Source organism: Temnothorax curvispinosus, unplaced genomic scaffold (genome assembly GCF_003070985.1).
Source record: "Temnothorax curvispinosus isolate PA1 unplaced genomic scaffold, ASM307098v1 QBEX01010630.1, whole genome shotgun sequence".
NCBI classification, from domain to species: Eukaryota; Metazoa; Arthropoda; class Insecta; order Hymenoptera; family Formicidae; genus Temnothorax; species Temnothorax curvispinosus.
Window position 1 is genome coordinate 473,345 of NW_020220410.1, and position 71,217 is coordinate 544,561.

The window sequence follows — 71,217 nt, forward strand, 5'->3', positions numbered from 1 at the left end:
TTTGGTCTAGAGACCGCTGTGGTCAATCGCCGTGGTCAAACGGGACGCTCCCTTCTGCTTACCACTCTTACCAGCGGTTGACGTTGACAGTTGACACGTCGCGTCGTAACCGTGTCCGTCGCGTTGCTCCGTCGCGTTTAGCGATGACGCTCAATTGCGATTCCTAACCTTGGCGCGGCACGTTCATCGGTGCGGGACGGAGCGCGCGAGTGCGTGACCGCGAGCCCGACTCCGGACGATCCCGGTCGTTCCGCCGCTGCGCGCGAACGGCGCCGACGTATCGTTCTTCCGTGACAGCGGGAGGTTAGGAGGCCTCCGTTCCCCGCGAGCGACACGTCGTCCTCTCTCCCGTGGTCTCCTCTTTCCTCGCTCCTCCCGCGAGGCTCGGACACGCGTCCGGCTTGCTCGCGGCTCGAGGAAGCGCGGCCGACGAGGCTCGGGCATTGAGCCCGGGTGACGCGATGACCAGGTTGACTCGCCGCGGTCTCTGATGCCCCAGGAAATTCAGGCAATGGCGAAATTCAGGATGCTGCCGCGCACGTCGCGCATCGTCGCCCTCTGCTCGGCCGCGAACTTCATAAACGCCGCCGACAGGGTCATCATGCCCATCGCCATCGTCCTGATGACCGACGAGTTCAAGTGGAGTCTGTACTGGCAGGGATGGATACTGTCCGCGTTCGCTTTTGGATACTTCACTAGTCAGGTAAGACGATCTGTGCGCTTTTCGTGTCACCGCTGATGATCCACAATGCGTCGTTTTCTCCCTCAAGATCATTGGCGCGAGTACGGCGAGTCGTTTCGGCTGCAAGACGGTGCTCATGCTGGCGGTGCTGTTGTGGTCCATTAGCACGGTCATCACGCCGTTCCTGGCGCAGTCGGTGCCCCTACTCATACTCTGCAGGGTGGTTCTGGGACTCGGAGAAGGATTAGGTGAGAAGGAGGAGGAAACGAAACAGTCGAAGCAGACGTGACAATATATTCCGAGTTAATGTGGCATTGTTTCGCAGGCCTACCCGTGATATTTCATTTATTCGCACATAATGTTCCTGTGGAAGAGAGATCGCGCGCTTTTGGTTACCTGGTAGCTGCTGGTTCCGTTGGCCAAGTGGTCGCGTCTGTTGTAAGATTGATCGTACTCTCAATGCGCAATTAAATCGCGAAGAAAGATTACATTTTTATAAATTGTCTTTCCTTTCGTTAGATATGCCCGCGCTTGCCATGGCAAACTGGATTTTACTTGTTCGGGACAATAGGTATCGCATGGACCGTGTTGTGGCTGATGCTGTATCAGGAAACCAACTCTCAAGATGAGATACCGTTATTTGTTCCTAAAGTAAACCTCTCTCTGGCATTTAATTTACGTTTAATTGTATTCTTGGTATTAACTTTATGATTGATCGACAGGTAGCTCAGAATAGAAGCTTGCGTTGGACCGAGTTCATTGCTCATTGGCCCCTGTGGGCTTTGTACATAGCGCACTTTGCAATGAACTGGAGCAATTATATAATAATGCAGTGGCTGCCAACTTATTTGGCAAGAAACTTGTCTGCGAACAAGGAGAGTATTAGTTTCACAGCTGTCCCTTATATTGTTAATTCTCTCATTGGCATTGGTAGGTACATAATTATATATTTCAACCTTGTTTTAAATATTTTATAAATTTTTGTAATATTTCCTTTATTTCCTTTCGCAGTTGCCGGTCACAGCGCTGACACTTTAATACAAAAAAGATGGTCTGTTTTATCTGTTAGAAGATTGATGACAAATATAGGCCTAATAGGACCAGGTGCTTTTCTATTAGCTTTCTGTGCTGTAGATAATCTGCTTGCTGCAGTCATGTATGTACAATTATTAAGTTATTTTATATTGCTGGGCTTTTGTTCTGGATATATATAGATATACATATATGTGTAAATTATTATCTTACAGCTTTGTTTCAATATCCATGGGCCTCTGCGCGTGCAACTCTGCCGGACATTTAAGTAATCATGCGGATATAGCTCCGAATCATGCGGGAATTACATTTGCCGTTTCAAATACAATTGTACGTATTTTTTTCCTACCTAATTCGATACCAAGTCAATCGTCGCAGAGTTGTCCACATTATCAGTGTCGTGTATGTCTTGGTTTTCAGGCGACAGTACCTGGAATTCTCTGTGGACCATTGACAGCCGAATTAGTGACTGCCTCGCACGGTTGGTGGATGCCGGTTTTCGTGCTGGCGGCAGCGATTAATTTTACCGGGGCTATAATATACCAAAGCCACAGTTCGGCGCTTCCAGTGTTGTGATATGCTCTGTCTCTCATCCAACGATTCTTTTGTTACCGAGGAGGAAATGATCAAGTGTTTGTTGAGGACTGTGCGAAGATATCTGTTTGACCTGAAATCACTGTGAATGATTCTCGATGAAGTAGCTGTGAACGTTTACAAGAATGTTGGTGTGATGCGTCATCGCGTATCGGCCAGTCGAAGACATATCATAACGCTTTATTTATACATATACATTAAGTAAATTTTTATTACTTCTTTTGAAGCAGCAAAGTGTGGATTTGATTGATAGTGCCATAATTTGACGGACGGAACGGAACTGGTTTGAAGAAACTAATTGAGAAACGTAAGACACACATTTATGAGATTCATCATATAATTAATTTATATATGTATTGTATCACTCAAGAATTAACGGAAAACATTTTGTGATATGTTCTAATAAAAGTTGAAAATTTTAATTATACGGTTAAAATATAAAATGCATATTCTATGCAAACGTAAGATTGTACATAAAAAAAAATTTTAACTTTCACATTTATATTTTTTAGAGCATCTTAGCATACAGGGGGGAGACGATCTATTCGCGTTGTGAGAACCAAGAAAGTAAGAACAAGACTTACGAAATATGATGATGAATTTCAAACCATTTAAAATATAATAATTTAGAAATGTTTAAGAATAAAAGTATATATTAATGATATTTCTGTCATACAACGGATATTACACGGATTATAAAGATAAGTCCTTTCTCAGGTATTCCGACTGCAGTATTTGCGACAGCGTATCTCTCGATAAATTTTTGTTTAATCCCATTTCAATAAAGGCGTTATCTTGGCAGTTTGTCACGCTCGACTGTGTCCGAGTATCGAAAGCTCTCGCGTCGATCGCTTTCGTCAATCGTGTATCGTTGTTACCACGAATTCTTCTATTTTCTCGGATAGTATCAACGGACGTCACTTGCGTGACTGTGGTTGCAGTATTTGAGCAAGAACGATCTTTGTCATTTTCGCTTGGGTAATCGTCCGAATCGTAGCCGTCGCTGCGTCTTTTGAAATTTTCATAAAACAGGTGTGATCCGATATTGTGACACGCTAGAATATCCGCGATATCGCTTGTTGATGGTTTCATATCTAGAGGATAACGCTCTTCCTCCACGATACCGTGTGATTTATAAATATCGTTGCAGTTATAACGTTGCAGTAATTCCTCGATGGAAGATTTTATTCTCGCCCTCGTCTTGGTGCCGTCTGCAAACGTTGGCTTCGCTATATCTGTAACAGCAGCTGCATCTCGCTTTTTATTGCAGGTATCCGATGGAATTGTGTGAACTGATCTAGCATCATTGGCGATATCGTGTTTATTCGCGTCAGTGTGTACAGATCGCTTTTTCGTGGTGTATTTCGAAAGTAAATTCTTACGCGGCTGTTTATCCGTCAAAATATTTTCCGCAGCTTCGTCAAATCGCACCCTTGCCATATCCTTACCAATTATTTCGCTATCGACGTTTCTCGGACGAGAGACCGCCGATTTGGTTCTGACTTTTCTGTCGGGAAAGATTACGCTTCTCAGAATTTCGGCTTTTTCCTGTAAACTCGGCTTGCTACTCGTTCTGGGGACGTTATTCGCGCTTTTGCGCAAATAACGGTTTGCCTTGGGATCCGCGAAACTTTTCTGAACTCTGTCTATCTCGCACGTCATCTTCTCTAACGTTTCGTACAATTTTTTCGTTCGGGCATTGTCAATGCGATCTTTGCCTTTCGCCCAGTAGTTTTCCTCTCGTAACATTTGCCATGCAGACTTCACGTTTTCCACTTCGCGATCTATATCGCCTCGCTCGTCTAAAACGATACAAGTGCGATTTTAGAGTTTGTAATCCGACGTAATAAATAACAGGCGTTAAAAGAAAATTAAAGAGCGAACGGAGTTAATCAGTGAAGGTCAGTAAATAATTTACACTCTTTGTCAATTTGTTTGTTTAGCGTCCTCGTCGGATCCTCCTTGCCAAGTATCGGGAGGCAAGTATTTTTGGTTGGGGAAGAATTCAATGCGTACGAATCTGGATCAACTGCCGCGAAATCGGTACGCGAGTTCAATTCCGGCAAGACGGCGGACGACTTCCGTTTCGGGAGGTCCGCGGATTTGCTGAGTGACGTGGTATCTACATATAATAAATGAATATTAACATAGGCAAAAAATATAGGATGTCTTGGACCAGTTTTATATATCTTGTTAATTAATATCGAGATAATATTTCGCCTGTGTTTCTACCAAGCATATTTCGAAACGTGTAATTTAGAAAGTCCAGTGGAACAATCAGTAGTGCAACGCAACTTAATTAACTCCACACCTGTCTTAAAATGCGGCAATGTTCGTTCAGAGTTATTCGTACAATGCCACGAATGAGTCTGCGACGTTAACGGACGTGACTGTTCGGCATTGGCGAACGGATTAAATTCATAGACGAAATTACTCGTCGCTGGAATTCTTTTTACGGCATTTACGTGCGACTTTTTCCCCTGCTTCGTTATGTTTTCCGCTATCTGTCTCGGAATTTATTATTCAATTAGCATTAGCAATTTCGTAACCGGCATTCTCGAAATAATTCAGAAAAGACTTTATTGTAACAGTGCAAATCGCGTATTTCTTGATTAAGAGATATTTATAATTGTATGTCGTTTAGGACCTCAATGTATTCAAATGAAAACTCTTGGCTATAACAGACGTACGATATCGCGTTTTGCTTTAGCTCCCAGGATGTCTTTGTTAGAAGATTTCGGTTCAGCTTTATTCGAGACGGTATCGATTTGTGACTTTCGGCTGCCTTTCAATCTATTAAACTGATTCCGCGAAAACTGTGGTAGTTTCTCGCCATCGGCTTTAGCAAGGCACGTTCTGCATAGATTTAAACATCTTAGGTACATAAAAGCCAACGTGCATTACTTCGCTTACGAAGTACAAGATAAAAAAATGTTTACTTTGCATAAGCATCCATGCAAATATATTCCTCCGAGCACCGTTTATTTCCATCCTTGTCCGACGGAAAACCGTCAACATCAGCCGTTCTTTTAGTCTTCCTTCGGCGCGACTTTTTAATAATACTGCAAATTAATTCATAACGTAATTATGCATATGTTTAAACGTACGCGAACTCTTTCGCCTACTTGGTTCCGGAAAGAGCAGCTAATTTGCCATTCGGTTTGTTCACATTCTCTGACAATGCCTTCTCCTGCTCTTCTCGTTCCGTTTTCTCCACGAAAACAGACAGGGCATTAATTCTATTATACTCCTCGCAATTTTGTGTCTTGTTACGGACAGTGCTTAGATTCGTCGCGGCGAAGGGGGATAACACATAATGAGAATATGAAACGATTCGCTTTGATCCTCGCTGATTTTGAAATCGATGTGTCTTTTTCGAGTTTTCTCTTTTAGATTGTACTTCTCGAAACTATATGGTCCACCTTTCAGACAGACCAAAATTATTTCTATATATATATGTATATTTATAGCAAATTAAAAGTCGAGCAACGCTTGGGCGAAAATGAAAAAACCGCGTTGTGCATTGACAATAACCTTCCCAACTTTATGGTTGGTCATAAAAAAAAATATCGGAATCGATATTCCGATTTAATAAAAGAAAACCGCTGAAATTTTATGGATGGAGCGAATCTACATTCATTCGTTTGATGAAAAGAACAAAAGGCTCTCTTTGCAGCTTTATTTATCAGTCTTTATTCGTATAACTAATCGACAGATCAAAATATATTTATTTTTAAATATATATATATTATATATTAAAGATATATTAACGATACAGAGCTACACGCTCGTGTGCCGAGCGTTCCTCGTAAATTTATCACTGATATAATTCGAGACACAAGGAGAATCCTGCGTTTTCTTATTCGAATCAATATTAAATGCCATGCATTCGAATCGTGAGTTGCGTAAGCTAAAATCAAGTCCAGCTTGATTCTTTTGTGCGGGTTCCTTTATTCCGTTGCGTAGGAAAGAGCACCGAGCATAAGCGGTAAAACACATTGCGCGACATATTGCGTACGATTTTCTATCAAACGCATCCACCTCGTCCTTAGAAATCTCTCTTACAATTAATCCTCGACGTTCTCGAAGGAGAACGCGCACAACCGTCCGACAAGCGAGAGACTCGGTTCCCCGGATTATTATACAGAGGATGCATTCGTGTCTACGAGCTTGCGAGCTTGCTTCTAAAACAGCGATCACTCGGACACGCGGTGGCGGAAGAAATAACGAAAAAGTACGAAGGAAGAATCAAGCTGAAACGGGGACGTAAAGGGAACTGTAACGTAAAGGGAACTGAGGCAAGGGAGAGAGAAAGGATACTATCGGTTCTTTCGCTGATTTTTGTTTCTTTTCGCGAAAATTAGAAAATTTTGAGAAGGCTCACGATGCCGCAAACAGTGCACATAACTCGTCCAGAAATCTCGGTTCTGATCCACTGAGAATTGTATTAAATGCAATAGCAATACATCGCGAGAAGTCTTTATAGAATTTTTCAAATTGTAGGAAGTAAATAACGCGTGAGTAAGCATGTGCATATGACATTCGAGTTATCTAGAAATACAAATGATCTAAATGCACCGAAGTAAAATTGAGATAAGTTTTAATAAAAGTCTTCATATTTTTTTTTGGACTTATACGAAGTACATTTAATTTGGAAACTCTTACGCCACCGCGTGTCTGCTCTCTTGGTCGGCTCGTGAAAAATCTACATTTTCATTTGAATAACTTTCACTCGAAAATAAAATCATCAACTTTATATAAAACAGCACTGTACATTAACGAACGTAGCACCGTTTCCAGCATCTCGCACATCGCCTCTTTATGCCATATGAAACGAATGAATTGAAAGAATTCGTGAGACACTTATTGCGCGAAATTTTAATCTCCCGGTCCCTCGAAATCGGAAACCGCCTCAAAAAATTTTTAGAATGTTTTCCTCTGGTTTCACCGTTGCAAACACTTCTCTTGGTTCACGTCAACTCTAACAGAGAAGTTGACCGTCCTAATTAGATTCTTCCGTCTCAGAATCGCAATGAATGGACGAAGATAGGATAGGAGGGAAAGAATTCAGTGCAGTTCGAAAACCAATTTCCAATTACGGGGATTGGGAGATCGTATAATAGCGCAAAACGGATTCCTGACGTTTCCTTCGAATTCACTCCTTTCTTCTTAGACCTTTTAGTCTATAAAGTGTGCTACATAATAAAATTGATCATCGATCCTCTCTCCCTTTTTACGTCCACATCCGCGAGGTCGCGGGCGACTATTCTATCCTATATATAGCGTCTTCCGGACTACTAATTCTGCTGCTTGCTGGCCTCGTGAGGCAGCACGACGCGCTTGGTGAGACCCGGTGGCGCGTCGTAGCTCTGGGAGCCATGATCGTCGCCGCGATCCAGGGACGACATCAGGCTCCTCGACGGGCTCGGCGAGATCAGGCATTCGTGGATGAAGCCGCACACGGTGTTCACGTAGACGTCGCGGTAGGTCGTGTAGTGCTTGACGTGCGGCGAATTAGTGAACAGGACGAGCTGGACCCGCACACCCCGCTCGGCCCGCCGGCTGGCGAACTTCTCGACGTCCTGACGTCGAGACAGAAGCTCATGAATCTCTCTTACAATAGATTCCTCTTATTGCGTCTAAGATAGTTGACAATTAATAATGATGATATACACTGAATTATTAATCATAAATATAATAACTCTAAGTATCCTCTTTTCTATACATGTCTTTTCTCTTTTCCTTTTATTGAAAGAATTATTTGTGTACCAAGAGTCATTTGAAAATCCAACTTATCGCTGCAGAATTAGCGTTAAAAAAAAAAATGGAAACTCACGGACGCCGGGATCAGAGTGTCGCTGTTGGAGTACAGAAACAGCTGAGGCCAGGAATAGGCTTCCTCGGCGAGGGCGATCGGGTTCGTTTGAATAGGCGCTCTGCTGAAAGCCTGCGCAATTACCTGACGATCATAAATCGACGTATAAACTGTACGACGTCGGTACAGCTTTGAAATGATCGAATCTATGAACATGACATGGTTCACCGTCCTGACTCCTGCTGACCAAACGTCTCGTTGCGACGAGATCGTGTCGCGTACGGAAATTAATGAAGATTACGATCGTTTCATGCCGGGTAATGTTCGTGAGACAATGGGTATCGCAGGATGTCAACATGCTGTTCGTTTACCTCGAAGAACCAGAGTACGGAGAGGAAGAACGTGATGACGAACGACATCGGCAGATTCGTGAGGGGATGACCGCCGATAATCGCGCTGATCGCCTTGAAAAGCGCCGTTAATCTCCTCTCGCCGGGCGCGCTGTCGAATATCACTCCCCTGACCTGCGATTTCAATTAAGAATTCTCACATGTCGACAGCAAGCAAAAGAATATTTTCTATAGCTTGAAATGTTATACATTCTATGTATAACTTTATACGTCATGTATTTTAATGTTTGCGTCAAGAATATAGAATTTCTAATTTTACACACGTGTCTACATTTTGCAGGGGCGAGCATTTTTCATTCTTTTTCTATCTAATATTCTATTTATAAAATTATAAATAAAATTTTATTCTAAAAATCTAGATCTCTATTTCTAAATTATATTATGTATAATTTTATACGTCGTGTATACTTTGAGATGTGATTATAAACAGTGCTATTCCCGACACGACGAATTGTGTACATCGTCCGGAGGCGAATTTTGCGCAGAGGGACGCAACGATCGACGTTCGTCCACCCGGGGTCTACCTTGAATGGCGTGTTAGCCCTCTGCATCGCGAGGCTGACGTGCTGATACAGGAACGCGCCGCCGTTACTGAAGACGTGGAAGAATATCGGGTGCTCGTCCAGCCGCTTGTCCGTGATCACCTGCAGCAGCCGCTTGCCGATGTAAGGCATCTTGTCCCGGCGCCAGAACAGGCACTCCACCGGCGCCGTGTAGCGCAGCGTGATGCAGCTGCGAGGAAGCAACCGCGGACGGGATTAACGACCAACTATAGGGATTAACTGTTACAAGCGCGAATTTATTGCTTTGACACGCGTCGTTTACATTCAACAAAAATGGAGCGCTACGGCTGCATTTCCGCAATCTCCACGAACATCTTTGATCCCGCGATAGGCAACATAAAGTTGTAAATAGAATATCGAGTGCTCGCGACTCGTCGCGTCGCGTGTAAGTAGTCGGTGCAAGACACCACCGTGCCTCTTGAGATTTCGTTCCAAATTCCGTCATGTAAGCAGTATATTAATTATAATGAATCATCTAAAGTATTGCGTAAGGACTGCTACTTCGTAGCGCCACGACGAGTCGAGATGTGTCGAGACACATCTCCGTTCTTTCGTAAAATCATTCTCGCGGATTCTATAGGCCATTTGTGAAATGCGCATCCGGTGCACGCGCGAGGGTACTTGGAGAACGTCTGATTCCGGTCGGAATCGTGACGTTTCTCAGCACCAGGATTTTCGACCTTCCGAGGGAATGAAACGCGCGTCGGCTCGATCGCCACACGCGGCGATCAGCGGCGCGGAATACCTCTTCTCCTCGTAGATCGAGCTGTATTTGGCCAGGTAACGGTCCTGACAGCCGGCCCATCCCAGCAGGATCACGACCGGCCGCTTGTCCTCCTCGTACACAAACACGAACTCCTCCCGCTGATCCTGCCCGGCCGCGGTCAGCGTCGGGTCCTTCGGGGACGGCGGGAACGACGGGAACATGATGTAATAATCCAGATCCTCCTGGTCGCTCATCTCGCCCGATTGCCGCTTGCCGTGCCTCCTGATCACGACGAAGAAAGCCGTAAATGAGACTGAGATAGTTCCGATAGACAGAGGACAAATGGGAGCCCGGAGAGGGTGCGCTGTCGGGGGTGAAAGGGCCGAGGGGGTGATGCGGTTCGCCGGGCATGTGAACTAGCTTCGCCGGGAGGGCAACTTGTACTCGGCTACTCGGCTTAAACAGCTCGGAGCTTGCGTCGTTCGAAACGCGCGAACGCGCCGGGGGATCGATATCCGAGAGGGAGTTTCAGGAGCTAGGTCGAGTCGGCGGCGAGGACGACGGCGCATGTGGCATGTGGACGTCCAAAGCCAGCGACGTCCAGTCGCGGATGCATACGCGGAAGTGCGTACGCGAGAGCGCGGGACCGTCACCCCCTCCCGGGATTTTGCGAGGGAAGGATCGCGGTTTCTTATCTTGCAAACGCGTGTCATTCTCGATTCGAGATATACAAAAATAACGCAATAATTTATTTTTAGGTAAATAAATCGGGAAGAATTAATATATATAGGAAATTCCGAAATGAGACGGATTTTTTCTAGATTTTATTGGAGTCGCGCTTGCATTTTCCACAATTTTCCCCGCCCTTCGCAATTATCTGGCTTTTTAATGTTCAATTCTATCAATGCGGATTAATTTTAATATTTCGGTTCAACTTATACTTTTTATCTATCTTTTCTTGGTTCTGAAAATTATAAACATAGCACGGAAGGGAACCGCAAAATCCGTGCGCGTTACCCGCGTTGACGGGATTCGGTAACAGCTGTAACGCGCGGGCTCATCCTTTCTCTCATCTGCTTCTTCTGGATCTCAAGCGAGTGGCGCCTACCGCGGATGGCACGCGAAGCCGTAGAACGAGTCGTCGTCGAGCAGGCGCCTCGCTGGACCGTTCGCGCAGCATCCGAGAGCTGCGCGGGACCAAATTGAAGCGGGCGTGAGAAAGAGGTAGAGCGCGAGGTGGGCGGCAGGGAAGGGGCGGGAGCGCGTTTCGAAACTCGAAATCTAACGAGGAGGGTACACTCAGAGCCACGCGAGCGGCCGCGCGACACGGTACGAGTGTGTATATTCGGATGCCGGGGTGAACGACGTCCGCGTTATGTGCATCGAGAAACGTGCGAGCCACGCGAGGCTCGCCTGTGCCGTCCTGTTTCTCGTGGCGATTGCTCTGCCGCTCGGTGAGTGCGATTTTTATTCTGCTTTTTCTTTTTTCAATTCTAGACCAATGGGAAGATACTCCAGAATTTATTTTCTTGGAGAAATATTTCCCGAATATCGGGGACATCGTTTATCATTATTCGCAGACAGGACGCTCGGTCAAATTTTTATTTTATATCAGTATAACTTGGTATAATAATAACGTATTTCTATGATAAATGTATAATTGGTACGGATATTTGATATTTATTGGACATTCTTTGCGCGCAATATTTTATATCGTTATTAATCTGTAAAATAAAATTCCTGCAATGAACAGTTATTAAATTCAATAACTTTTAACTATATACGTATATGCAAAAATCGTTTATAATCATAAATACTTTTAACTGTATTATTGAATGAAATTATTAATTCTGTCTCTTTTAGTAATAATTAGCTAAATTGTTATCATTACTCAAATGTAAATTACTCAAATTTCTATAATTCTATGAATTATGTTAATCAAGAACATATATATTAATATACAATAGTTATAATTATATACATTATGTTGTTCAATAAATATGGTTCTTTTAAAGATTAGCCGATATATATAGAATTAATGAAATATAACGATTGACTGGGTCGTCCAGTTTTTATTACGAATGGTAATCAATTCAGTGATCAATCTTCAAAGAATGCAAGATGATTCAATCTTGAGGACGTCAGCCTGTGTCTGCGTTTTAATTTATATGGCGTGCCTGAAGAATAGAGAATAAAAAAAAAAAGAAATAAAAAAAGAAATACGTCCGAGATAAAGCTTAAAAAACCGAGACGAGACGTTTGCCTCGTAATTTAAGGAGAGGTGGGGAGCCATGAATAAAGAACGTTTAAGAGACTGTAATAATATGCAAATTTTTGTCTCATGGTTTTTAAAACCGCGTTACGAATTCCCGTCCAGAATTAGCCGGCTGAGATTCCACCTCTAATTGCTTTATCTCGCGTCGCGTGCATCTTGCAGAAAACACGCGGAGAATTATCGTGCAATTCGGTTTGTCCGCTAATCGAAAATCGTCGCGTCGCGTCGCGCGCGCGGAGCAGTAGTACGAGTCAGCGATAAATCGTACATTCTAAAGGACGACGAATTGTTTTCGGGAAGCGTTAAAGCAAGACCTCTCTCTCGGGCTCTCTCGCGCGGGATGGAGAAGAACGACGTAATGGGGCGGCTATTTTAACGTTAAATCCCTTTGTTACTTTTTGTTCTTCAAAGCGCGAAGAATATGCCTCCCGCGTCGCGGTCACCCGCGTCTTCTCCGCCCCGCGCTCCGCGGCGAAATGGAGAAGAACGGCGTAATAGAGGCGGGGGCTATCTTACATTAAATCCTTTTCGTATTTTCGTTCCTTAAAGCGCGAGGAATATGCCTTTTATACCACACCACCTTCCGCCCGATGGCTCATATCTTAAAAGTGAAAAATAGTCCACTACATCTCCGGGAGAAATTTCCTCGCTGTCGCGCGACAGGAGAAACTCCATTTCCAACCTCGGCTTCCCGTCTCCGTAGAGTCTCGCGAGCGGAGAGCGACTTGAGGCGCGGTCTGTTAATTTTCACGATGCATTGTGGACCGTGCAATCACAATGAAATGCCAGCCCGAGCTCTCCCCCCCCCCCCCAGGCCCCAGCGTCTTTTCTATAGCGTGATGTAATTAGTTTTGCCGTTGGACGCGTATTAGCAGATTTACGAATTAACATTAAGTGGATTTCCCCCCTCTCGCTCTTTCTCTTTCTCTTTTACTGGCTCTCCACGTATGTGATCCATTTAAGCAATGAAAAAACAATGAGCGCCGGGCAATCTAACTTCACCACTTAACTCGTTTACGATTTATGCGGTTGTTCGCGCGGTTGGTACATTTGCACGTAATTACGTCGTTGCATATTCTCCGCGCGGAACAGGATTAACAAAATGGCGCAAGATTTACCGGGGGATGAAACGCGTGCATGCTGTTTCTACTGTGCACTTTTTTTACTCATTTTTGCCGTGCTCCGCTTACGGCTTAAATGGAGTAATATCGTTTATGAATATCGCAGGAACGTTGCATAAAACTTGGAAACGCATTCGAGAAGGAACTAAATATTTAGAGAGCGCGGTCGAAGCGCACCTGCATATTTCGTGTTGCTCGAAAAATATATTCGCGTGACAGCTGTTACGTGTTATTGCTCGATTAAAATTATAATAATCGCATAAATGTGAAGAAACGGAAAATACACTCTTTGTGTAATTCATAATCATTTCCATTAATAACACTCTCGCGCAGGATCTATAATTCACAGTTATGACGTAACATAATCTCCTCGTATAATCGGTTTTTCTCATATACTCGTCTCCGTAGGCAGCCGTCAAACGCTCAATGAATTATTCCGCCGAAGGGGGGCGAGCTTAGTGCATAATGTGGAATAATTATGGGAAGCGCGCCGCGCCGTTTTTCATCGATCGCCGGGAATATTCTTCGGAGAGGGATTATTTATCCTTTTACCTTTTAGGTAAAGAGGGAAAGGGAGAGAGGGTGAGGGTGAGGGTTCTATTGGCCGAGCTCCGGCGCACCGGAAATTCATTTCATTCGATTGGCGATGCAACATTACCGGAGGTAATCTCGTCGTCCCTAGCGTCGTGTGTCGTGAGCGAAAATTGACAAGGGATCAACGAGACGAGGCCACGCTCCGCGCATCAGTGCGATATGAGCTGATGGCGAAATTCCCATCCGTGACGATGTCGAGCTTATCGCAGGTGAACGATAAGCGGTTTGCCAGGTGTTCGCCGGGAAATTCCGAACAGGGCATCAGGCTTTCCCAAAGTCTTCTCTCTCTCTCTCTTGCGTCTCTACAACCGGAACTTATTCAAAGCGCGCCGCGATTATGCGTCTCGATTCGAAATTATTCCTGGCCGTTTCTCCGAGCCACCGGAGCTCGACCGAGATCGCTCAAAAATTGATCGCGTCGCGCGATCCGAAATTCAGATTCGCTTCCCGAAGTATACCTTCCGCGTACCAGACTACTCGAGAGTTCGCAACCGCGCCGGGCCTTTTGGACCGGGCGCGGGCGGTTGGCTCGCGAAAACGCGAATGTAACTTTAAAGGTGATGACCCGTGAATATTACAGACGTGGAATGTCGAGCTAGGAAACGACCGCCGTTGTACTTATACGTGTATGTGTGTGCGAGCGCGACAAATGAAAAATTGCCGGTGCACGGGTGACGGTGTGTGCGCGCGCGCGCGCCGTTCACCGAAATGTACTCATTTATTCAACGTGTACGCTCGTGCGCCAGCATAATGTGTCATACATTATGTTATTCTTGTCGGGGCAATGTGAAAATAAACGTGAAACATTCAAGCGTCCCGATTGCTGATTTAGGCGGGCGCTTGCCGTTAAAGCTTCAAAACCAGCTTTCCCCTAAAACCGCTGTATTTGCAGCGCGGCGCGTGTGAATGCGTAAACACGCGTAAATCGAGAACGTGCCGACATCGCGCATACTTTATGTACTCGCGTTGATTAGTCATAATGATAATGATCAAAAAGCGGCGCGGTTTTACCTTCGATGAAATATATTCTGCGAACGTCGTTTGACCACTGATTGAATTTAATTAAACTTTCGCGACGGAATCACCACGCTCCTGGTCGGTCGCTTATTACGATAGAGAAACGAACGAATTACTCTCTGCTGCCTAAGGCGAAGCTTAGTTGCTCGCTTTAATTGTTTCTAGAGTTGGAACAGTTCTCTTCATTTCGCCTTGGTGCGCGCGCGTGGTGTGTGTATGTATTCTGCTCTTTCATATTTCTAGATTAGATGGTGCGCCGAAAACGATTGAAATAAGACTCCCAAAGGTATAACAATTGCGGATATCGAGCAGAGTATAAATTTATTACAATTTCTCTAAATTGATCAATTCCTAGATATCTTGTAAAATTATTTGTAATTTATATCAGAGAATTCAGAAGTTTTATGTTGTAATATGGAAAACATTTGAATCAGAAATATACACATGCAAAAAATTATATTTAATGATATATATAAAGTTTTTTTATTAATGTATTATAAATCCAATTAATTATAAATCTAATAATATAAATTACATACCCAAATTTAATCTAACGTATATACCTATATATTATTTAGATGTAGACACAAAATCTCTCTGCAAAATAATATCTCCTTCGATGAGATATCTCTCGGGCGGGTACTTGCGTTCGTTAACGATTTCGGATACAGCGATAACAACGGAGAAAGTCGATTATCGCTGGATTATACCAATTGCCACTTGATATCGCCTAGATTAGAGTCGAGGATGCTTCTCTCGACGAGCTTTCTTCGGCAACGCGGCGAGGGAAAATGAGGCGGCCGGTCCCGCCTCTCCTCGAATCGAGGGCCTCGTAAAAAGTTTCGAGTATAATCTACCGTGAAACTTTTACCGGGCATCCCATAGGCATCTCCCCTTCGTTAGCGCGCTGAAATCCATATTACGCCTCGCGAGTGGAAAAATCGCGAGTTCATTGAGGGAAAATTTCTAAAAGGGGAAACACGGACGAGATGTTATCACTTGAAATTACTTCCCGGCGTGCGCTTACTCTCCGAAAAGAGTTTTCGTAAAAGGTTCCTCGCATTCAGCGGCGCCGGTTGCATTCTCGAACGTCGAAAAAAAGAAAAAAATTGAAAGACGTCTTGCAGACGTCTGAGGCACATTCTCCGAGAAATTAAGATATTTCTCGCCCGTCCTCCCGCTTTCCCGTTCATTCCCATCAACTCGATTTTATCGCCGTCTTCGCGCATTAAAGAATTTCCATATCGACGGCGCGGCGGACGGTTCTCGCTCGACGGAGCGAAATGACGGGCGAGGACCGATGACTTCCGCGGTTCCGCGTGGCGTAGTTTCATTGCGGTAACCAGCCCAAGTTTCGACCGAACTCGTGGCACAAGTGTGCACGAGGCTCCGACAAACTTCACAATAGAACTTCCGCATTTTCGCTTCGCTGCCTGCATCGCCCGCGGAGATGCACAGCCGCGGGAAGAACGGAACGACCCTTTGCCCAACCCTTCCCTCTTCAGTCTAGCTCGTCCTTATTTTCCTGCCACGGCCAATCGAGCCCGCTCTTAAGTTTGCTCGCGTTTACAGGGTTCTGCCAAAATGTCGGGGCACGCGGCACGTCCGGGGACAGGATGGGATCGGATCGTTCCGGCGACGATTCGCACACTTTGGGAACCCATCGGCAGTATAGGTAAAGTATCGCCGCGCGTATCGACGATCTCCTCGAAACTGTAAAAGCTACCTCGCCCTTCGTCGAACCTATCTACCGGACGTAACGCGATGCAGGAAACGCGAGAAACGAGGCTCTTCACGCGGGTGGATCCATTCGATTCGCAATGACGTATGCTTTGCCGTATAAAACTGCGTATCCGGTCGGATATCACACAGGAGACTCTTTAATAAAATTACGCTGCAATTATACACCGTTAAATATTAGAGGGTGAAATTTAAACCAATACTTCGAGTTAAATAACGTTTCGTTATTTTTTAATTATTATGTATGTCGAAATTTATTATTTTAACTCCATTAGTTCAGTCAAATTAACATTGTTTTAGTTAAATTAACGATATATTGAGTAGGAGCAGTGGCGAATGATTGACAATAGGAATGATTGAAAATGACTCAAATTGAATTTAATTTGACACTATGAATTTAACGGTGTAGATCGCAATGATTTGTCGAAATGATAGCGTCAAAGAAGTGCCATTTCAAAATACTATCAATTGATCGACAATTAATTATGTAACATTAAGGACGGAATGCAGGAAAAGATTGGATTGCTAATGGTATTCTTTTTTTCACTTATATGTGCAGCTTACATTTATATCCACGCTATGTTCTCATACATATGTCCAATGTCCTATTATTTTTCGTCTTTTTGAACAAGTAAGCCGTAGGAATTTACATAAATATAAAAATACCTTGGCTTTTCTCTTGAAATAAATTCTAATTTAAGTGATCTTTTAGTCTTGAAACGTTGAAATTGCGCGACAAGGTCCTCTTTGTTCTTTCGATAATTTATTTAGTAGACTAAGCAGCGTCTCCCCGGATCCTTTGTTTTTTGCGAGAGCAAAGATGGTTAGAACTGTTGTTATCTGCCAGCCGGGACGCATCTTTTGAGGGAATGGAGGCTCTCAAGGAAAACAGAAGGACGCTCTCGTCGCGAGGCATTATCAAAAAGCAGGAGGAGACGGAAGCGGAAGCGAAAGCGGAGGCCCGCGGCGATGAACGCGAGGACAAACACCTCCTTTTGTCAGAAAATGGTGCGAAAATTCCGCCTCGGCGAGACGTAAATGTCAGTAAGTAAAATTGTCGTCTCCCTAATGTTAACGTATATATCCCCGGTAAATCGGACCGCGGCAAGGTGAAAATCCTCGCGGGAACGAGATACGATATCCGTTTCTAAGCGAATCACGTTATTCCGGAAATTTTCCATATGTCAACGTAAACACTTGTTTCCGTATCGCGTCAAGCTCGGATGGCAAAAATTTCGTCGATTTTATTAATCGCTCACGTACGCCCAGTATCCGATCGACATGTTTTTGAAGATCTACCTTCGCTATCTGTTCGACAGCGACCCCGAGCAAGCAGCAAGAGGGCAACTTCGGCAGTCGGACGCGCAAAAAGCGTCGTAAAAGCAAGGAGGGACTGGCGGGTGCCGGTGTCAAGGATCGCGTGCACGACATCACCGAGGACAGTCGCGAGAACGAGATAAGCAAGCGGGATCGATCGCCACGGAAGAGAAACGACCCCTTCTCGAAGTCGCGGCCGAGGAGTCGGGAGGCGCGAAAGTCCCGCGCGGAACGACGAAAGCGGAAAAAGAAGGACCGGAAGGAGCGAGACAGAAGTGGGAAGAGCACGCGGCGAAACAACAGGCGGCAGGACGTCGCGCGACGATCGTTGAAGCGCAAGAGAAAGACGCACGATGGCCTGAGCGGACGTATCCCTGAAAAACTCGATCTCGCCGGGATTAACACGTCCGAGCCGGCGATAGAGAACTCGTCGAGCGTCGCCGCCGATCGCGCCTCGCTGACGGAGACCACCGACACGACGACGACGTCGTCGAGTCTTCAACGTCGTCCGACACTCGAGACGACGAGCAGGCTGATAAGGACGACGCCGCGTCGCGGTGTCTACGCGGCCGACACGGTGGAGAGGGAATTCTCCAAGCAGCTCGAAATGGAGATCTCCAAATCCGCCCTGAAGGATCCCTCGATCTTGGATGACGGTATCTTCGATACCGCCCCGAAGAAATCGTTCGGACGGGGCGCGGAGTCGAGCGCGGCGCGGGAGGGTAAAATCGATTTCGGGAGCTCGCATTACGACGCCGAGAAGATGCTGGGCTACTCGAGGACCGAGGAGGACCTACCGATTCTGGATCTCGAGAACGAGGTGCTGGAGAGGACCCTGAAGGACTACAACGCATATATGACGTCGCGGCTGAAGCCGTTGTCGTTGCCGCGCTACGACGAGCTGCCGATCCGTCGCGCTTCCGGCGCACACCCGCCGAGGAAGCCGATAATTAATTCCGAGGAGAGCGTCGAGGAGACCGGCGACGGAAACGCGGAAGTCACCGGCGTAACGGGAACGTTGCAGGACGACGGCGGCACGAAAGGGGACTTATCTTGCATAAACGGGACGTTCCTGCCGGCGCCTCTATCTCGCCACGCGCTGATCAAATATGTAAAGTAAGTGCTCTCCTACCTTCTATCATCCATAATTCAATGCTCGGTATTAATCCCGGTGTAAACGATTTACGCGAACGCTATGGAGCATAAGCCATGCACGAAGTGTCTCCCGGTGCAACCGTTAATTTTAATCAGACTCCCCGAAGTCGTCTCTTCAAATCAAACCTCTCTTCGATCGAAACAAATCAAAATAAGGTATATTCCGTTGGTTAATAAAAAGTACAAAAATCGTTGGGAATTTAGATGAGATTACGTCTAAAGACGATAGCGAAATTTTGTTCCGTGACACTTTTAGATGAAGATGCAGCGATCAAATATGTAAAGTAAGCACCCTCCTGTCTTTTATCATCTGTAATCCAATGTTCAGTATAATCTTGGAGCCGAGATTCAACGGAGTCAATTGGATTTACGTTCGCTAGCTGAATTGTGTACGAAGTATCTCCTGCGACGCAAGACGTTAATTTTAATAATCGATTTTTTTTACAAATCGACTTAGATCAAAATGTCGATAAAGTATAATAGATGTATGTTTCATTAATTAACGAGTAATAGAAGTGATTGGATACAAACTAAGACGAATTTAATTCGATTTCAAAATGTGACAGTATAATTTTTCTTCGTGACACTTTTAAATGAGAATAAATAATCAAATATGTAAGGCACTCTTCTATCTTGTATATATTTTCATCCATAATTTAATATTTAATGTGTCCGATCTATTCAAAATAACCATTAAAAAACTAGCACATGTACGAGGTATTTTCAGAAACGACTGAACGACATTAACATTTCAATAATCAAATTCTCAAATCGGTTTCTATTTAATTAAAATGTCAATCAATTAAAGTGAACACATATCTCATCTAATTGATAAACATCTAATATTGACGGTCAACGAGAATTTACTGACAAAAATTAATTTGTTCCAAATCCGGAGAAACGGCAGCAAAGCCTTCCCTCCCACGGTGACGCGCGCTTTCAAATTAAAATCAAAATATATCCCGATTCCCATTTAGCGCTAATGCCACAGATCCTACCTGAGAAAATAGAATTTCATCGTAAAAATAACTCGCCGGCGTTCGCGTCACAATTGCAAAGGTCCTCGACCCCGGGGCACGAGTATTTGGAAGCCGATTACGAGTGTGTGCCGGGCTACCGTATGGTATCCTCCGCGAGCCGATTACTCTGCAGGAATCGTCAGTGGGTCGGACAGGTGCCAAAGTGCGAGATCGAGCAAAACCCGAACGGCGTATGCGCCGAGGCATCCTGCGAGCACGTTTGCAACGAAATTAACGGGCGTCCCGTCTGTTCCTGCTACGAGGGATTCAGATTGGACGGCCGCAAATGCGTCGGTGAGCACGATTTCGCCATACGTAGCAATTATCATTAATGGACGCTATTTTCGCAGATGTATTTTTATGCGCGAACTCCGTCCACGCGCAGAGCGCCAAGTTTTTATTTCACGTCAAGCTTTTATTTCAGTCTGCACAAGCCAGACTCAAAATACTTATACATTTTAGATGTTTTTACTTTCAGTTTGGTTTTCATTTCGAATCCTTACCTCGATATCTCATTTCCCTCGTGCAAACGCCATCTGTTTATCGCAATTAAAGCGATCCTAGAGTAGTAATTGTCTTGTTCAAACATCATCAAAGTATCTTGCGGAGTTAATTAATTACGCTCCTCTGCGCGGAGCAAAACGCGGCGGATTAAACGTTGCACGACGTTTATTGTGCAGACATCAACGAGTGTTTACTGAACAACGGTCACGGTCCCTGCCAGGACACCTGTCGAAATCTCGTAGGAGGGTACGAGTGCTCCTGCGAGGGCTTGCAAGACGCGTCGCTGGCCGCTGACAATCACACGTGCGAGCGTGACAGGCACACGGGTCCGTGCAGCGTTAACAACGCCGGATGCTCCCACACGTGTCTGTCCACGATGGGCCGGGTGTTTTGCCTGTGCCCCGACGGCTTCATGCTCGAGGACGACTGGAAGACGTGCCAAGGTGAACAATTGGATCGGTCAACGATCGATTAAAACTTCGCTCGTAAACTTTGACTTTGCAATTCGATATTGCTTCCTTTTCTGGTTTATAGCTCCTCGAGACATTAGGACTGTTCTTTTTAGCTGAACTTCTTGCACGGTTCATCTTTCTTTTTTTTTTTTCTTCTCGCATTGGAGAAAAGAGGAGAAAAGACGAACCGTGTAAAGAGTTCAGCTAGATAGAGCGGACCTATTAACTCGAGACGTTGTATTTTACGCAAGACTGACGCGATTGAATTTTCGTGATGAATTTCAACCCGCGCTGAACCGCACTTAGGCCAGATTTTGCGGAGCATTCGCGGGAATCTCTCGCTCGGCGCGACGCTTTCGTAGGGAACGTATCGGAGACGCTTGACAAATGGCGATCATTTCCCGCAGACGTGGACGAATGCTCGGTGCCGGATCTTCAGACGGAGCTGTGTCGCTACGGGTGCATTAACACCCCGGGCTCCTATCGATGCGCGCAACCTATGGAGCTGAAGGATCAGCCGATCTTGGACAGCCTGTCCATCACTTGCCTGCCGGGCTACGAGAAGACTTCCCACGGGTGCATCGGTGAGTCAGATAATGGAAAATTCTCCGATTTTCGTCCTCAAGAATATAAGGGGGGGGGGACATTCATCTTGTCGGCGTGTTAATTTATGCGACGCTCAGATTAACTGCCGTTCCAACCGCGACGAATTGTGTCCGATAGTCAGGCGCAGCGTTGAAGGATAATTCTTATATTATTAATTTTTAAAAAGTGATTAATAGCCGGCAATAAATTCTCGACAATTCTATGAAAACTCGTCGCGTCTCCCTTTTGTTGAGAACCATCCAAACTGTCAAAATGTCAAAACGAGATTTTGGCAATATAATTTCAACGGGACTCACCTCACGTCTGACTGCATCCCCGAGTTTATTGTTAGACGATGCAGCTACGCGGCACGAATTATAGCGCGCGGATGAATCCACTTTGCAAATTTGCACGTGTTAGGACGGCTGCTCAAGTCAGGAGTTAAGCTAATAAGTTCTCGTTAATAAGTCGGGAGAGCATCGTGTTACCGTTAGGAATGGAGATGTGACCTTCCGCGACGTGTACACGAAAACTTTGTCAGAAACCATTATCCCCCATAAGCGTTTCTTCTCAAAATAATTTATAATCCGCATTTATACATCCTTTTAACCCTTAAAGGCTATACTTCACTAGAACTTTGATCGCGTATAACTCGGGGAGTAATCAACTAAATTTTAAAAAATTATGTATGAGATAGGGGTAGAAAAGATTGAAGAAAATAATAGAATTATAAAAATTGCCAATAATTAATATTGAATTGTCCAAAAACATTAATTTCTTAAGTGAATGAGCGTTGAAATTGATTCTAGGTCCATATATAGACCTAAAGCCTCTAAGGGTTAATTCTTTCGTTATGTCTTCCTTATTTTTTATTTTTTACTTCTCAGCTTTCACTTATAAAATTGTGAATTCTTCCCGAGCTTGGCGATTGACACCGTTCCGTAATATTTTTTGTCGTGGCGGGCGGATATTTCGTTTCGCGCAAAGCTCGCGTCGTTTAAGTTCCTTCGATCGCGAACTTCTCGGACAATTCTCTCGTACGATCCCGACGAAAGCACGCGGCAGCTCCAGTATTTCCTCGAGGAAATCCGAGTTGCCTCTCTCTCTCTCTCTCTCTCTTTCCTTTTTCCGCGAGACGGCGAACGAAGTACTGTCGAATCGTAACCCCCACAGCCCCGCAAGGACGATACCTATATCACCATCGGTTACTTTCGGATGGAAAGAGAGAGAGAGAGAGAGAGAGAGAGAGAGAGAAGAAGAGAGAGAGAAAAAGAAAGAGAGAGCCTTTTCTTTTCCGCCAATCGTGCATTCCTCGGGAGAGTAACCTTCTTAGGAGTCCCGCGAGTTTCTCCCCCAATACCTTCGAATATCTCGGAACGGCTCGCACAAAATGCAGTCCCTACTGCAATCCGTTTTGCCGACGCGCACAAGCGCGCTCTCGGAAAAACGCGGCGCTTTTATCGGCATTTTATACGAAATACGCTTCCGTGGATTCCTCATACTCGCGCGCGCGTATTTGTCATGATAATATATAATAAAAGCTTTTCGTAATATGTGCGCGAAACTTTTGTTATCGCAGATAACTCGTGTGTAGCGCGTTTGATTAATTGACGTCTAAACGAGGAGGCGTATCGATATCCGCACATTTACAGGATATCCAGTCCGATATTTTGTTTCTCCAAGTACACAACAATAGTTGAAGAGATGTTTCCCTCTTTTCCCGATACGGTCAGCGACACACGCCGAGGCTCGTAAACTGGCAATCCAATCCCGGGGCGTAAATCCTTCAATTACAATTGATGCGGTGGTCAATACCGAGAACATTACGTCTCGTTTGATACAACGTGACAGACGGTCGCGGTTTGCGAATCTTATTCCAGGGAAATTCAATCCATTTCCGCTTTCTTTTTCCACGACAATCTCGGTCGTTAAATAGCCTCGGGGGGTGGAGGAAAGTTTTACGTGAACGACATTTTATAAATGATTGACATTACGAGACGCCCTCCCGAGGCGGAAATGCGTCGGCTATACGAGAATCCGCGCGTTCGCGAACGATGTAAGGATCGTCTTAACGATCGGCGAGAGTATTAAAGAGAGTCCCTCCTTTTAAAACAAGAAGTGACACGTTTCGTGCTTCCCTCCTCCCTCGCGAGGGAGATAAAAGAACCGTAAATACACGCGGATCCCTGCGAAATGTCACGTTTATGAGAATCCCCCGGTATTCCGGCGTCAAAGCGAAATTCTAATTTCGCTCCCGCAAAAGGCGAGAGAGACGCGCGCGTACCGTTTATGTATACCGGCGAAAAATAGACTATCTCGCGATAATCTTACAATCTCCGGCGTGTGCGCGAGAAGAAGGGGGTGCCCGGCTGAAAGAAAACGCTCGGGTGGATTTCTCGGGGAGAAACTGGAACGCCGACGAAAGAAATTCTTGCTCAGCGTTCCGGTCTCGGTGCGGGCTGATCCTGCCCGTCGCATCGGGCGCGAGTTTCTTGCGGGCCACACGATGCTCTTCCCGAATAAATAAATGAGCCGCGCCCCACGTTTTCTTGCTCGCGTTTTCATATACGGGGAAAGAATATTGGAAGATTTATCGCGGCGCAAAATGTGGGGATTAAAACGGAGGAGCGAGGGATAAAAATTGTACAATGATAAACGATGATGAACTTCACTTAGCGGCGAATACGATTAGTTTTATATACGGCGGCCACCCGTAAATGTCTCGGTTTTTTTGATTAATCAGAAAACGGAGAGAAGGGCCGATCTCCGAGTTTGTTGCTACAGGATTGAGAGCCGGGATTACGAGACACCCTGTATGCGTTTCCGCGCGCAGATTTATAAGCCGTGAAAGCCCAGCGAAAGTCGAGTGCTCTCGGCTATCATTGAGAGTGCTCCGGGCAATAGCGACTCCGGCCACTTCGGTCAATTTAACGTAATCTCGCCGACGATTGAAAGACAGATCGAGGGCCAAAGAACGCGAGAGATCGCCGGTGAAGCGGTCATTACGGCGCGAATGAAAGGAGCCTTGTATAACGTTCGTCTCGACGAAACGAATGTGGCGAACGATCGCCGCCCGGCCGCGTCCGATCCGTTAAGAGACGGATCGTTTGACAGTCGTGACGCTCTCGCCCGAAGGCGTGACTACGCCGAGCCGATCTTAGATTAAAGATAACTCGCGTCTACGAGATCATTTATACAGCCTCCTAATCAATTGCAGGATGTGTATCGCAACAACATGACGTGAATGACTTCTAAATGAAAAGTGATTAAGTCTGAGAGATAACGAGAGATACAATGTAATATTAATATAATCGATATACAAAATATTTCGTACGAAACATTCATTTTTTGATAATTTCGCTTTGATGTAACTATTAATTAAAAGATACATCATCCGTGTTAATTATATAGAATATTAATTGTAATTTATGAAAATTCACCGAGCTCAAATAGAGCAAAGTTATAAAGAGGCAATTAATGAAATTTTATATTTCCGATATATTTTGGCATGAAATATGTATATTAAGTGAGTCTCATGACCGTTTATGATAATTAGGTAAAGAGGAAACGTGTCAATATATGGTCGGGCTAGGTATCTTTCGTGCCTAATAATATTAATTGACGTACATCAAAATATTTATTTTCCTCTTCAATACTTTCAGGCGCAAGAAATTAATTGATCGATGTAAAAAGGATGAAAATTGCATTTGGGCTTTTGTGTTTAGATATCGACGAGTGCGCGGCTGACAACGGTGGTTGCAGCGAGGTGTGCGAGAACACCGACGGGAGCTTCTTCTGCGCCTGCGACGGGGACGAGAAAGCCCTGTCATCCGACGGGAAATCCTGCGTAGGTACGTGCTCCTTGACAAATCACTTTTCCGCGCCCTCGTTCATTTCGCGCGGGACGTGCTCTCCCCGCCGCGCTCCGGTCGTACGGCACCGGACGATCGAACGCGATGGGTGAACGCGACGGATGAATGCGATGAGCGAACGCGACGTACGCGGGGTGTGCTCGTTACGCTTCCCTTAGTCGAGAAGCGATTTTAACGTGGCTGCTCCCCGCAGGAAAAAGTTGAACGCTCAACGCCACCCGCCTCTTTGTCGTAAACTTTTTAACGTTTTCAATTATGTGTAACTTTGTGAATTTCGAACAAGCCGTGCGTTTACGGGAAATGGGGGTGGGAGGGTGGGGAACGTGCATCGGTACCCGGGTAGTCGCGGCGCATCCGCCAGCAAGGGGTAGCATTATGCAAAGCTGTCACGCAGGAGCGACTTCCAGCAGGACGCGTCACAGCCGCGATAGGTCCTTCCCCTCTGCCGACATTGGCATCTGTAATTCCTGTCTTATGTACATACATACATACATTACATATCGTATTTGATACGTGGAAGCCTCGCGCGGCTGTCGTGGCTGACATAATATCGCGTCGATGTGGAGGGTTCTCGCTTTGAACGCGCGCGCGTTACATACATAGATTACGCGCCGAGCCCGCGCCGAGCTTTATGAGCCGTACGTGAAATGCTAGGCTCGCCATTGACGCACGCTGTTGGTTCGAGGCCGGTTTTGCTCCTAGTTGCGCGAACACAATCGATATCTGCCCACCAATGAATAGCCACAAAATCGTTTATTTATCCCCGCGGACCCCGCAAGGGACGACGTAATGTTGCGTCAAAGGAAAAGGAGGTATTCCCGGTTTATCGAATCACATCGGAAATTGATGCAAATAACATCTCATCGGGAGATCGATGTAAATTGGATACAGATAACTTGATCGAAATTCAACATATACTTATGTTTATTTCTACCGATGTAGATTAATTTTAATCTCGGTTTAACTTTTATCTTTTTCCAACTTTCAAAACTAGAAAAAAGGATAAAGAGTAAGTTAAATCGAGATTAAAATTAATCTACATTGATGGAAATGCACGTTAGTCTGAAATAATATCTGTCAATAAATCATGAATTAAAAAAAAAACTTAAAATGTTTGAGGTCTAGTGAGTGAAAAAAATTCTTCTTGCAATTTAAGAAATAACGAGCATTATCTTGTTTCCTTTCGGTGGTTCCTCGAGTTGGTGATTCGAGTTTCTGCGTTACGACGCACGGATTATAATCCCGGACTGTAATCTTCATCTTCCAGACATAAACAGTATCGCGTGCCTGCCGTTAAATCCGGTCGATCGCGGCTACTTAATATGCTCCCGATCAGCTACGTCCAAGTTGTGGCGCGACAGGCGAAAAGTGCCCAATCGACCCAGCACGAGGTGCTTCCTCAAGTGCCCCCGTGGGTATCAGCTTCGCGGTGAGTACGAGTTGACCTGTCGATCCGACGGCACCTGGGACGGACCGCAGCACGGAAAGTGCGTCAGTGAGTATGGAAGTTTTTTTCTAGGAAAAAAAAGCCGATTTATCGGCGAGGAATACCGAGAACGGTTTTCCTTGGTTTCTTTCTCCCCGTTTCTCGGTTTCGTTTAACGCATTCGGACATCTAAATCCGAGATATTTTAATATTAATAGACAATTGGATTTTCCGCAAAGCAACGAGTTCTCAAAAAATATTTAAGTTTCATTAAACTTTTCAAGTATCTCTGAAGCGCCTTCGAAGTTATATTTTGCGCGTTCTGAAGAATTCTTATTTTTCCTCACAAGACAGGCGGAACTTACAAATTCTCAACTAGACGATTTAGAGAGTGACGAGTATTTTTTAAATTATATTATTCATGTAGAATTTGGAATAGGTATTTTCATTAAAAAAGGAAATAAAACATTGTTGTGTTGTCGCGTGAAAAATTGGCACAATATATATATCGGCGGAGGAATATCGTCTTTTTTCTCGCGACAGGATACAGCAAGCCCCGATTGGAGTGTCCGAAGGACGTCGTAGCCGAATTACCGCCGGGCAGGGACGAGGCGTTCGTGACCTTCGATCAACCGGCGACGGATCTCGATTGGTTCCGATACGTGCGATCGAAGCCTTCCTGGGGCACGCGGCTCGAAGCCAATCTGGAGCCCGGCGTGCACGAGGTCACATTTTTCGCGCGACACCCGGTATCGAAGAAGCAGGCCAGCTGTGTATTACGCATTATCGTCAAAGGTAATTAATTTGCGCGGATGCGTGTTAACGACGTATTACGGGGCTATAAGCCCCGCGCTAACGATGATACTCGTTCGAGCGCTCGTGATAATCACCGTACCCTCTATATCGCCAGCAGAAATAGCAATTATTAATTTGTAATTGCCCACTCGCGATCTTTTCCCCCCGTTCCGACAATGTACATGTATGTATACGTTCTCAAAGTTAATTATCGCGTCGCCGGTATTGTTTTCAGAGAGATTTTTGTACAGTTATTCAAACTTGTTTGCACATTTGTTAATAACTTCGTTTTGAGAGAAATCGGCTGTAAAAATTACCGCAAACGATTTACCGAAACGAATTACCGGTTAAACGTTGGTTTAAATCATCCAGCAAATATTAGTTCCCCGAAAACATGGTCGTTCACTTAGGGTCAGTTACACCCGGGTAATCCGCGATACGCTCCCGCATTAATTAATCCGGATTATAGAGATTGCACTTTGCGGAAGATAGTGGATAAACGTCTCTTGAACCCCCCCCCTGCGAATCTTGATTAATAACGGACGGAGATGGGAGGTAGCACGTAGGCTAATTCCATCGGAGGAACACATGTTTAAAATAAACTACAGCGCGCAGAACGGAGGGCCGTACATCATTTACCCGTCGCGGAAACTTCGCAGTTTCTCAATGATTAACAGCGCGAGATTGAAATATTCTCCTCCCTTGTTTCCGTTTCTTGGGCGATGATAATTCCGGTATTCGCGCGCGCGTTGCGAACACAAAGCGGCGGCGATGTACAAGCTCGCGCGCGAAAAGAGGGAGAGAGTAGCACACGCGAGTTGGCAAATTGTTACGTTGCCTTGTGAACGAACGTCGTCGTCGTGTCAAAAGTTCCCCACGTCGCCCGTTAATGTCGGGGCGTCGAGATCCTTTGGATGCGTCTTAAGAATATTAGGTCCCTCGCGCCGTGCGTCCCATCCCAATCCTACACCCCCCCCTCGTCTATCCTGACGCATCTTGACGGGACGTGAGCGAAATACGCGCGGCAGCTCGTTGCACCGCGAGTTAAATCCTTATATGATTCCGGGCAAACTTACTTCTCGCGGCAGAAACTGGTAAATTATTATCGCACTTGTAAAAAAGACCCTCGCTGTCTCCCTTCGCCCCCCCTCCCCTCCCCGTCGCACGACGGTATTCCAATTTGATTTTGCATCAAGATGAAACGCGTCACGTTGGAGAAATGCAGTTTTCCTGCAACACGTACGTCAGGAATATTTCTAGGATTTCGTGAATATAAATCTGCTGGTAAAAACGGTGGAAACAATCCGCGATTCTCGGCTGTTTACCTCCTCGAGTGAGTCCTCGCGCACGATTTAACATGCATTCCGAGTTCGGTGCGAGGACTGATTTCGTTTAACCGGGGACGGCATTCTGAGGATCGCACTCGGGGGTTGCTCCGCGAAATCTTATAAAAGTACTCGCGTGTACTCTCATTTGTGTGTGCCTAAAAGTAAGTTGACGAAACTAATTTAATGCAAACTCCGGAGCTTCGTCACTGACACTCGAGCCAACGAGTTTTCTCGGGGAAAACGTTGGCCTGGATTCCGCGGACCGCAACTCCGACTGCGCTATTTCTTTTTTCGTTGCGTATATAACGTAACGAGCGGGGGCGACTTGGCGCGCGAATAAGCTTTTCCAGACCGACGAGTGTACGACGGAAAAGAGAAAATGTCAAATTATACTCCCTTTCTCTTAGAGGAGCATAATTCCCTTCCTCCCGTCCCCTTCGTTCATTTGTTTCCTCTCGTCCAGAAATGAGAAATGTATTTACGAGGGAGGACACGCGCGCGGCAGTAGGAAAACTTGAATTAAGCTCGTTCCACCCCTCCGCCCGACTCCCCCCGTTTTATGACTCCAACGTCACGGTACGCGCGACGAGCGATAAATGAACCTCGCTCCTTCGGACTTCTTCTTCGGTCTTCCACTTTTGCAGCCGTCCTTCACCCGCGCTCGCGACTGCGCCAAGTCGCCGATTCATCATTCGACGTCGTTGCGGAAATCGAACTTTCTGACATCGCCGTCGATTCGATTCGGCGAGGAGGCGAGTTTTCTCACGGCCCGCAATTTCCTCGCTTAACGCGGGCGCGAGCACGGCCGGAAGGTCCGCCGTTGCTTCAATTTTTTGCTAATCCCCGACTCCTAGGTGGCGAGGCACCGAAAGTCAAAGACTGTCCGGGGGACATCGAGGTAGTCGGCAGAAATGGAACGGCGATCACGTGGACGGAGCCCACCTTCACGGATAACGTCAAGGTGACGCGGATCAGCAATAATGAGGTAAAAAGGCATGGATATACCGCTATGTACCGTAGAGATAGAGAATCGCATGTCCGGTCATCGTTTGTCCGTCAAAATGGTTACCCAGACAACGTAATGACCAAAATCAGGACATAAGACGTCTTTAAGACTTCTTATATGCCCCGATTTTGGACATTGTGCTGTCTGGGTAATAATACACTTTTCAATATACCGGGAGCTTGAATTGTATAATGGTAAAGGGTCTTATGTCTCTTATTACCAATTTCTGAGATAATGTTTTTCTAAAGTCGTATCGAAAATTTTAGTGCCTTAATTTTGGTCAGATGCATCAGCGTGTCAGTGGCAGTTGTACTGTTAAACATGTCAGTAAATTACTTAATTAAAAACTTAATAAATCAAAAATTGCTACTTTTATTTTATATCTAAAAAAATACACCATTTTCCTATATATAAAACTTTAAACCTCGTTTTCTCTAAATTTATTACAATGGAGATACGATTCTTTACCTCTAACAATAAGTTACAGATCTGTGAAATTTATGTTAACGCGCTCTCGTCATGAAAACATGAATGAAACGCTCGAGTTCGTTTCGGGCACAATTCCAGCGGTATCGTAATTACGCCTGAATAATTATAATTGACATTCCGGTGTGCATGTTCTATAAACTGATGTCTACATAATTATCCAGTAATATCAATGTTATCTGATACGTTTGATTTCCATCTCGGGTATTCGGGGCATGGTCGCGAACAAAAATTGGTTGATATCTCGATAATCGAAGTTTATGCATCATAAAAAGCTGTCGTATTCGGTATGTGCATTCGATATACGCATACCGGCGATATACGTATCGCGTTACACGCGGGCTTAATAAATCGCGTGGGATTGGGAGGGATGCGATTTTCAGCAAATCGTTAATATTCCGCAAGTGTGAAAATGCCCATTATGCGATATGTATTATCCCCGATGTAATATATCGGGATTGCCGTTTTATAAACGAGCGGAAATTCGCCGGCAGAGATACCGGCGCGTGATATAAATTAAGTTCTCGAATAAATGAATGATCACGGACGTTTTTCTAATAACCGAAAACACGCCCGTCGCGTTACAATTTCCTTCCCAAATTGCGATAATCGCGGCGCGCCGAATGACTGATTAATTAACGCCGATCTGAAATTAACGCGCGAATATATCGAAATGTATGTATATACTGTTTCGCTGGCTTTAATTAGCTTGTTTGTCGACGCGCGTCAATTATATATATATATATATATATATATATATATATATATATATATATGTATATTTTCCAAATACTCTGGCTCCCCGTCATTCATTCTAGAACGTGCTTTTTGATGAATAATGCAAATTTTTGGCGCGGCATAATACGGACGAGCAAAAGCCCGATTCCGCGGCTACGAAAACCGCGAGCGTAAAATTAGTTAAGTGTAATTTCCCGCCGCAAAATCGAGGAAGAGAGAGAGATAGAGAGAGATTTTGGGAATAAATCCGCCAGGAAGCGAGATTCCCGAGCGCTCGCGGCTCGTGCCAAAAATTCTCACGCGACCTCACTACCGGAAGGGGTAATTTTCACTTGAGCTTTCCGGAAGTCGGTGGCGAATTTCGCACACATCTCTCTCCTCTCTGCTTTTTATTGTCGCGCGTCACCGCGATTTATCGAGAGCGACGATATTTTTCCGTCTTACGTACCTTGCCGCAGAGCCCGGGTCGTCGCTTCGACGTCGGCGGCCACAGGATCGAGTACGAGGCGAGCGACGAGGCCGGTTGGTCGAGCAAGTGCGTCTTCGTCGTGGTCCTTCGTCAGTCCGAGTAAACGACCGGAGAGGTGCGACGGGGAAGGATCAGGGATGCGAGAGAGGGAGAAGAAAGGGACGAAAAGAGAGATATATAGAGAGAGAGAAACGGACGGAGAGAAGAGGGAAGAAGCAGTGCGGAAGAATAACGATAAGGTAATATAAATGGAAATGTTACGGGAATCGGGCACACAGAGACGTTCCTTACATATAGGCCCCGTAATGGGTTCCGTTTTGTCCGGCAGGTTACACGCGGGAACACAGTGAGAAAGAGAACAGATATATCCTTTCGCACGTACCGGTGCGTCCCTTTCTCAGTCCTCTTCCCCCTCGCGTACTCGCGACACCTTGGGCCCCAATGAAGATTTTTAGGACAGGGATGGAAGTACGTAAAAACGATTAGCCGCTAGATTTATGCGATCGAACTCCCATCGACTGCCACTTTTTGATAGAGTAAACGTAACGATAGTTCGTATAGCGTTGTGTACGAAGCATTTCATTGTACGGAGATCATTGTCTTGCGCAGACGGGGGGGAAGGTGGGACTTCTTTCCCAGGTAGAAATGCGGAAGCCTCGTGTAAAATTCGCGTTCGCACCTCGTGTAAAATTTCTGTAAAACTTTTTGCGCGAAGCCTCCTTGATTTTGTTAATCAACGCGCTATCGCGCATTCCTGCCTTCTCCTCCTAATCACCGTGTCGACGCAATTTATTTCGTTGCAATCGCGAAAAGATGATGCCAGCTACCAGCTACATAATGCGTTAGTAATCACTTTACGGGACGAAATTCGCGTTATCGAGTCTCGCTGCACGTTGAACAGAGATTAACGGGCGCCGATTAGCGCCTGACGTCTCGTCGATGCGAACTCTCGATGAACTTCCGAGGTGACGAGCGCTCCTCGCGAATATATTCCGTGGTAATTAACGCGGCTGTCTCGCGCACGGAGGCGTATACCCGCCACCGAATTTCTTGCTCGCGACAAGATTCCCGCCGAATGTGTGCATCCCGCTGACAAGGCCAGACAATGGGGGATCAACGTGCGTTGCCATCAAAATCACACGCGGGCACCGATATTCCGAGCGAGCTGACGCGGATTATCAGTGCAGTGTTAAGTTGCATGAGTTATCGCGCTTTAAGGCTAATGTTTAGGGATGTTGATAGAGAGAAAGATAAATGGACGGAGAAAAAGAGAGAAAAAAGAGAGATACAAATTGCTTCCTCTCGTTGCTCGGTCTTGAGATTACAAAATTTTTAAATGTCTTACGCAATACGAATGAGGCATAAATAAAAAAGCGAGCAATGCGATATATAACATTGTTTTGTTTTGTACAACTTATTGTTAGTTCAATATTGTTTATTGAATTAATTTGTTAGTGTTTCGCTGACTGAATGGAATAATTGTAATTTTTAATTGACAATGATTTTCTTACGGTAAAACTAGTGTACTTCAAACTTCTTCGAACTTTCTTTAACTACCAAGAGCATACTCATAAATTCGTCGAATGTTTTGCAAAAATCATTGCCCTCTCCTTATTATGAAATATTATTGTTTTCTTTTCTCTCCTTTTCAACTCCGCTTTTATATTAAATGATGAATAACAAATTCTCGAGGTGCGGAAAATGAAAAGTAATCCCGCGAAGTACGGTTGCGAGAGGTCTGTTTACAGAGAGTTGGCGCGACGAATAATTAACTGCCGTCTAATTACAACGTACCGGCACAAGCGAAACGCGTATTTGCAGGCAACAGAAATCCCGCTTTCTTAAAACGTCCCAATTACCGAGACCGCCGTCGGTTCTTCTTTTGTCGCAAATAATTATTGGTTACTGTTTACGTCTCGAGACCGACGGGAGAGATACGGAAAACACGCAAATGTGTTTGTGTGCACGCTCTCATTAATAGGCGCGCGCGCGAAACCAACAATCCGCGTTTGCATCATTGATCAATGAATATAGTGTTCGTTATGTAAGCTGGTAGCGACCGGCGCGTTTAATAATCGCGGCGCCCGATGCGGTTTTGCGTTTCCACCAAACGACGAGACATCGTAGCGTAACGCAAAAGGGGTAAAGGAGAAGCGGACTACCGTAAAATGAGCTCAGATCGCACGTGTAACTTTACGCCACGCTGAACGGAGAATCGCGTCGCATTTAACAGGAGAAAACATCGCGTAGCGTTTAAAGGAGATGATTCGTTGCGTCTTCTCTTAACAAAAATTAATTTCTCGTCGAATTCGCACGGTTTCGTAACTCGATGTGTACATAATCTTGTTTTTACGTAGAATTATACATGTATAAGACTTGTGAAAACTTTTATATATAATTCTCTCTATCGTGTGTTCCTAAAGTATATCCCCGCGTCAGTGTGCGATCCAACCCCATGTCCGCGGTAGCGCAAAAGACAGATGGATATTTCGTTTACTATTTATTAATATTCCTCTACACCGTCACTCGCATATCATTGTTACGATCGATTGTCGTCGTACGACATATTATAATATAGATGTATAAAATTTATGTATTAAATATACGTGTATACATACCCATGTACGTATGTATATTACAAAAAAAAGTCGCCGGACGATCCGCGCGAACCGTCGCGCCTCGGCGCGGCCGCGGCCGCGCATTGTTGTTGCCGCTGCACAACAAATGAATATTTTATTGACATCGCTTATTAAAACGGTTGCGCGCGCCGCGCCCGCCGTGTCGGTTCGCGCGGGGATTCTCTCTCTGTATTTTATATCTATCTACTCTTAAATGGCATTATTGATGACGGCAGCTTATTCCATTGCTGATCTACTTGGCTATGCGGAAATAATCTACTGCTGCGACGTCACCGATCGAGGCACGAGGTTCGTCTGAAGTATCCACCAAGAAATCTGCTCAGCAACGTGACGAAAGAATCACGAAAGTCAAACGTACATACGTATACTGATTACCTTTTTTTTAACATAGGCTTATTTAAATCTTCTCTCGTTTAAAAACCGCGCAAAGAAAATATCGAATAATGGAGACATATCACTTCGAAACAAATACGTCACCGCTTACGAAACGAAAATATCGGTATACGCGAGTTAAAGGGCGGCGTGTTACACCATTTTCTTCCAGGTATAACGCTATCCCGGAGTTAATTACGATCGATCTTCCAGTTGCGGATACGCGCAGGTGCTCGCAGGTGCCGATTCACACGACAGTCTTTCCTCGAGAGGGGGATGGGGAAGCTGGCGGAGTTAACTTACGTTCGCCTATTACGTGTCGTTCACGGGCCCTTACGTGCAACATTCATGCCGCGGCGGCAATATTCTAGTCTCGACGCGGCCCGCACCGTAATGAGTCGATGGCGAAACTACGTGATCGGTCCTCGTGGCGCGTTGCCGATATTGCCGCTGCCGCAGCTGCTGCTCCCGCGCCTGTCGCTGGGGGTGGTATTGTTGTCGGCCCGGGTGTCGATCTGAGAACACACACGTTTTCCCATTATCGAGTATCCGTCCATGTGTGCGAGATACATGGCCAGAAATATTGTTTTGAACTCAAAGGACCGGCATATTTTCATCTTCGGTGTGATAAATACTTTCTAATATTCCTATATTGTCCAATATACGAGAGAGCACGAAGTAAAATTGATATTATGAAATTTCTTCGGAGTGTAAAGTGCTCGGCGTGTTTGTAGCGTTCAAATTTGAACGCAACAATCGTACGGACATAACTTATAACGAGAAAACTTCCGCGAAATAGAAATTAATCACGTAAGTTTACAAGCATCGAGAGCTTCGATTACCGCTTGTAATCAGCCGCCGAATCGCCTTAACTGCCATGACGTCTAGGCTTTTAAGTAAATGGACCAGGATAGTCCGTCGCCGAGACGTCGCCGCGCGTCGTAAGTCGAGCCGAATGCAGATGCTGGCGGAGAGTCGCTTGCGAAAAAGCGACGGGAGAAACGCAGAGGGAGAAGGAGAGGGTAAAAGTGGCGGACAAAAACTTTCCAAGTACCGGGTGTATACTGTCGTTAATCATATAAAGTCAATCTACGTCAGATTACCAAGATTGATTAGGTACACTGAAAGCCTGATGCATCAAAGGGCAGGGAAGGGGATTCGAGGTATATTACGTCGATGTTCGATGTTACTCCGGCGCTTTCGAACGGTTGTAAACGGCGCGGCTTCCGATATCGAATTCTACGAATAAAAAAACACGCGTAGAGCTGCGAATTCGCGTACGCGCGACAATCTCAACGAAATAAAAATTCGATAAACGGATTTCAAAATGGAATTGGCAGTCGCGGTAAGGTAATGCGGTCTGATTCCACTTTTCGATCATTTATCATTATCATTGTGTCGTTTGTGCTATTATTGCAGCCACATCGTTGTGGTGAGTGCGATGAAAGACGTTAACACAGAAGCCGAAGACAATTCCGTTTCATCTTCAGCAAGTGGTTGTCGTCATCCCGGAAATACCGCTTTCAGCTCGGCGGCATTGTCGTTGCCCCCTTTTTCTTCTCTATGTCTTATTAACAAGCGGTGGCTCTAACGCGCCTAAGAGATTGCGCCGCAAAGCGTGGCGTATGTAAATCACGCTGGCAACACTAGAGAGAAAGAGAGAGGGCGACGACTGTTCGAGCTGTTCATTAACTACTTCGTGGTGCGCCAACAGCACTTAGCCGTCGGTCCGTTGTTACGATGCAGATGTTAGCCCCTCATTGTAAGTTGTGCCAGTGAATGACCACCGAATGTATATTTATTAGTGCTGGTAGTTGCGTTATATAGTCACAGGGAAATGACATGTTGTTATATCATATGTATTTTCTTTTAAGTAAAAAAAAAATGTGAATGTCAGTTGTTAATCGTTACGAAATTGTAAACGGTAAAGAGAGATATTTCACAAATATGTTGGACCATATAATTGCCTTCGTAGCCGCGAAATGCGTCAGTTTTGTGTCGGTTTTCAATTTTTTATCGGACTTTCAGCGAGGGCTTTTGTCCCGCGCGCGCGCGCGCGAAATCAATTCCACGTTATTTTCAATCGCATTTAACGTTTGTTATTACGGTAGACATGCGATTTGGCAATAATAACAATAATAACGGCAGCAGAAATATAAACGTCGATCGCGATTTTATCTGTTTGCCAATTATCCGGCGCCGCGTTTTGTTTTAACTCCCACCGTTTCGATTTAAACGGGTTTTACATTTCGAAAATTCGTCACGCCCGGCTTAGCGCGCAACGTACCGTAACACGGCAAATCGTTTCGCAACAAAGACTAATTACATTGAAACACGATGGAAATATTAACACCATTGTTGTATTGACGAGAAAATATGGTATATTTTCACGCAACGCTCTCCGTGCTGGGGCACGACAGTTTGCGCAACAGCTCGGGATTTCTCTCGATTCTGTCCAGCACGTCCTGCAGCTCCTGGATCTCCTCGGCCGACAGAGGCGTTCTCTGCTCCGACAGGATGGACACGGCGTCGGAGAGGCTCAGAGACGCCAGGGCGACGCCGTCCTTATCGCCGTGATTCAGGAGGCCCTGCTTCAGCATCCTGATGTATCGCTTCAGCGCGGAATTCATCGCGAGTCCTATCTTCGAGTCGCGCCGCGGAAGCCGCAGTTCCTCGTCGTCGGCCACGTCGCGACCCGCGACATCACCCTGCCGCGTCTCTCTCGCCTCCGCCGCCGCGACGTTACCGCGCTCGCGCGGGGCGGGGGACGACGACGCCTTCGCGAACGGAGATTCATCGTATCTCATTTCGTCGACCGCGCCGTTTGATCGAGTATTCAATTTCGCGCCGTTTAATCCGCTCTTCGTCGCGGGATTTGCATCCCGCCGCGCCGTCGTCGGATGCGAAGATTGCGAAGCAGCCGCGACTACGGGCCCGCGGCTCTCGGGCAGATCGTTCGCGCTGGCGGCTCTCGCTCGCAGATCTCGTATAATTTTCGGCGCCGTCGATCGAGCGACGTCGTTGGTGCTGTTAGATTTCACGTCGTTCCCCGTCGTCGCCGTTCCCCTCGCGCTTTCCGCTCGAATCCCCTCGTCGCTCTCAACCGTCCCCCCTTCCGCACTCTCCCGCGGATCGATTCGGAAGAACGTGAGCCCCGCGAGCCTCTCGCCGTCGGGGATCGCGGATTTATCGGTATTGTCGGCCGGGTTTAACACTTCGGCGGATAATTCAATCTGCGGGCTTAGCGACGCGCCTCTCGGAGGATTCTCCGCGCTTCTTAACTGTCGTTTTCCGTCGCGATTTAATTTCGCCAGGTTCTCCCGCCGATCTCGCGCGAGGCTGGGCCTCGTCGGCGCGTTACTCCCGGATACCGGCCCCCCTCTCGCGCCGCATCGGCTCGTTATTAATTCCGGCTCCTTTGTTGCCGAAGTTTTGTTCGCAGTCGCAGGTGCGTCGGCGGAGAAAGCGGCCCGAGGCGAGGAGCGCTTCCGCGAGCAAGCTGACGACAAAAAGGCGGGCGACGTCGGGATCGTCGTTCCTCTCGCGGACGTTTTCTCCCCGGAAGGCGAATCGACAGTCTTCAAAGTTCGTCCCTCTTCGTTATCTTCCACCGTCACGCTTCCGATATCCTTTGATTTACTTCGCCGCCAGCGCGGCCGTGTCGCGAGATTCCCTTCGCGCTGCTGTTCGGTCGTCGTCCCGATAAATTCCCGTCCCCGCGACGCGACGAAGCTCGCCGCTCTTCGTCCGGGAAATACTGGATTACGGCTCGCCGACGACGCCGTCGTGGATTCCTTCGAACGTCCTCGGGACGAAACTGCCAATTTCTGCGGTCCGCTCTCCGCGCGCGCCGACATCGGGGCCGCGACCCTCGCGGCGGAAATCTCCGCGATATTTCTCCCGTATTTCCTGTTGAAGGAGGTCCCTCGGTTCCCGGACAGCCAAGGGGGACGCGACGACGCGCGGCTCCTGGGACTGATCGATGACTCGCGCGAGTGGCACGACACTTCGTCGTCCCGGCGCTTACTCGAATCGCTGCGGATGCTGGCAATCTCGCTGGAGCTCACCGAAATGAAATTCGACCTCCCGCCGCCGGTCTCCCTCGTCGCGCGACGTTTACGCGACAATGGGAGCATGGACGGGTAATCTTCCAATTTTTTCTTGGCTTCGCGCGAACGGTCCGCGCTCGTCGTTCCCGGTCTCGGTGATCCCGTCGCTTCCCGGGTTTCCGGCGAGAAGACCTTCGAAGCGTTTCCGCCGCTCGCCGGTCGATCTCCGTTCCTCGTGCACGAAGACTCCCTTCTCGCGGATCGCGAACAATCATCTTCCGCGCTATGTCCGGGTAATGCCGTTTCGTCGGCACATTTACGAGATCGCGTCGGAATCGACCTTCTCAAAATTGGCACTTCCGACCTTGGTTCCCGATCGCCCGTCACGATCGCGAGAACATCATTATCCGGTGGACCAGGGACGCGCGGATTCCCATTATCGTCCGTGCTAGGCAGTTCCGGGGGATTGCTGTCGACGTTTTCCGGAAGATGATTTCTGTTGTCCTCGCGATCGACGCCATTGTCGGGAATCGTTTCCGTTTCCTTCTCGCTGGTCCGCGGTCTTCTCGCGTCTCTCGGCAAGAAATGATCCAGCGGATGAAGACGCTCGACGTTTTTCCGGCTCGTTGCCTCGGCGAGGTCATAATACTCCTCGACGAAATCGAAGAGACTGTGATCGTAACGATCGTTCAATCTCACGCCGATCACCGAATCGGCCGAGTTTAAATGCAGCGAGTTCAGGACGACGTCGCCCGGCGGCTGGAAGTCGTCGTACTGCTTCCTCAGGGTCGCCTCGATCAGTTTGTGCCGATAGGCTTTGTAATCGAGATTCGACATGTCGATTACGGGATGCCGCGAATCCGCGAGGGACGAGGGACGATCCGACGACGGCGGGCATTTCCGCACTTTCGATCCGCGATCTCCGTTCTTCCCGTCGACTCGAATCCCGCGTCGACTCAAGCTCTTCGAGACACCGCCCGCGTCGTTTCGCAGAAGAGCCGGCGTGGAATTGATCCTGCGAGCGGATTCCGGATGCAGGCTGGAACTCGACGTGGAGTCGGCCGCGTCGATCGGAGCCGGATAATGTATCAATAACGCTCGACTGGCACAATCGCGACGACGGCGATGCGAGGACGAGGCTGTCTTCGTGAGGGCTCTCAGCGGCTTGTCCTACACGTAACGTAATATTCAATTTCAAACTGCAGGGGGAAACTGCGGGAGGATCGAGCCGTCGGTGGCAGTCCGTTTATACGCGACGTTAAATTCTCCCTCTAAAGAGAAGGAGAGAGGAAAATTTTTCGAACAAACTACTTTAATCTCGTTCCGAATCTTTCTCGCAATTACATACGCTTCTACTTCGGGAAAAGACGTAATACCGTCGGGAAAATTTTCCCACTCCGATTCTGACTTTATAATGCAGCGGGATAGTATATATTATCGCCTTCAATGGATTCGGTATCGCGGTATCGCGGTATACCTCGCCGTTGTGTTACAAACGCGAATGTTATATCGCGTTTACGCCGAAAGAAATTGGAAAATTTACAGTCCAGCGCGGTGCTTCCGCTCGAACACCGCGGAAGCGTTATCGATGCGCACCGGGGGTTTTAAAGCGCGTTCCCGAACGCGCGGTTTTTTTCGAGATAGCGCGTCGACGGCGCCGTTATGTCATATGAATAAAAGCGGTGCCAGCCAGCCAAACTGCCCCTTGGCTCCTGTTTATCGAAGGAAACGTGCGCGCCGGGCGAATGAAAAAAAAAAAAAAAAAAGGAAACGAATAAAAATGGTTACACCGCTCTCGTCGCGCGAATCCGCGATAAGAGAGATACTCGCGGTAACGTTTTCACGCCCCCGACTACCCCCGCCGAGGCGAGGGGGCGAGACAATTTATCGGGGGGCACGTACGAGGAGGAGGTAAACGCGCACGATCAGCGGCGCCGCTAACAAGATCGTCAGGGCTAAGGCGAAGGCACTCTCGGCCACGAAGGGTGGTGCCGATCGCGAGGTTAAGACGAGCTTCCCCGGCGCCAGCACGTCGAACATCCCGATCGCCTTGTTTCCCCGTCGGATCCCCCGTCGTAATTGCAAATCGCCCTCCGTCGTCTCCTTTCGCACGTTGAACACTTTAGACCGCCGATCGCGAGGCTGCGGACGCTCAGCCGGTCGATGCCGCCTTCGAGACGTTGGCTGCCAACAGCGTTGTCTTCCATAATGGAGCACTATCGTCGATAGTCGATACCTCCGGTCTCGCTTCGCTTTTTTGTTCTTTTTTCCTTTTCCTTTTTTTTTTTCTCTCGATTTTCTTCTCTTCCACGGCTCCATTTCGATCGTTAAGCTGAATTATCGATTGCGGTACGCGCCGCGGTTTTCGACTATCACATTTTATTATTTATACGTGTTGTCTTACGTATTTATGGACATGAATAATGACGGTTAAATCTATCACACAATTTTGTCGCATATATTCTCATTTAAAATACAAACTTCTATTTCTTGTCCGTTCGTTCAACCAAAATGACTTAATAATTCATATGAGATAGAAGTTCAAGATAGAATTTATAATTTTATTCCATGCATTTTGATATATATATATATATATATATATATGTACGTTCGTTTACGTTACACAAAGTTATAAACGGAATTCTGTCCTGAATTCTGACGACAATTAATTAGATTTTAGAGATGTCGTTCTGACATCAAGTAGGATATTTAGGCAAGTTAGTATTTAATCGCGTTCATGATTGACCTCGCCTCGACGAAACACTGTCTGGGTCGTTAACACGTACAAATTACTTACAATCGTCGGTATGGTACGTCCCGGCGACGTCCAGGCGACTCGGAGTCTGCCGGATAAGCGGAAATTCACGATAAGGGGCCCCGGTCTCCTGGTAACCGTTCTGCCGATGTTCCGGATGTCGCTGATAAGCCCCGGAGAAGATTCTGGTGTATCTTAAGTAACAACCGCTCGGTATTTGCCACTGTAAGTCGAGTTAGGATACTTCCTGAGAATCTCGTCTCGACCTCTCGCGTGTAATGGCGAGCATTCTTGTCTACTCACCTCGTAAGAGGAGCCCGGCACGGGCTGGGGCGGTCTGCCGGGGCACATCAGCATCCTTCTTCTATAGAATCTCGGCTAAACGAGGAGATAAGTGCACTGTGAGACCCCCCTTCCTCCTTTCCCCGCGTGAATTTCTCTCTCGCGCTTTAATCTACGGCTATATCGTCGAAAAAGGGTCCTTTCTACGGACTCGCGCGCGGCAGAACCGCTTCTCTTTAAACGGCTCATAAAGGATATTTACTGGTTGCCCCGATATTTTCGTTTTAGGTTGAAAAGCCGTTACGAGAGTGAAAAATTCTTTAATAGAATCGACGCGATAAGATCGTCTCGCATCGTACAGATTTATGTAACTCAATAAAAACAAAATGGATTGATCCAGTTAAAGTAAATAAAAAAAGTGGGTCGATCAAGATTAACGAAGTATCTGCGACAATTTATTCGTACTCACCTCGGAGTCGCGACCATCCGCGGCTTCTGTAAATATACGAGACAAATATTGGATCAATTGTGCTCTCTATCGATAATTACATTATATATTTATGAGAGAGAAAAATGCGACGCCGCCGACAATATTCCACGTCGAGGGGGAATTCGCGGGTGTGTCTCGCGTCGTGTCGCGACCGTGCCGTTCGCGTTCCCCCTCGCCGCGAAGTCCTTGTCGGGGGTGCCCCCGCGGGGCACAATGGCATAAATTTACCTCTCACGTGTATCGAGAAATGGCATTCGGCTCGATTTCCGGCTGCATCCGAGGCGACGTAGCGCACATTGTGAACGCCGGGATACATCACGTGTCCGGGTCCCTGTGCGAGATATACGATAATTAACTTTTCGCGCGATTGCATGGAAATTTCCTCCGAGGAAAATATCCGCCGTGCATGTACGATGAGAACCCGTTTGCCCCGAATCCGTGCCCCGTGCCTCGCGCCCGTATGCGCTTCGTTCTAAAATCGGATACGAATCAGTCGACGCGATTGATGCCCTTTCTCTTTCTTTTTCCTTTCGCCTCCTCCGAATGACCCGATTAAAGAGATCGGCGCGTAGCCGCGCAGTACGATTCTCGTTTCAATTTGCCTAATCAGATTAACCGTCAGGTTGCATAATGTCCAAGGCCATTTATAACCCGCGCTATCGAGAGCGCAAGCCACCAATTATCCGCGCGTCGGTTATCGCGCGGACAGGGTAATCTCTGTTATTACGTTAATAAAGTACACGTACGCTTTCTCCGCGCGGCGCGACGCGCGCCAAAAGGACACAATAAAAACCGGAGCGGAGGCGTCGACCGACAATGATTAATCATCCAGCTGGGTTTTTCCTACCGGGGCGCACCGTTCCGCGAGGAAAATCGCAGATACTATCCTCCGCCGCATTGCAGCAGTTCCTTCGCGGGGATCTCATTTTCTCGAAACACGAACGCGGATAATTAATGGACGATATCCTCGCTCGATTAATATGCTCGATTGTCAACGGCAAAAGGGGGTTAATTAACTTCAGGATCCGCTAACAGGAGGGTGGGAAAGTCTCGACCGCTCGATATCGGCGACACGAATTTGCGAACAGTCACGGGAAAATTGAGGAGGAATTTCGTATATAACGGAAGATCTCGTATATACGTAATACGCCTGTATCCGATAGCGAATACTGATACGGGACACGGGAACGGATTACCTCTTCGGGCGAGTACCTATACGTACCCTCGTTTTGTAAACGTGCTCCACGCCGACGTTGTCGGTGAAGGTCGGTTCCTGCCAGAATATCAGGCGACTCCGTTCTCCCGGGCTCAGCCTGACCTCGAAAGACACGGGACACATGGTAACCTTGGGATTTTCGGTATCTGAAAATATATCGCAACGTATCTTGATTATCGAGTTTTCTCCCCAAGAGTCTCGCTACCTCTCGTATAGTCTCGCATAGAGAGATAACATATAGAGCGAACAGAATCGAGATAAAACGGGCGTAATAAAGATAAGATGAAGCGGGTTTTGGGGCCGCCAGCCAGAATCTGCGAAAGGAGCACACCGGCGTGATTCCCGCGAGTTCGTCTGATCGGCGCGAGAGCTTATTCTGCGTAATCGCGTATCGACCACGACGATGCACTCCTCTTCTTCCAGCCGCTGCGTTGCGGAGGGAACTTGCTTAAAGCGAGTTTCACAAACTTTCCGAATGAGTAATTAAGCGGGACGGGACGGAGTGCACTTCGCCGCGGAAACTAAAGTTTACTCCGCGTCGGGACGATTCGTGTGCCGATCGATTGTCCCCTGTGCGAAAAGTTCTCCTCGGATAAGTAGACGACAGTCGAAGGTATAAAAAGAGAGAAAGGGAGGTATTGATAGAAACTTCATGGGATTCTTCGGGAGTTTGATCGTAGATTGATAATCTATGAAATCAAAGATTCCGCTTAGGAACTGTCGAATTTCCTAGTCCCCCTTCTATTCTTATCCGCTCAATTTAACTCTCAGAGGAGCACGGTTGACAAGTAAAAAGAGACAGATGTTACTCCTTCGCGTTGGAATACGTCAAGATAAATCCTTTTCCGTTATATCTCTCTCGTAGAATTGCCTTTCAATCTCGACGTACAGATTTTATTAACGTTCGGTTCATCGATACGCTCGTTTATCAATAATTCCGATCCGCAACGAGTAACTTAGCATAAAATGTGAACATGTGGGTTTACTGCTATTCGCTTCACGTTTATTTATACTGTTTGTAATAGCGGCTCTTATCACCTCGATGATACTTAGCGCACGAGAAAAAGGAGTTCGCAGAAGAGATCCATTTTCCTTGCCACTTCCCAAAGCGGATTCTTTTTACTCCTGATATCTCTCCTATGTGCGCCGGACTTACCGCGAACTCTTATCACGATCCTACAGGTGCTGGTGTAATTAGAGACCGGCGACCACGCCGTGAAGGTAACGACCGTCGTGCCCGCCGGCAGATCCGCTTGCAATTGCTTCGCCCATGGAGGTGAAGCGTGTACGTATCTGAAAAACGTAAAAAAGGGGAAAGACAAAAAGAAGCGCACAAAGGCCAGCGCGAGGTGGACGTGCACTCGATGTTTTGTTTAAATAACTATGGACTATTTCGTTTATATTAATAGAAGGACTGACAAAAACTACGGATGTTTTTGGTTCTATCCGTGCAGAAATTTCTCGAAAACCTTTCCATATGCTCGAAATTCGATCCAAATAAATATATCGCTCCGCGATATTGGCAAATAAACTTTTTATCCCAAATATGGAGTTTCTATTTGGAATCTGGACAGAAATAATTCGCGTCCCTCTGAACAGATTCTCTCAAAACGAGAGTAACAATGTTTGAGTAAGATACATTTATATGCACAAGGAATTTTACATATTGTACTTTCAATGGCATACATACATGCTTAAATCGGATCGACTTTGGTGGTTTTCGAATTTGCGGACCACCGTCCCGTTATACTCTTCTTACCTCCACCAATCCATGTTGGACTTGGGTTGCGGGAAAGTTACGCGTATCGTATTTTGCCTAGCCGGTAGTTCGACGTCCATGTCCTGGGGGCAGCTCACGAACGGTCGTGGCGTGTCTACGGCGATAAAGTCGATAGTTAAACTCTCAGATACTGATCGTCCAATTTCCCCACACCGTAACGCGATAAGAAACTCCGATGGCGAGCAATTCCCGTATCGTCGGCCCGCTAGTGTTCAAGAAGCGTTATTTCAGCCCCCCGGAAAGTATCGCGTCGCGCGCGAAAGCGTTTATCACGCTTCTATCGGTTTTACGAGGACGTAATAACAACTATTGCCGTTAGGTATACACAGCAGTCCCTAAAAAAAACGTTGGCTTCAGTGATAGATATGAAATCGATTCTCTTTTTACAACTAAAAAGCATCGAGCCATCAATCATTTATTTAATCTATCGTTAGATTGAACGCAAGGATTCTCGGATATCCTGTATATCCTGGTATATCCCGTCTATAGAACGTGAAGCCCACCCCCTTTATTTACGAAGCAAACCGTAAACGCGCGTAATATCGTTTGATGCGAGATAGAAGCTACTTAAAGAGCGCTCAGCTTCCGAACGGCACCGCTTTCAAAATGGGAGCCGATTTGAATACCTCGCTGGCAAGTAGTGGATTCCCGAGCGATGGCTCGGGTAGCTGTAAACAGGCAAAAACCGAAAACGGCACGACGGGCGTAGAATCAAAATCTCCTTTCCATTAAACGAAACAATTAGCGCCGCCGGAGGAAAGAACCGTGAAAATGCGCGCGACGCGACGGACGAAAAAGCCGGTAAAGCGGGCAAAACGAACGGGAGGAAAAGAGCGGAACGTAAAAACCCGCCGGTCCGAGTAAGCTCGTTAAGGAGCGCGGCGTTAACGTATGATCTCGTTAGCAGGCAAGCCTCTACACACAGGAACTTTGTATTATTAAAAGCTGCTCTCTCTCTCTCTCCGAGCGGCATGACTAATTTAGCGCGTCCGAGAAAATTTCCGTCGTTAAGTTATTTGCCCGATTCTCCGGCGATATTTTACGTTCGATCGCGCGCGACCGAACGCCGGCTCGTTGGAAAGAATAATGTTTCGAAAATCGAGGAAAAACTCAATGGAAGCTCTACTTGTGCAATGTAGGCGCTCGCCGCTTCAAAACGCTTCTCTGAAAAGAGCGACGCGTAGATCCCCGAACAAAAAAAAAAAAATACCGCGGACGCGTCTCAAAAACAGTAAAGCGGCTAGAAAAAAATTATACTCCAACGCGGAAAAAAATTCTCGTCGAAAATAATTACGCGACGATGAAATGAGCGTGCAGCAGTTCGTGCTAAAGCGTCCGCCGATGCAACAGTCAGCTCGTTAAAAATTTTATCGGATAAACATTTTGATTAATTTCTCGGCGAAAGTTACGAACGCGCCTGCAGCGTTTTTCTTGGCTGCCGCGGGGGACGTGTACTGGTGGAACTGAGTTTATACTTGGGTTGTAAAGAGGGTCTGTCGCGACTTCGCGCAGACATATAGGCTGCTCCCCGTTCCAGTGGCCGTCGCTAACGCAGTGTCTCGTGTGCGCCCCCTCCAGCCGGAAACCTCTGCGACATCGGACATGACACTTGGCCCCCTGCGGGTAGACGGATGCGCCGGAAGGGTGACCCGGACATCTGACCTGCACGATTAGACATGGGAAGAACGCGGGATGAATAATATAGTTGAGAGAGCAAAGCTCACATATTCGTATCACTAAATAATGTATTACAGTGTAACAATAAATTACGTTATTATAAACATTTTTTTAACTTCTGACTACTCCGTGTCTGTTCTTGTTTTATCTTGATCTCATTTTAAAATCCCGCAGCTTCGCTTTAATTTCCGCCGGTTGTTCTGAACACTTCTAAATTCTCTACTTTTTTTCAGCTGGCTTTACAACTCGGAATTTTTCAGAATTTTTTTGAACATTTTAACTTGGCGTGTAAAATGCAAAGTGGAAGAGATACGTATTCGAAATGTATGGCGCACGTAGTGTATCTCTTTTGAAAGATATTTTAGAATATATTTCGATTGTATATCGACTCGATCCATCTAACGTGACTAGCCGATATTCGCGCGACAGTTCCCCGTACCTCTGCATGTAGGGGTGGCTCCATGGCGCGACATCCCGATGTCGTCGTCGGCGAGACGCAAGTTCTCTCGTCGGGCGCCAACACCATGTCCTTACTGCAGGCGCAATAGTAACTTCCGGCGGTGTTGACGCACTCGCCGGTGCAGCCGCCGTTCCGGTTTAGACACTCGTTCACGTCTTGACACTGACTCCTGCTTATGCAATCCCATACATGAGGAGCGGGGAATCGCGTGATCCCCGGTTTCCACTCTCTACCCGCTGTATATACTTAGGGTCTTACCTCGAAATTAACGTGTATCCGGCACGACAGGCGCAAACGAACGACCCTACCGTGTTGACGCACTCCTGATCGCATCTGCCGCGACGCCACTCGCATTCGTCGATATCTGGCCGTATATTGAATTTTTCAGATTAATATTGTAAGACTACGTGCGCAAAATATGTGCACGCACGATCATGCAATATGTAACATATGATTGTTGATGAGGGATTGTGACACAATAACTCGCGTGATAGAAATATAAATATATCAAAACTCGCAATCAGACTTGATTTTTATGTTTTATATATATGGGTAACCCCCCTCGAATAACACGATACTTGAATTGCACGGAGTCTCGAATAGCATGGTAAAAAACTGTGACAATTCCACGTTTTAAAAGTTGTTTTTTTTTTTGGAATCTCTTGGAATCAAATGTCCAATTTTATATGGATCAGTCTTGAATTGCACAGTTTTCAATAGCGCGGAATGTGATCGCTAAAATTGTGTGAATCCTAAGTCTCGAATAACACGCGGTTTTCAATTAATCGTTATTCGACGGTTAGCTGTACATACAATAATGTGTATAAAATATATATACTAATATATATTTCATACAACACCGTTTTATTTGAGGCGATTGCGCGCCTCAAAACTTGCCTACGCATTCGTCCCCCTGCAGCCGAAATCCGGTGGGGCACGTGCAGTAGTACGAGCCGGGCATATTGACGCATCCCTCGCTGCAGGGCGCCTCCCCCTCCGCGCATTCGTCGACGTCTGGGGCAAAAGCAAACTCAGTTTCAGTTTACGATTAAGCGACATCGTTTTTTTTTTCTTCACAAGAGCATGCACACGTTTTCCGCCTTTTGCACACGAACCTACACAGGTATCACCGTGGAATCGATATCCCGCCTCGCACCCGCAGCGATAGCCGCCCGGCACGTTGGTGCATTTGTTGCCCTTGCAAATACCGGCTGCGCATTCGTCGACGTCTAAAAAATAAAGAAATAAAAAGGGAAGGAAAAGAAGGAAAAAAAAACGAAACACACGCTCAAACACACGGTCGCGCTCCGCGCGCGAGAAACTTCCGCTCGAGCTAAGCGAGTCTAACTTTGCAGCGGAGCTTCGAAACTGGAACACAAGTAAGGGCCGAGGGTGGAAAGGGCGAAACCGTGTAACTGGGAACCGCGAGTTATCCCCCGGATTTTCCAGAGGTGACGATACTATCTCCTCTCGCGATAATAAAATGAATTGAAACAACAATTCATAAACGTATTGCAAAAGTGATACGAGATTGTCCCTTAATTGCGTTTATTGCTATATTATGCGGCGCAATCCGCTCCATGCATGTTTTTCTTTTTTTCTTTTTTAAGAAAAAAACAAACTCATCAAAAGGAGATAGAGATTTATTTGTACGTGATTTAATATTCAGTAACGATGATTAATCCTTAAATGGTAGATATACATGGTTCATTCTTGCACCATATCATCATTTCAAACGTTTCGCAGCTCTAAAAGATCCTTTTAGTGAGATGCGAATGGCTCTCTGCTCTAAAAAGAAGTTTTAAGATGATGGGAGTATCGGAGTATAAACGAAGCAACGTAAAATTTAAGTCATACTTCAAGCAGTGAAGAAGCAAAGTTGCGAGCGACCAATATGCACGTCAGAAGCTCTTCGACAAATATATAAGTAAACATTTTTTCGCTGTATTTTTGTTTATTATGTATATTTGGGTGCCAATAAAAATGCTCAAAAAACCGCCTATTTATTAACGTTTTTTACAAATAATAGCTGGAATGTCTGTTTTATTATCTCGGTATAGTCATAATTAGTGAATAAATCGATCACTTAGTTAAGGATGCCGAGAATATGTATCGTGAGAGTTAAAATAAATATATATTCGGTATTCGGATATATTTGCTAGCAGTTATATCACTTACCTACACAAGTAGAATTCTCCATTCGGAATCCCTCCTTACATCTGCATTCGTACGATCCGGGATTGTTGACGCAAATGTGATCGCAGCCGTGTTGTTCCTCGCACTCGTCGATATCGCGACACCTGAAACCGTCGACCTCGTCCCTCCGGAAGCCTTTCTCGCACGAGCATGCCGCAGTACCATTTTCCGCGACACAGACCTGCTCGCAGCCGCCGTTACGGTCCCGGCAGGGATCGGACGGTCGACAGGACCCGTTCCACGACTCGTGATCAGGTGGACACTCGCAGCGGAAGGAGCCCACGGTGTTGACGCACCTGTGGTCGCAATCACCGTTGTCGCTCGCGCACTCGTCGATGTCGACGCAGGTCTTCTCGTCCTGCGACAGCTCGTAGCCCGTCGGGCAGGAACAGAAGTGGCCACCGATGGTGTTGGTGCAACTGTGCGAGCACTCGCCAATTTGCTCGAGACACTCGTCAATGTCCAAACAGGTGGAATTGTCGGTGTGCAGGTAATGACCTTTATAGCAGGTGCACACGTAGCTGCCTAGCAGATTCACGCAGTCGTGAGTGCAATTGTGGCCGCTGGTCAGGCACTCGTTCACGTCCACGCAGTTCTTCCGGTTGTCCGGCATCAGAACGTAGCCGGCCGGGCACTCGCAGTGATAACCGCCCTCGGTGTTCACGCAGGTGTGAGAACAGCCGGAGTCCACGTCATTCTCAAACTCCTCGCACTCGTTGATGTCCTCGCAGGTCTTGAGATCGCGCCTCAGCCGGAAGCCGAGCGGGCAGGAGCAACGGGTGCCCGGAATCCCGTCAGGACCATCTACCGGGTGACAGTGATGGGAACAGTTCCCGTTGTCGTTCTTGCAGCCGTCTATCAAAATGCAGGTCTTGTTGTTCCGCTCTAGAGCGTATTCCGTTGGACACTGACATCTGAAAGTGCCCACGAGGTTCACGCAGGAGTGCGAGCATCCTGCGTTTTCGATTTCGCACTCGTCGATGTCGTCGCACAGGGCCGGATCTTGAGGATTCCGCGAGAAGCCGGCGTTGCAGCTGCAGTTGAAGCCGCCGGGGGTGTTCAGGCACTGATGGGTGCAGTTGTCTTGCAACTCCAGGCACTCGTCGACGTCCACGCAGGTAGCATTGTCCCGCGACGAGAGACGGTAACCCTCGGGACACTCGCAGACGTCTGAACCGTCCGCGAAGACGCAGGCATCCGAACATTGGCCGTTGCATCGGTTCTCGTGAACGCAAAGAGTGTCGTCATCCTGCGACAAGGACATTCCCACGGGACACGAACACGTCACGTTACCATCGCGATCGTGGCAGAAGTGAGAACAGCCGCCATTCTCGATCGCACATCCGTCTTCCTGCACGCAAAGCCTCTGATCCTCCGCTAGGATCATACCGGGTGGACAGGCGCAGGTCACGTTTCCCTCTTCGTGGTAACACAAATGGGAACAGCCGCCGTTGTCCTGCAGACAATCGTTCTCGTACGTGCACGTTGTTTCATCCTCGGACAGGACCATTCCGAGCGGGCAGGAGCAGGATAACCGGTCGTCCTCGTGATGACAGAAATGTGAGCATCCCCCGTTATCGATGGAACACGCGTTTATCTCTACGCACGTCTTGCCGTCATCCTTCAGCAGCTCGTAGTTCTCGGGACACGCGCACTCGATACCACCTTCCGTGTTCGCGCAAAGGTGCGAGCACCCTCCGTTGTCCTGGATGCACTCGTTGACGTCCTCGCAGGTCCTGCCATCCTCACCGACTCGATATCCCGCAGGACATGAGCACTCGTAAGAACCATTATGGTTTATGCAGCTGTGCGAGCAAGGATTGTCCAGGACAACGCATTCGTCCACGTCCTCGCAAGTCCTGCCGTCGTCCCGCAACTCGTATCCTTTGGGACAGGTGCAGTTAAAGGCGCCGTTTGTGTTCAGGCACTCGTGAGAGCAATCGGCCTCCTCGGACAAACACTCGTCAATGTCCTGGCAGGTCATCCCGTCGTCTTGTAGCTCATATCCTTCCGGACAACCGCAACGGACGCGGCCATCGTCCTCTTCGCACGTATGTGAACAACCGTGATTCTTGGCGCAAGGATCGTCCGGCAGCTCCTGGCAGGTCCTGAAATCTTCCCGCAACCGCCATCCGACAGGACACTCGCAGTAGTAAGAGCCGTCAGTGTTGATACAGTCGTGAGTACAATTGTGCTCGTCCCGGCACTCGTCAATGTCCTTGCAAATATGCTCTCCGTGTGAATAAGTATATCCCGCGGGACAAGTGCAGTTATTATTTTCTTGAGATTTCGCACATTCGTCCGGGATGTCCACGCACGTGCGATTATCCTTTCCAAGCTCCAATCCCGCTGGACAGGAGCACGAGTAGGAACCCTCGTGATTTCTGCAATCGTGACTGCAACCGTTCGTCGCCTTGTCCTCGCATTCGTCTTTGTCCTTACACGTATCCCCGTCCAGAAGGTAACCCGGAGGACACTCGCATCTATAACCCGAGTCTGACGGAACGCATGAGTGTGAGCACGAGGAATTGGAGCAAGGATCGTGCCTCACGCAAGTGAAACCGTCGTCCTTCAGGATCCAGCCGACGGGACACGAGCAACGGTAAGACGCGTACGCGTTGTAGCATAAATGCGAGCACTCGTGTTCGCCTTCGAGACACTCGTCGATGTCCCGGCACTGACCGCGCTCGTCCTGTCGAAGTCCTTGCGGGCATACCGGGTCCCCGCAGGTGAGACTGTCCTCGAGAAGTCTCATACCGTGCGGACAAGCACATTTGTAACTTCCGAGAGTGTTGATGCATTCGTGCGAACAATCGTGCTCGTCTTCGAAACACTCATCCATATCTAAGCAGGTCTTTTCGTCCTTCTGCAAGATGTATCCTTCTCGGCAGACGCACCTGTAAGTGTCGCGCTCTTTTTCGCAGAAGTGACTGCAATTCGCGTTTTCGCACGGGTCGGCGAGAACGCAATTCCTGCCGGTGTCGTCCAAGGACATGTCGCCAGGACACCCACATTTGTAATCGCCCTCCTCGTTGTGGCATTCGTGCGAGCACTCGTGCGATCCTTCCGCGCATTCATCCACGTCGGCGCACGTGCGCGCGTCCTGCAGGACCCGGTATCCCTTCGGGCAGACGCATCCGTATCCTCCGGGAAAATTCTTGCAGGCGTGCGAGCAATCGTGTCGATTCTCCGCGCACTCGTCCACGTCGATGCAGGATCTGCCGTCGGTGTCCAGGACGAATCCTGGGTGACAGGCGCACTCGTAACCGCCGTGCAGATTCGCGCACCGGTGCTGACAGCCGTGATCGTCCCTGCCGCACTCGTCGACGTCCGTGCAGGTCGCGCGATCGTCCAACAGTTCGTATCCGGTCGGGCAGACGCATCGTGGTCCCTCCGCGGTGTCCTCGCAGCCGTGAGAACAGGGCTTCGTCAGGCTGGCGCAGCTCCTGAGCTCCTCGACGCAGGTCGCGTTGTCGTCAGTCAACGTGAACCCCGAAGGACACTCGCACGCGTACGCGCCAATGGTGTTGTGACAGATGTGCGAGCACGGCCGGGATAGTACGTCGCATTCATCCACGTCTTTGCACCTCGCGCCGTCCTCCTCGAGCTCGTAACCAGCTCGACAGGCGCAACGGTAGCCGCCCGGCTCGTTCACGCACTCGTGCTGGCAGCCGTGCGATTCACTCTCGATGCACTCGTTTATATCTGGAAAAGAATGTCAGCAGGATGAGCTTGCGTCAAAAATAAAATACTGTGATCTTGCTTTCTGAAATTAACGATAGAATCCTCTCTCTCGATTAATTAATGTCAGCCAAATCTCGTTTGAACGGAAATTTTATTTTATCAGCTTTATTTTTTTACGGAAAAGACTTAAGAAATTAAAAAAAAAAAAATATATATATATATAATGAATTAAAAAACAGAAAGTTATAAAATAAGACGTTTTAATATCTTTAGTTGAAATTGTAATGTAGACGTTTAGACATCTCATTTCAACTGGCTATCGAAATATTATTATATAATAATTGTTATTGATAAGAAATTTATCTTGTCAAGTACACTTACCAACGCAGTCCAAATTTTCGTTTTTCTTGAAGCCGACCTCGCACTTAGAACTCCGCGGAACTTCGGTAATCTCTCCTCCGTAGTCATCGCTGTCACTGTCCTCGTCCTCGTCGTCATCGTCGTCATCGTCTTTATTTTCATCATCGTAGTCCTCATCTCGAAGGATCTTCGTTACCACGTGTGGATGTATCCTACTTATGCACTTGTACGATCCCACTGTGTTCTCGCACTCGGTATTCTCCGCACATAACTTCGGTGTCGCCTCGCATTCATTAACATCTGAAGAAAAACGATATTTAAGAGATTTTATAGCTTCATAATATTCATTTATGCAGAAGTAAAAACACAAGTCAGATTAATAAAGTTCGTTTTCGTAAAATAAATGAACTACGTAATAAACTTTAATAGAATGGGAGAAAAGGTTCTAGATAGAGTAAAATATTGTAAAATCGATCGATCTCTCTAAATTATGACAACGAAATTACCTAATCAGAAAAAGATTGAATACAATCTAATTAGAAGAAGATAGAATACAATTAAACATTTAAGTAAACACCTCAATAATTCATTACAAAATTGACAATAGAAATTAAGAGCGATCGATCGAAAACAAACGAACGTGAGACGAGCACTTTATTATACCCTGACAGGTCTTCCAATCGTTCGTCAGGTAAAAACCGTCCGGGCAGAGGCAGAAGACGCTCCCGGGGGTGTTTAAGCACAGGTGAGAACAGTTCGCGTTGTTCAGCGCGCACTCGTCGACGTCCTCGCACGTGTGATTGTCGGCAGCTAATTTGTACCCGGGGATATCCGCGCAACTGCACTCGTAGGTACCTTCGAGATTGCGACAAGTGCCTTGGCAAGGCCCGTGTCCGTTGTTCGAGAGGCATTCGTTGACGTCTGGAACGATATATACGTACGTGCCGTACAGAGAATTTTTCCTCTCGACAAGTGTCTCTCACAAGTTTGTTAAACAATAAATCAAATGGAAGAGCGCCGAAATAAATTGCCCTTCGAAGCTACGACAAATTTCTGGTTAGGTGCGAATGTAAGTGGAAATATACCAGATATACGCTGACACAGAGGGGAACGACGAGTTAGTAAATATTTGCCGAAGATATATATCTTTTCTTCCTATATGACTAACCTTGGCAAGAGCGACCGTCGGTTCCCAGCTGAAAACCACGATGACACTCGCAAGAGTACGAGCCGGGTTCGTTCCGGCAAATATCGCTGCATTTCGCAATTCCTTCCGCACACTCGTCGATGTCTGGTGGTCGGATATCGGGGAGGGAAAAGAAAATCGAATTTTAAACACTTGGTAATTTTACACATCACTTAAAAACAGCGTAATTAAATTTTTCAGCATTATTATAACTTTTGTTTCTTCTTCTTCTTCTTCTTTTTTGTGAAGAGTAAAAATTGATGAAATTTTAGCGTAAATAACGAAGCTGCTAAACTGGATAATTAATTTGCGCGTTCTGCTGGAAAGGAAGATTGGAATTTTTTTTATTTTTTTAATGCTTGTCTACAATCGTTACATCGGTTTTTGTTAGCATTTTATCGCGAGTCGCAGCTAGAGTGAGAGATTCAATGGCAAAACGATCGCGTATTATCGACACGCGCTGGAACACATCGCGTGTTGTAACACTCGGGCTACGTTACACGCTGATCGGGCAATCATCGGGGCTACAAACGCGATACGATCTGCAAACATGTTGCGTATTACATGTTGCGTATATGGAGGAAGCGAAAAAATAGAAGACCGATGAACGCGGCGCGGACAAATGTCCGAGTCGATGACGAGCTTTTAAAATTCGATATCGCGCGCAACAGTCTATGCGCAATCTGACTCTTAAATCAGTCCGATACGCGCGCGAAAAACCCGATAATCCCGTCATTAAGACGGCGATGGTTTACGTTATACGCGTTTTTTTTTCCGAGAGCGCTAAAATTGCTGATCGCACATATACGTTCCCCCCCTTGGCTAAAATTATTTTCACCTCGCGCGAGCATCCCGCGGCGACGACGCGTGCATTATTCAGGTGTGTTCTCGGGGAAATTTAAAAATATAAAGCGCGCGATAGAACGAAAAACTGACATGCCGAGAAGGGAAACGTCGAAAACAGCGAATACAACAAATCGATACGGTGTAGTCAATACGAAGACGGTACGCGAATTTCGTGGGAGAATATCGGCAGAAATATCGCGTGTCGAGTGAGCGGGAAAGAGAGAAAGAGGGAAGGGGGCGGGAGGAAGGGGGAAGCGCGCGAGCGAGTTTGGCTTTCCTCAAAAGATATAAAAATGTGGAATATATGCAGCGGTGAATTTGTATATATGGCACTGTAAGCTGTAAGCGCGTATGGATTACCGATACAGGACGGTCCTTTAGCTCGAAAGCCGTCGAAGCAGGAGCACTTTATGCCGCTCGGCGTATCCTCGCACACGTGTTCGCATTCGCCCGTTCCCTGATCGCAACGTTTCATCTTATCCGTCGGCAGTTCTGTGTGTGTAGCGGGAAATACATTAAATAGATTTCATAACGCGAGCACGCACACATATACGCGCGCGAGCAAACAGACTCTTGTACTCATCATATTAAATTAATTAACAAATGCGTAAACACACGAGCTGCGCGCGCTGTATTTTATGTGTGATCACTAACGCTGATGATAATATTTTATATTTATGCTTACGAGTGTCCCTCAGGCATTTCGGGCGACGTCCGAGCCAGGTGCCGTTGCTGCAAAAAAGCCTGTCCGTCGTAGAATCCACGAAGACGTGGCCATCCGCGCACTCGTAAACCGCGACGATGTATCGATTGTACGGCGGCAGTACGTTCTTCCTTCTACGGAACAATACACATCCTATTATTCCAGATAGTATATGTATTAACCTTTTCGTAGTTTCTACGTCGAGTTGGATTCGATATAATGTGTTGCGGTTACATCTATAGCCTGGTCACATAATTCTTTAAGGATTCGCGAATCTACGCGATTATAATCGGCAAACTGTACTTTACCTCCCATAATTTTATCCGAGAAACAAATATTCTTCGATTCACGTTGGATCAATGAAATGAAATTGAAAATCTCGAGCTCTCTCCAAGATACATCTTTTCGTCATTTTAAGAGTTTTTCTTTTTTCTTTTTTTTTTAATCTTGGCTGTTTCAATCTGTGCGGCTATACAAACCTGGCGTATTTGGCGGGGCGAGCATGCTCGATCAAAGGGGCCTTAATAAGTCCCTTTCCGAGGCTCTTCCTCGCGAAGCAGCTGATATCCAGTTGGGACACCACGGTTTCGTTTAATCTCGTTGCCGTGGGTAGTCTCGACGAGGATTTCGCCGGCCTCTTCCTTTTCTTTTTCCTCCTCTTACCCTCCTTCGTTTTTCTGCGCTTCTTTAAATCGTCTATCCTCTCGAGCGCCTTAAGGCCGTCCTTGGCGATTTGTAACTTGCTCCTGTCCGGGACGATCGGCTGATCGCCGAGATAGAGATCGTTGCGGAAACGTCGCAACGTATTATCTATACACAGCGGACACACCGCGTAATGTGACATCGGTGCTAATCTTCTATTTACGCGAAATAGAATAATGTAATTGCCGCATATTGTTAATGAATAATAAACGCAAATATTCGTTCGTCAGCGCGCGATCATTAGCGCGTTGTACGTTTATTGTACTAGCGCAAATAAAATATTCATTTTGCAATTATAATTAAAGGAATTTTAATTAAATTCCCGTCACTCATACACCCCCGCCCCGAATGGACTTTAAATATAATATTCGTTTTGCTGAGCAAAAATATTTCTAGAGATATTCCGGCGTTAGCGTTACGTCACAGAGGATTAATTTCATCGGATATATATATATATATATAGTGTATGGTAGTCCAACACGTGGACAGACACATCTTTTACCGCCTTTTACCGCGCGTATGTGATTGCCATCAAATAATGAATTTTTCACACGCCTTTCTGTATCATACATAAGTAACGCATATAAAGCAGTCGAGTACGTGCTGCTCACGTAAATCCTTCAGGATTAGTTTCCGTAAAAAAATCTGCGCCATTTCCGTTCAACCCAGATGCGAGAAAAGACATTCGCGGTAATTATTTTCGACCTATTAAAAAATTAGGGCTTTCATCTTTCGATGACTTCGAACGGCAACTTCTTGCCACCGTCTAATTCTTTAGGTTCTTCAGGAATGTCTCGTTCTTCATCTTTCGCGATATTTTCGAGTAATTTACATTTACGCGCGCGTAATAATTGAATAAGCGCATGCAAGCTGGCACGTGCAAGCTCCTCTCTCGTCAAGCACACCAGCAGCGGCATATCCCGACCAAAGCCCTGATCCAAAGGGGGACAGGAAGGTGTGGGCGGGGGGGGGCGGGCGGGAGGGAAGGGACGTGTACGTATGCTCGTGTACGTCCGGGCGGGTGTATGACTTGGCGGCTTATCTCCATCGAGGCGAATGCGAGCTATGCCATGTCGGCGAATCTCGTGCCGCCGATAGCACGCGCGTTGGAACGAGGCGCGTTCCTGGAGCACCGAAACGCCTGCACTCCGCGAATTTTCCCCCGTTCGGGAATTCCGTTCCCGCCTGGTTTCTGGTTCGTATTAAGGCCGGGCAAACATTCGTGATCGGCATCGCGCGCGATTTATAAGCACGTGATTTATAAGCGCTTCGCTAAGTATATTAATTTCGATATCTCTCGTTGGTTTAATGACATAAAGAGATATATGATACGCGCGCGCGCGAAAGGAGATAAAATAAATTATTTGATATCGCGAATAACTCGTCGGTCGTTACAAGCTGAAATGCCCGAAATAAATAATCCGATCGCTGCCCTTCTTCCCCGTTCCTCTTTGTTTTTTTAATTAAAAAAGTTTTCTGCCGATTCCCGAAAGGGAGCGCGAAGAATGGAAGACACCCTATATATTCGCAGTCTCGGGAGCAATGCCAACCCCCCCGGCTTAAGATATGCCGATAACTTGAGCATCGGTGAAAATTGAATCTCACGGTAAAGTCGTGTTTCCACAAATCATAGGAATGGGCGTCTTGGGTAAATTGTTCTTCGAAACTTTCGGGGCTTTCTGACATATCTCTCTCTCCCCTCTCCCGTCGCGCCCGCTTCGTTTCATATAAAACTGCGATTTTAAATATGGTTCCGATTCGAGCTTAGATTAACACAATAGAATCCGATCGAGCCGAAATAGACGGCATTTAACTCCATAGGACGTGACTTTTTTATATTTGTGCTTTCGATTAATTTATCTAAATGTAAAGATTTTATGTAATTATATCAAGAGATGAAGAGACGCCTTTCAGTACAGAGATACATTAAGATTAAATTTATCTCCGAATCGCACGCTGCAGTCAAAGTGAACAACAAAAGGAAGCGAGTTTAATCATCATACCCGGTAATCTCCGTCCGTCGATCATAAAGAGTAGAACCGCGATCCGCGCGTTACGGTATTAAGAGTGAGTTTGACCGGGTGAGTCCCTTTATTTCGACAGCACGATGTCCCGCGGTAAACGGATTTGTCCGTCAGTCTATTGAACACCGCGGCGCGGCGTCGAGGCTTCAGCCGGCTGCCGGGCACGAGGAGTTAAGCTCCCTTTCATGCGGATAATTGACTTACGTCGATCAAATTAGTATAATGCCGCCATAGCTATGGACATAGCGGGAGACATCGCGCGCGGATACGTGATATGCACAAATCGTTAATTCCCCGGGAATCCAATTCGTGGATAATTCGAAACAATTTCCTTAATGCAGACGTGTCTGGAATAGAACATCGCGCGATTCGCAAGCGGCAAGTTAATTAAGCCATTTGCATCAGCATAAACGATTAACTGTTCTAAACGATGTGAATGCGGGGGGCAAACCCGCAAAATTAGTCAAAATAAAACACAATTTCCCAATAATACCGTTTGTATGTCGCAATTGTCTGTGTACAAATAACGTACTCGCGTTGACGGATGAATAATCACCGAGACGACGATTAGTCGTCGCTGTTAATCGACGAAGACGGACATTCCACGAATGGACGAACGTCAATTGAATCAGAGCGACGCGGCAACGTGGAATGTGGATCATATATGAGAATAGATTCTGCGCGATCCACGCCCGATTGATCTCAATCGGGGAATGTTCGAGCTTGGAATTTAGAACATCGCGTTCTCGTCGCGACTCGTCGTTGCGAAGCGGTTCGGAAGCGATTTTTCTTACGGGGCACGCATTTCGGGACGGGATGGTCCCAACCGTCGGCGGTGCAGGTCGCTATCTTGTGACCCTTGAGTTTACGGCCCGGCTCGCACGAGTACACGATCCGCAGAATGCCGTCCTGACGAGCTTTCTCCTTCACGGTTCCCCATTGCGGCGGCTGCACCTCGGGACAAGCGCCGACTATCCCTGAAAGCGAGGAAAATTGAACGTTATACGATCCGTATCGCGAACGCATACAATAACCCATAAACATGGAGAAACCGGGCACATCGGCGGAAATTTGGCGTGCCATTAAATCTCCCCTTCTATACGTTGCCGAAAATCCAATAACAATATTTAATCGGCTCAAACACGTCGAATTTTATATCGTATATTGTACACGTAATAGATAAATATGTGCGCATACATTAATATTTGCATATGATTAAAGATTAAATGTATACAGATATTAGCTTTTATACATTTATAAATATCTCTTTCCCTCTATATATAAACGTTAAATATTGTAAATCACAATCTGCGATTACGAGAGTTAAATTTTCTATTTGCTCTTTCACGTTCCACATATACCATCGGTATCGCAATGCGATCGCGCCCGCACAAGTACCGTACACCCTGACAATGCACGTACTCCGGCAGCCAAGTCCCGCCGCGTGAAAGGGGAAAAGACGTGTGTCAAGCACATCGGGGATCTCGCGCAAGCACGGTGTGTGGGACGCGCGCGGGATTAAAATTGAATAATTCCACAATATAATATACGGTCACGTCGCGACGTCCAGCGTGTGTCTGTGCAATGGTGTGCGGGGCGCGTTTCCGCCGCAAAATTTTTACCGTACCGGACCGCCGCCGGACGCATAGCGATGCGATGGCCGTCAACGGAGAGAACGAACGTGGCTGGCGTAAAATAAATCGTCCTGGCGCGGGGCGTCTCGCGAAAGCGGATGACTTTTCGTTTTGCTCGCGTGGGAAGATTGCCTCGGGCCTATCGAGAACTGCTACACTTTAGCGTCTGCGATGAATTCCAAGCCGATTATATTTTCTCGCGAAAAAAATCTCCAATTTTCGCGTTTTTAATTACGGAGGCATTTTTCACCACGAAGGATTTTTAAGCGCGATCTAATATGATCTACAAAAGAGCTTCGCGCGATATACCATTTTTTGCAGATGTAGACGGATGATAAAGAGCTTCGTTTTATTGCCCTTTACGTAACAGAATTTCCACGTTTTATTCTCGGCAACAAAATTTCCGGGGAAAATTAAAAATTCTCGGTGAGAGAAATATAAATTTTCAAAAGTCTGGGTCTCTCTAAAATATCTCTCAGTTCCTCCATAACTTTCATTGTCGGGCCTCTCGCACAGTCTATCGACCGTAGTGATAAAATGACCAGTAGTAAAACTTCGGGCAACTTGCGGTTTACCTGTCTGTCTCTCTCTCTCTCTCTCCCGCCATTACAAAGTGCATCGTAAATTGATGTAAACATACTGCCAACGTAGCGCGTCAGGACTCTAATTTTCTCTTATATTTAAATATACATTTAAGTTCTCTCATTAATTTATCCCTACCACGAGCAAGCTTGCTTTTGATACAGCGACGGCGACAACAAGCGACAAATTCTTAATCGAATGACCTGAATCTCTCGATTCGAGCTGAAATTTAAATCAATTGAATTAAATTGTTCGTTTTTATCCCTCTTTAAGAAGCTTAGATGCGACTTTACGACGTAAATCGGATACTTCGTTAAATAAAGAGCGCAAATTCCGTTTCCGAGTTTTACGTTGAAGTATTCAGCAATATTCTTCGCCTCGGACCCTCATTGGATGGGGGCCCTCCCCCCCTCTTATCTTCAAACGCGTTAAATCGCGCGGAGATCCAGTCGCTGTCGAAATGCCAACTTTCGCAAGGGTTACAAAACGTGACGCGGCTTTCCGCGAGATTAAGCGAAGAATTAAACGCTTAATTAAAGTAACTCGCGGGGCCTCCAATTTACGTAATTGACTGCCGGCGAGTGTGAGTCAGTTTCCAAGTTACCGCGTATGGGAACGGGCGGCGGAATAATTCCAAGTCACTTCGAGATTATTGGATTACCTCTCTGATTTGCATAGATCGGTAAATCAAAGGCTATACGCGAGTAACGCGAGGCCAAACAGCGCTAGATCAGCGCGCTGCCCGTCCTTGAACCAAGTCGAGGATCAATGAGACTTTACATTTCGTAATCTCGCACCTCTCAAGCGTTTTGACGCCGCGCACGGACAAAGGAGTAAAATACCGCGGCGAACGGACGTGATATAAGAGCGCTGCGGCAAAATGAAATTTGTTCCCTAATTCGTCCTAAATTAAGCGAAACCTGCTCGACACGGTATCGTCAGTCGTAACACAGGAGCGAAGCAACGTATCGCAATTTATATGTTTCGATTCTCGACTCTCTTCCGTTTACTTCGCACGTTTTTTCGCGCCTTTCCCTTTTCTTCTTTTTTTCGTTTTTATTCACGTCTATGTCCATTGGTCTGCCTCGTATTGATCTTTCCTCTCCCGAAACATCCTTCGGCAAAGAGCCGCTTTCTTATTCGAATAGCTCTCGGTACCTATAGGCGTATGTGCCATGCGAACGACGCGCGCGATCAATGATCTCGACTCCTCCGGTGTCAACGACTTTGACAACCGCGCGCCGCGCCGCACCGCGCGAGGTAAAGGACGGTTAGTCACGCGCGTCCATTAAGGCCCCGTCACGATCGAAATCGCAGATTCGACATGTCTGCCTCTTTAACGATATCCAATCTCGTGGCCGATACCGCCGGCCATCCACCGTCCGGCACCGTCATGCTCCGCGAACACAATCGTTGCGGACGTCGGGCGGAAGAAGAAAAGCTCATCGAGACGTTCCGGCATAGAAGCGCGCGCCGGATATACTTTAAATAAAGAATCGACGTGCGCCTCGACGCGCACCCCTCGGGAAAGTTTTATCAAACGCGCGCTCCCTATATTCGGCACAGTCAGCCACTGAAATAATATACGAGCGCGCGACCGGACGGGAGAGCTGCTGCTCTTAACGTCCGACAGAAGTATGTGCGGGAATATATAACTGTCCGAAAGAGAGAGAGAGAAAGTGGAAACCGCGCACGCTACACACAATTCGATCTCGTCCTTTTACTTATTCAAAGCACTTGTCTTGTATTTTGAAATTTTCTCGCCGCTGGAAATTTAGATATCGACGCTCGGACACATAGTTGCTTTCCATTTACATCAAAACTCAGATAATTCTCACTTGTGATGTCATTCTGTCTTTATTATTCATTAATTCCCAAAAAGGATAAAACGACGTCACAAGTGAAAATTAGCTAAGTTTTGATGTAAATGGAAAGCACCTAATGCGCCTGGTGTGGAATTAAAATTGATTCGTTATTCATCGTCTATACATTCTCGCGATATTTCGTATGGAAATACGTGCTTCAAATCGAATGCGCACGCGTGCTCTCGTGTTTGCGGTATTTATCGCGGTACTTGCTTTGGTAAATAAAAATAAACGCGTTTACTGCATATTTCATCGACCACGATTCGCTTAAAAGCCCGATGCGGCGCACAGAAGAGAAGTAATTAATTTTCGTAATTCGCTCGCATAAAAATCGATCCCTATCTCTCCTCCGGCAGCGGCCTCCCTTCGATTCGTCCTTCTATGGTCGTTCGCGAAAAAAAAATAAGAGAAAGAAAAAAGAAAGGGAAAAGAAAAGAGAATAGGATACCTCCCGGTCTAAATTATTCGCGGCTTCCGTAAACAGCAATCTTTTTTTTTCTCCTTCTCCCCCCCGAGGGAGATGGGCTTCCAGACGACGACGGAGGGAGATATCGGTCACGTCGATTTATTTGCGGCGCGCACTTTCTCGCGCCTTCGGACGACCGGACTGACGTCCTCGGTCGGCGGCAATCTCCGCCGCAACAGGAACAACGTTTTCCCATTTGGCAGTCCGAAACCGAAGACAGCGCGCGACGCCGCCGTCGTGTTCCTTTCCCCGTGAATTTTTCACCCGATAAATCTGTCGTCACCAGGCTCCGCGCTACGCGCGGGAATAAGTAATGACGCTCGCGGAGAAGAAAAGCGGCTTCGGAGAGGGCTTCTCTCTCCCCTGTCCCCTCCTCCAACCCCCTCTCGGCTCGCTTATATACGCCGAGAACCGCGTGCCTAAGTTTCACGCTTGTAATGCCATGGATTTTCTATCGGCGCTTTCCACGAATCTCCCGATATCTTTTAAAACTTCGGCAATTATGCGGGAGATGGGCCCTATAAAGAAATGTCCGTCGCTACACCGCGATAAATAGTTTCGCGTTTCTCCTTCCTTTTTTATTCGTACATTTTACGCGACGTGAAATTTCAAAGAACTTTAGCGGAAGTCTAAAGTGAGCTTCAGATAATCTATTATTCGGGTCAGATTTCAAGAGGACAGAATTCCATTTATAATTTCATGTCGTATATTTTATTGTCTTTTGTGCTAAATGTATTTCGCGATTGTCAAACGTTTCTCTATTGTACAGCATGTCAAATTGTAAATAGAGAATTCTATCCTAAATATTAATTAATAATAATTAATTAATAATTAATGATTCGAGATACGAATTATGGATATCGCCTAACGTGAGTTTTAGGCTCGCGCGACCAAAAGTCGTTATACAATTATTTTCTTTCTATCAACGAACGCTTTTGCATAATAATTTCCTAAACGCTTATTAAGATCCAGATTTTAGTTCTAAAAAAAGGGAGGAAAGAAATTGTGCAATTTTTCTCCGGTACGGAAAAGTTGCTATATATCAGTACGTCCGATCTTCGCGACGCCCGTCAACCGCGGGACGGATCCCGCTCTGGGAGGAAGAGAACGATACAGTTCTCCGCGTATTTCATATACGAAGAGAGACTTTTTCCAGAAACGACGACGACGATGACGACGTCTACTCTTCCAGAAACTGCTTTTAAGACGGCACGAAGTTTTCCCCGCTGCGAGACGGGCACTGACACAGTTCTATCGAATTACTTATCAAAGCCGCAGAGAAGGCTCGCTTCGACCCAGCGACCGCGCCGCGACACGATCGAGCGTCGAGAGCCCGGGAGTACGACCCGATCGGGGAACTCGCGCGCGGGGAACCGACTCGCGTATCAGGTTCGCGTGCCGCACGCACCGTTCGCCGCTTTATTATAACGGATATTAGCGACCGCAAACACGCGACGTGTCTCTCTCGCTCGCCTCCTCGCGTCGCGAACGTGTCACGTCTTCGTGATCGCTGACATCCCGACAGATCCGCTCTCTCGGATCCCTGCAATCTGGACACCTCGATAATCGGCCTTTCGATCGGTTCATATTATGCAGTTTGCGGGATATTATAATAACCGCCTTCCGAGACATGCGCGCTGCGTAAAGACGCGAGATTACTCCTGAAATTATACCGCCGCTGCGAAAAGCGATAAACAACCCTTCCCCAATCTTCCCATCATCCGGGATCGATTCCGATCGCGACGACCGACCGGCCGGGGGAAAAGAGAAACAAACCGGCACGATGATTACAGGCGGTCGAGGAGATCGACGCTTTTAGTAATGGGCGTTCGAATCCTCCTCCTGAAAGTTTCTCCAACAATTCGATCGTATAAAGATTCCGATTGCTTCAAATATTATCGGAAAGCGGAGTTTCTGAAATTCTTGAGAGTCTCAAGTGTCTAGAAAATCTTTCCGGGAGAGTGTTTGCATATCTAAAACGTTCGAAATACTTGAAATAAAATTGTTATTCGTGCCCGTTGAATGAGGGACTGAATAAAGGGATTGAAACAACAACGTTAAGTATTATAAAACGAAGGGATGCAGTTTCGAGATATTGAAGAGACTTTCGAGACTTTAAAAGATACTTACAAGTTTCGATTAATATGCAGAACAAATTGAGATTTTCATCACATGCTCGAAGAAATTCGCTCCTTGCGTCCCGCCGTATAGCTAATCAAGAGACACGGCAGTGTCTCGCGCTAAGTAGGTACGCGCGGGGCGAGACGCACCGTGACTTTTTTACGCGAACGCACGAGTTGCGAGTACCCGAGATTTTGAGATAATTACGTACCAGAAACTAAAGGCGTCTTTCATTGGGGAAAAAACTCACTGGCACTCACAGTGTCTCAGTTTTTTGAATTTTTCAGAAACATTCTCACTAATTCTACCAATGAAATACGCTTCAAGCACTCAGTGCTGCCAGTGCCAGTGAGTTTTCTTTCCAATGGAAAACGCTACGAGTCATCATTAAGTTATGGGGCTCTGACGAAACACACGCGAGACAGTCGGGTCACGGCAAGAGGAAGCCGACTTGGCTCTGGATCGTTACACAATTTACGCACGGTGTTTATGGAACACGATGAGAGGACGGCAAATGAAAATAAGTCAGCTGCTCGGGTCCGCGACGCGAAGGAGTTCCGGATACGGAGCTCTGATTTAATAATCGCCCGGAGTCATCGGCGATTCTAAAAGTCTCGACGTGATTGTGACTTCGAGTCCCGACCGTAATTTCACGGCTAATTTCGATCTTCGACACGCTACGGCGCACGCGAGCCGCGATACGTAATCTATATCCCGTCAATGTTGTTTACAACGATGTTATCATATTTTTTGATGAATTTAAAACGGTAACGACGCGCCTTTTTCATACGTGTATTAAATTTTTGAAGAGATTCTGAGGAAGGGGGAAAGGGGAAGAGGATCAAAATACATTTCCATGATTTAATTATCGAATTGCATTCCGTGTAAATATGGGAAATGTCGAAAAATAAATAACAAACGAAATATTGCCGGTGGGATAAAATGGGATAAAATCGCTCCTGCGATGCGCGCATTCGCATAAAACTTTATCGAAACAACAAACTATTGTTGACAGCAATAAATACTCTCTCGCGTCGGTATTGTTAAAAACCGTTTTATTGCGCGCGACGGGTCGCAAACGCGAATTTCTCAGAAAATTCGCGCAAAATGGAACTTCTTCCTGGGAAATATGCAACTGCGACGCGCGACGATGAGACGCGAATTTTACTACACGCGATAAATTTAGCGAAATGTCGCCGAGCACGGAAATTAATTAATACACCGTTTCACACGTACCGGTTACAGCCATAAATAACGTAAGGCGTTCGAGCTATTATCATACCCCGCAGCGGCGGGGTATATAGTTCGGATTTCTGATATAAATTGGCGACTCTCTCTCTCTCCCCGTGAACAATGGTGGCCTAAAGCATTTTCGTGTTCGGTATTTGTGTTCGGGCAACAATGTAAAAGGGCTTCGGGTGAACATGAAATACGCGTGCACGTCGGTATACCGAAAGTGCACGCATCCATCCAGGTTGCTGGTGCATGCATATGGAAATGCATCTCGCCGTGTACTCGCACATGTACTCGCATATATATGTATATAATATATATATAACCGCATTAGTTTGTTCGATTGCAAAGTCATAAAATCGTGCATTGATCAGAAATGCAAATTTGATTTAACAAATACGAACACGAGTTCAAATGAAACGAAATCGATGGCAATTGAGAATCTTGGACCAGGATAGCGAAAATTATTAGCGCGTTACTACTGATTGTCAGAAAAAATAAGAATTACGTGCCCTTTAGTCCCTCGTATCCCCTACTTTAATGAGCTGAAATAAATAATATAAATAGTTATTTCAAAATCTTCCCTTTTACCTACTATTCTATCATTAATAAAAAATAATTTTAAAAATTAATTTTATATCATTTTTTGTTTGAAATATATAAAAATGTTCCAATAATCCATCGATAAAATGAGAGTTATAATCCCTATCAAACAATTCTTCACATGAGAAACAAAATAAATAAAAAACGATATTTCAATGTATCAAAAAAGTCCATCATATTAGATTTACCGTATTAAATTTTAAAAATTGCGCGTGATTTTCAAAATTAGCATTCTATAAATCTCTTTGAAAAACGGACACATCGAGTTTTGAAAAAGGTAGTGATTTTTACGTCTGTCACATTCACTGTATTGTGCCTGCAATTTTTAATATTAAAATTTTAATATTAATGCCTAAAAATAATCACCCTTAAAAGCCCTTCGATCTGTTAATTTTACTTTCATATGAGCTTCTGTATACTTAGAGGCAACCCTTTATATATAGTTACCTCCTTTCAAGAACGATGCTGATTAAAAGTTATTTCACATAATAAATATAATAGAAAAGACCTTATTTAGTATGAATGAAAAAATCCTTCATAAATTTTCAGCACATGTTCCGAGTATTTATATATTTACATTTTTCATGCAATTTTTTACGATTTCCGCAGGAATAAAAATGAGTTTTCAAGAGGACAGAATATTTTTTAATATATCACAACATAAACTTTTTTAATATATCACTTCAACACATTCCTGAACGGAATTTTTTAGAGCGTATAGATGATACATATATATCTACCATCACGGACACAAAGGATTAACAAAAAATTATAAAAAATTGTTAGAAATGTAATATTCATCTCCAACTAGCTGACGAGTTATTTGTCGCATTGTCGTATGTGAATGGCGGGGGTCTTCTCAAGAATTTATACAGTCGCACCGCGCGCACACCGGTGCGGTGCGGCGATTGCACTCGTCCGTTGTCGCCGCGGGGGGGAATCGTAGACGAAACGAGAGATCGAATTTCGAGAGAGGGATACTTACCGACGTATCGCGGACACGCGTGCAATTACCCGCGAGTTTCAGCGGTGATATATCGCCCGTACGTTTCCGTTAAAGCAAACAGGGCGTGCACACGCGCGCGCGCGCGCCCGAGCCGGCGTACACGCCCGAGTTACAAAACTCATTAGCATACGTAATGGACGCATGGAATTGTGCGGAAAAATAGGTCCGGGGTCGAGGAAAAATTCGAATAAAAATCCCGGCTGGATCAATTTGCGGGGTATCCGCGGGTACGCGCAAATTGCTCCGCTTGCCCCGGCCCTCTCCCCGTTACCGCGGGGCACGTTTTATCCATTCGATCGCGCGCCACAAGCATTTTCGGATTGTGCGCGCGTGCATTCCAGTGACTCGTAACCCGATTCCGAAGAAAAAAAAAACGGGCGCGCCGACGCCGCGAGTGAAAAAACATAGGGTCCACAATCGAAAATAATCACCGATAATTATATCAACTTCTGTCGCGTCGATAAGGAACGGGCCGAGAGGAAAGAGACGTCGTCGCTGAGTTATCTCGTCGGGAGTCAAGCAATTATTGCACTGAAAAAAGGAATATTCTTGATACGAAAAGATCTTGAGTTTCAACGTGGAAATCTGGAAATGAGATTATATTGCGTTAAAGAAAACTTGTTTAAATGAAGTCATTTTATATAATTCGATCAAGATAAAAAGTTGAAATAAAAAGTTAAAATTTTTATAAGATTATAGATTGTTACGTATATACGAAACAATATATGAACGCGTTAATATTTAGTTATTGAATGTATAAGTTTTGATTTGACACTTTTTTTCTGCGTACGAATCGATTGGTTCTTAAACTACTGATAAATTCGTCTTTGCAATCGTCTCGCAAGATATTTTTGAGATAATTATATTTGATTGAATTTCTTCTTCCATAATTTAATTACATAATCATAGAACTGTATCTTTCGATCCAAGTCTTTCCGAGAATTTAATGTGTCATGGGAAGAATCTTAAACTATTGATACGTTCGTTCATGCGACCGTCTTGCATCAGGGATATTTTTGCGATAATTATATTTCAACCTCTTTTCCATAACTTAATAACATAATCATAGAACTGTCTATCTTTCGATCCGAGTCTCTGCGAGAGTTCAACGTGCCATCATGGGAAGAGCATCGTTATTATCTTAAATGTTTCGACTACTGCCGTCTCTTTGCAGAAAAGATTCTACAAGAAAGGTACACTCCTAAAGATGAAACTGTCGCAAAAAGCGTCGAATTTTTAAATGGGCTCTCCACTTCCGTCCCGTCGCTCGTTACGCGGAGCGATCCAGTAAACTCGATGCTCTTACATTTCTTCCGTCGCGTGTCGCGGGAGGATTTTCTTCCGTCTCTCGGCGCCGCGACGACGCGGACGGCGCGGGCGGGCGGCCCGATAATCGCGAGTGAAGAGGCGCTTAAGGAGAACGACGGAAGAGAGGCGCGTGGAGTCTTTCGACGTGAGTCCTTTCTACTTAAAGGACGGCAATCGGCAACGGTGGGTGCTTCCGAGCTTGCACAAGCTCCCGCCGCGCCAGCTCGTGCAGTCAATGTCGGGCGGGAGAGAAATTGCTATGACAGTAGGGGACAGCGAAGCGGAATTTGGGGAATGGAGTCCGCCCGGAGCAGCCGGTCCATGGAAGGAGCCAATGTACCGTGAGAAAGCGAACCCAGTCGAAACGACAGAAATGCCGATGGTGATTCCGGGGGGAGGGGGGGGGGGCGAAACGAGAATTGCGGGTACGTTGCGGGAAAACGTACGATCGTGACGAGGATCTATAAGTACGAACGTATATTTTTCTTTTTACCCTAATTATCTATCATTTTCGAATTGATGTAAAAGAATAATGGAGAGACCCGCGCGGAAGTAATGTGCCGGTTTCCAAGATCGCGGAGCGGAGGGTCGCGTCGTAATTGAAGGAAAAATGGCGGAATAATTGGCAATAATGACAAAGAATGCGGAAAAGCGATAGTACATATATAGGGTATCGCGCGGTAATAACCGGTTCTTTGAACAAATTAAAAGCTAATTTTCTCCCTAACTGTAGCGCCGAGGCAGCAATTGTTCTCGCTTCGATGAAATTACGAAGGGGAATTAAAGTTCCCTCGCGTCCTCTTATTTTTCCCCGAAAGTCCGCGCGATCGGTTTCCGAAATAACAGATCCTATTTCGGTCTGCGCGCTCCGCTCGCTCCGCACGCGGCGCACGGCGGCGCGGTACATACGTGCCCGAGGAGCAAGGTAATGTGTCCCGGAAAAGCCGCGCGGGAAAATTTAATAAATCTTCACCGCGTCCCAATTCCATGCCCGCGGAGTTGTGGCCGCGTGCGCGCGCCTGCCTCGAAGCCGAGTTTCAGCGTCTCGCGATCTTCTCCTCTATACGACTTCGTCTCGACCCTCGTCCGCTAATAGCGACAAGTTACTTCTGACCCGTCAGCGGGACAGACCCTTGCGACGCCTCTATATTTAGACCGGGTCGAACCACCAGAACGGCGAGAAAACACAAAAGAAAGCACGCGAACGCGAGAGCGCGTCCGCTCCGCGTCGCCGGCCGAGATGAAGACGAGAGAGAAAGAGATAGAGAGACGAAACG

The 71,217-nt window shown here is 46.4% G+C and overlaps 4 protein-coding genes across 6 annotated transcripts; 2 read left to right on the top strand and 2 right to left on the bottom strand.

Annotated features, from left to right (window-relative positions):
- The first annotated feature begins 84 nt into the window (after positions 1-84).
- Positions 85-2,972, top strand: LOC112460551 (sodium-dependent phosphate transport protein 1, chloroplastic-like). Of its 2 annotated transcripts, XR_003041452.1 has the most exons (9): positions 85-703; positions 771-930; positions 1,008-1,120; positions 1,202-1,333; positions 1,405-1,612; positions 1,694-1,838; positions 1,930-2,044; positions 2,135-2,615; positions 2,821-2,972. XR_003041452.1 is itself a non-coding variant. In XM_025025282.1 (8 exons), exons 1-8 carry the CDS (start codon positions 491-493, stop codon positions 2,288-2,290), a joined length of 1,242 nt encoding a protein of 413 aa, XP_024881050.1. In that variant the 5' UTR covers positions 85-490; the 3' UTR covers positions 2,291-2,733. The 2 variants fall into 2 exon arrangements, 1 of the variants encoding a protein (XP_024881050.1); XM_025025282.1 differs by lacking the exon at positions 2,821-2,972 and having other exon boundaries at positions 2,135-2,733.
- Positions 2,973-5,977: 3,005 nt separating this feature from the next.
- On the bottom strand, positions 5,978-10,291 carry LOC112460543 (transmembrane protein 53). 2 transcript variants are annotated; one of them, XM_025025267.1, is made up of 5 exons: positions 9,842-10,291; positions 9,058-9,265; positions 8,495-8,647; positions 8,145-8,267; positions 5,978-7,890 (listed from the first exon to the last, which is right to left on the bottom strand). In XM_025025267.1, exons 1-5 carry the CDS (start codon positions 10,054-10,056, stop codon positions 7,606-7,608), a joined length of 984 nt encoding a protein of 327 aa, XP_024881035.1. In that variant the 5' UTR covers positions 10,057-10,291; the 3' UTR covers positions 5,978-7,605. The 2 variants fall into 2 exon arrangements, with proteins under 2 accessions (XP_024881035.1, XP_024881037.1); XM_025025269.1 differs by having other exon boundaries at positions 8,145-8,255; positions 9,842-10,290.
- A 730-nt stretch (positions 10,292-11,021) lies between these two features.
- On the top strand, positions 11,022-34,310 carry LOC112460541. Its single transcript, XM_025025265.1, has 13 exons — positions 11,022-11,256; positions 16,382-16,484; positions 17,397-17,593; positions 17,869-18,982; positions 20,081-20,334; positions 20,721-20,987; positions 21,404-21,580; positions 25,307-25,432; positions 26,721-26,948; positions 27,423-27,674; positions 29,857-29,987; positions 31,691-31,940; positions 32,030-34,310. The coding sequence occupies exons 1-12, from the start codon at positions 11,178-11,180 to the stop codon at positions 31,802-31,804; spliced, it is 3,042 nt and encodes a 1,013-aa protein (XP_024881033.1). The 5' UTR covers positions 11,022-11,177; the 3' UTR covers positions 31,805-31,940; positions 32,030-34,310.
- Positions 34,311-34,398: 88 nt separating this feature from the next.
- Positions 34,399-60,099, bottom strand: LOC112460513 (fibrillin-1-like; the record flags this gene model as incomplete). The annotated part of the gene is given in 21 exon segments (XM_025025216.1): positions 34,399-35,227; positions 41,559-41,739; positions 41,820-41,894; positions 42,268-42,293; positions 42,517-42,619; positions 43,511-43,650; positions 44,661-44,797; positions 45,264-45,378; positions 46,760-46,946; positions 47,401-47,593; positions 47,668-47,785; positions 48,537-48,650; positions 49,600-53,322; positions 53,683-53,961; positions 54,325-54,582; positions 54,830-54,952; positions 56,054-56,185; positions 56,379-56,530; positions 56,876-57,206; positions 57,862-57,864; positions 59,917-60,099. Coding segments are annotated over 21 exon segments (6,755 nt in total), but the record flags the coding sequence as incomplete, so codon positions are not given.
- Positions 60,100-71,217: the final 11,118 nt, after the last annotated feature.

Bases quoted from the DNA above. Each gene is read 5' to 3' on its own strand.
- LOC112460541 (XM_025025265.1), top strand. From the start codon at position 11,178: ATGTGCATCGAGAAACGTGCGAGCCACGCGAGGCTCGCCTGTGCCGTC. The intron at 18,983-20,080 runs GTAAGTGCTCTC...ACAATTGCAAAG, and splicing joins GCGCTGATCAAATATGTAAA to GTCCTCGACCCCGGGGCACG. The intron at 20,988-21,403 runs GTGAACAATTGG...CATTTCCCGCAG, and splicing joins CGACTGGAAGACGTGCCAAG to ACGTGGACGAATGCTCGGTG.
- LOC112460551 (XM_025025282.1), top strand. From the start codon at position 491: ATGCCCCAGGAAATTCAGGCAATGGCGAAATTCAGGATGCTGCCGCGC. The intron at 931-1,007 runs GTGAGAAGGAGG...ATTGTTTCGCAG, and splicing joins GGGACTCGGAGAAGGATTAG to GCCTACCCGTGATATTTCAT. The intron at 1,613-1,693 runs GTAGGTACATAA...TTCCTTTCGCAG, and splicing joins TAATTCTCTCATTGGCATTG to TTGCCGGTCACAGCGCTGAC.
- LOC112460543 (XM_025025267.1), bottom strand. From the start codon at position 10,056: ATGAGCGACCAGGAGGATCTGGATTATTACATCATGTTCCCGTCGTTC. The intron at 9,266-9,841 runs GTATTCCGCGCC...GCTTCCTCGCAG, and splicing joins TCGATCTACGAGGAGAAGAG to CTGCATCACGCTGCGCTACA. The intron at 7,891-8,144 runs GTGAGTTTCCAT...TCTCGACGTCAG, and splicing joins ACACTCTGATCCCGGCGTCC to GACGTCGAGAAGTTCGCCAG.